Raw genomic sequence first — 72089 nt, 5'->3', positions numbered from 1 at the left:
AACTCCAGGCTGATCGCAGACGAGCGCCTGCTCCTTCCTACCAGGCCGGAGACCGTGTATGGTTGTCCACCCGCAACCTCAACCTTCGAGTGCCCACTCCCAAGCTGGCGCCTCGCTTTGTTGGTCCCTTCCGAGTGCTTCGCAGGGTAAACCCGGTAGCCTATGCCCTTGCGCTTCCTCCTGGCATGTGGATCTCCAACGTGTTTCATGTCTCCCCGTTGAAGCCACTGGTGTGTAATCGTTTCACTTCCTCGGTTCCTCGGCCTCGTCCGGTCCAAGTGGGCAATCGTGAGGAGTATGAGGTGAGCAATATCCTGGACTCACGCCTGGTCCGCGGTCGGGTGCAGTTTTTGGTTCATTGGCGTGGTTATGGTCCAGAGGAGCGTTCCTGGGTTCCCTCCGCAGATGTCCATGCTCCTGCCTTGCTCCGTGCCTTCCACGCACGCTTCCCTCAGAAACCGTTCTTTACTCCGCGGAGGAGGGGCCCTTGAGGGGGAGGTACTGTCATGGTCTTACCTTCTTGCTGTTCTCCTTCGTTTGACATGTGCTGGCGGCCATCTTGGTTTCTGGGTTTCTTGTAGCCTCCCACTCTGCGGCTCCTCCTTCCCACTGGGAGGAGCTAGATGCCTAGCTCATATATATAGGAGGTCTGTGGCTTCAGTTCCTTGCTTGGTCCTCCTGTGTTCACATGCTTCTAAGACTGCTGCTGCTTCTGGTTCCTGATCCTGGCTTCGTCTGATTACCCTTCTGGTTCCTGATCCTGGCTTCGTCTGATTACCCTGCTGGTTCCTGATCCTGGCTTCGTCTGACTACCCTGCTGGCTCCTGATCCCGGCTTCGTCTGATTACCCTCCTGGTTCCTGACCTCTGGCTTCGCAAAGACTCTGCTTCGGTTTTGCCATCCGTTTGGACTTTTGCTTTACAGCTTGATTTTCAATAAAGCCTTCTTATTTTCACTTATCTGTTGTTGTACGTCTGGTTCATGGTTCCGTGACACCAGGTTTCCTTGGCTATGTCTAAAAGTCCCCGAGGGTGTCTCCCATAAAGCAATTCAAAAGGAGAGTGGGACTGGGGTACTTCCCTGATGGCGAACATCAAGTACGGAATCAAGAAGTCCCAGTTTTTTCCATCCTTGTCCACAACTTTTTTTAACATACTCTTTAAGGTTTTATTGAAGCGTTCGACAAGGCCATCAGTTTGAGGGTGGTATACGGAGGTTCGCAACTGGGTCACCTTAAATAACTTGCACAATTCTTTAGTTATTCATGACATAAATGGGGTGCCCTGGTCCGTAAGGATCTCCTTAGGGACCCCAACGCTACTGAACACCATGAATAATTCTTTAGCAATGTTCTTAGCGGATGCAGTGCGTAAGGGAACTGCCTCGGGGTAATGGGTAGCATAATCCATTATCACAAGAATGTGCTGATGACCCCGGGCAGACTTGGGGAGTGGACCCACGAGGTCCATGGCGATCCTCTCAAAGGGCACTTCAATAATGGGTAAGGGGACTAAAGGACTGCGGAAGTGGGGTAGTGGGGCTGACATCTGACATACAGGACAAGATTGACAATAATTGTCAATATCTTTCTGTATCCCAGGCCAGTAAAACCTGCGTAACACCCTGTCAGTGGTTTTTTCAACCCCTAAATGACCACCTAGTAAGTGTCCATGAGCCAATTCCAGCACCACTCGTCTGTAAGGCTTAGGGACCACCAACTGTTCAACAATTTCATTGTTCTTTTTATCTACACGATACAATAAATCCTCATTGCTGCTGAAAAAAGGAAAACAGGGCCTGTCCCCTGGTTCGCCAGGTACATCATTAATCCTTACTACATTCTCCCAGGCCCTGGCAAGGGTAGGGTCTTTTCTCTGCTCGGTACCAAAGTTTTCCTTGTGTACATTAAGATCAGCAAACTCCAATGTACCCTCAGGGTCAGCAGAAGGTTGTCCACCTTGACTGACTGTGGGGACTTCCTCAGGCTCCTCCAGTTCTCCTGCCATAACAGAGAAAGGAAAATCCGGGGAACCTTGAGAGGGATCCCATAAACCCACATTGTCGGTGATGGCCAGGGGTTCTGGCTTCACCACTGAGTCAGTTACTGTGACCGAGTCGGGACGGTCCCACAGTTCCCAAAACTTAGGGAAGTCTCTACCAATGATGGCCTCATGCACTAAGTGGGGCACAAGTCCGACCGGATGGGTCACCGTACCTAAATCAGTTTCAAAGCGAACAGTAGCTATAGGATACTCCCGAGTATCACCATGTACACAGCCCAGACAAGGACTCCGGCTGTAGCCATTTTAGCGCCAGGTGGATTAGGTCAAACATTTGTGATCTTGGGGGCCTCTCATCTCGGAAGGACCAGCTGTTGACCCGCTGGGCTCGAACGGCCAAGTTGACACTGAGACACGCCAGGATTTCCTGCTTGACCTTTTCATACTCTCCTGCATCCATGGACTCCAAATCGTAATAGGCCTTCTGCGATTCCCCAGTAAGTAAGGGAGCGATCAATCCTGCCCACTGGGTTTTGGGCCAGCCTTCCCTCTCAGCGGTTCTCTCAAATATAACCAGAAAGGCCTCTGGGTCATCATCAGCAGTCATCTTGGACAGGAAGCGACCAACATGGATGACTGAGGAGCGGTCTCTAACTGTTTCTGATTTTACAGCAGGCTCCTGTGTAAGTGTCTGCACCACCTCAACCAGCACCTTTCTGTCTGCTTCTGCAGCACTTGTCAGTTTTTCAAACATCAACTGGGTTTGATTTTGTACAGCACCAATCTGTTGTTGCATCAAAGAGTTTGTTTGCTTCGTTTGTTCTTGTACAACCGCAATCTGTTGTTTAAACAAGGCGTTTGCTTGCTGCTGTGCAGCGTTCGCTTGCTGTTGTGCAGTGTTTGCTTGCTTCGTTTGTTCTTGTATAGCACAAATCTGTTGGTGAATCAAAGAGTTCGCTTGCTGTTGTGCAGCGTTTGATTGCTGCTGTGCAGCGTTGGAGACCAGCAACTGTTTGAGGATTTCCTCCATGTTTAGTCACTCCAGGTACTGGCCCTTTAAGTAGTAACCAGTGCCCGCAGGCCTCCACCATATGTAAGCTGGGGAACAGGTAGCGAGTGCAAAACTCCCTGAGATGAGCAGTCTTTAAGGCACAGATACCAAATTCTCTGATGTAGTGACAAACAGTGCGGTGTTTATTGGTGCTATATACAAGTTTATAAACAGGTGCTGTACAGTGCTTTAAGGAAAACAAACAGGAATACTAATAATAAACAAAATCCTAGCCGTGTCCCGGCGCTTACTACACACAATGTAGTCCCTAACTAACCCAGACTGAGCAAGCCTACAGCTTGTCAGCTTCCAAAGACAGACACAGGTAGTTTTACTGACCTTCCACTGTCATAGACAAAAACGTTGTCTGTGTTCCCAGGCTGAGAGAGCACTGCTGTTTGTCTCAGGTGAGATTAAATTGGCCTGGTGAAGAGGGCCAAGATCCAAACTGGATCATGGCTCAGAGATCCCTAAAGGTATAGGAGAGATGCCTGGGTGATGTATAAACCCCGAACAGGACTTTTCCTGGCTCTCTCTGGGACACTCTGCTACACCACCTTATTTAACAGTTTGTGCAGGCCACTTTTCCAACAATCCAGGGGGCTCCCAGAACTTCCTGAGCTCCCAAAATCCCCAGGACTCCTGGACACACCTAAAATGTATAAATTCCAATGTTTCTTGCTCTTAGGTGCTCAAACAGAATGCACCTGATAGTACAGCAGTGACTGGGCACAGAGATGACAGCAGTGACTGGGTATGGTGATGGTGGTGGTGGAGGGGGAATCTTCATTTGTTGTTCAGGGAGTTCCAGCTGCTGGATGAGAGAGGCACCAAATGTCTTTTATGAAAGAAAACTGGCTGCAGGGCTGGCCAGCAGCTCAATTGTGTACCAGGCAAGCTCTGGTCAGTGGCCCAGCCTTGTATTCAAAGGCCCAGGGCGTCTTTGTTTACGAAGGCTGTCTGTATTTGCCTTTAATCTGAGGTACTCACATATCATGTGGCTTAGATGCTGCCTGTGAATCAGCTAGAATTGCAGCAACTATAAAGCAATCAATTTTTCCACACTGACATTGAGATCCTGGGAATGGGCACAACTGAGTGACAATTGTTTTCTTACACTCCTCCAACTGCGGAAAAGCCACCTGCCTGGTCAAGGATGCTGCTAAAAAGGGAGGAGTGGGTTTAGGAGACTTATGATGAAGTTGATGCTCGACCCTAAACTGAGGGCCCTATGCTGATCCTCTTCTCCGTTTGATTTTCTGTAAGGTAAGCTTCATAAAATTTTGTCCAAATTCTATCAGCAAGGAGAAGAATGAAAAGTGCAGGCCTTTTTCTGCTGACCAGTACTATTGATGTGCTGTACCCAACGAGCATTATGGTGAGCAGTCATGTGTCTCTTCATGCCCGTGGTACCCATATAAATTATACATGTTTTATACACTGCATGCAGAGTCTGCAAACCACTATAGTGCTGCTGGAACTGCAAAAGGGTTAAAAAAGGCCCCGATTTCTGAGCTCTATGGAGCGGACCTGTGAATAGCATTGGCCTACACCTTGGGGGCCACACCATCTGGTGAAATAAGACAGTTGCTCCCTCCATTGCTCTGCAAGATGTCCCGGCCCTAGAATGACAATCTGATGTCATTCCTCTTCCTTACTGTCCTCCGCTGCACTATCTGGCTCACGGGTATGGTCTGCCACCTTGCCATCCTAACCTTCTTCTTTGTTTGAGCCAATTGGTAGAAGTCTGCTGCTGCAGGTACATCAGTGACAATTGCTTCTACCTGCCTGCTGTCTCCTTCCTCTGTGCTCCTAATGATATTTTCTTCCACATCAAATACAGTTTGGTTCAGGCAAAAGCTGCCAAAGGGGGAGTATAAGGAACAGTGGAAAAAGGGGAAGAGAGAGAGAAAAAAATCGGGGCGCTTGGGATTTTATACAATATACATTGACAAATACATTATAGGATCTTGGCATCCAGGCTCAGTTGCAGTGGTACCATGTAACCCGTAGTCTCGTTATTCAAAGTGTACTTAGGCTCTAGATCTGCAACTGGGCCATACTCTACATGTTTTGTGGCCGTAACAGCTTCCTCAGGAGTTTTATTATAAAAAGACCAAAGATCCTATGGAAACAGTCATGTTAATAAACATATATTTACAATAGTTTATTACAAAAGTACAAAATAATTTGTGCACATCTAAGATCAGGAATAAAGCTCACATTAGGTCAGAATTAGGGTTGAGCGGACACCTAGATGTCCGTGTTCGACGGGTTCGGCCGAACTTTAAAAAAAAGTCCGGGTCCGTGTCCCGGACTTTTACCGAACTTTTCCCGGACACCGAACCCCATTGAAGTCAATGGGGACCCGAACTTTAAGGCACTAAAATGGCTCTAAAACACCAAAGGAAAGGGCTAGAGTGCTGCAAATGGCAGCAAAACGTAATTAAGAGCATGGCAAGTGCTCTGCAAACAAATGTGGATAGGGAAATAACTTAAAACAACAAAAAAAAACAGAAAAATAAAACAATGTTCTTCTTCATCTCTGAAGGACGAGGCCCATATGGAGTAGGAGGGAGGTTGAGGTGGTGGTGGATGTGGCGGTGACATAGGCGTGCGCACAGGGTGTGCTGGGTGTGCCTGGGCACACCCTAATCACCTAGGGCACATAGCATTGCCAGTGAGGAGATGGGAAAGATCTCCCTGGGACCTGCTCTGCTCTATTTCTCCTTGCCTACAGGTACATGGCCCCGATACATTACTCTCCCTGCTGGCAAACACATGCATGTGTATTTCAACTTTGGGGTGCACACCTTAATGCAATAGGCTGCGCACACCTATGGGCGGTGTAGGTGGAAGCGGCGGTGGAGGAGGACCAGGGCCGGATTAACAGCATCATGGGCTTGGTGCTGAGGATTTTGAAGGGCCTTAAGGGCCGTGCCTTGCCATGCACCCAGAGGAGGAAGGGTGCAGCCATGCATGCCTAATTCAACATGGGATGCTGTCTCTGAAGCCCATAAACACATCCATGCATCGCCAACTGTCCCTCCTTGTCCGGCCTTCACGCTGTGTGGGGAGGTTCTGAGGGTGCTGCCTGGGGAAGCGAGCATAGAAGCCAGACTTCTGTGTTTACAAGTGACAGAAGAGCGGTAACAGTGAATATGGCCAACCCGGGGCCTATATAAAAGGTAGGGGCCTGGAGCTGCAGCTCCAATAGCCCCTACATTAATCTGGCCCTGAGGAGGAGGACGAGGTAGCCAACACTGCTTCTTTTCAAAAATTTTAAATGAGGGTACACCCCAAAAGAGTGAGAAAGAGCAAAAATGGAACAATGGGTGGGTAAGGTCGGTATCCATTGCTATTCTGCATAAGGTACGGAAAAGTCCCGTGGGATCCATGCCTGGTTCATTTTAATGAACGTGAGCTTGTCCACATTGTCTCTGGACAGGCGGCTGCGCTTGTCTGTTATAACGCCCCCAGCTGTGCTAAATACCCGTTCAGATAATACACTGGCTGCAGGGCACGCCAGCACCTCCAAGGCGTAAAGGGCAAGCTCAGGCCATGTGTCCAATTTGGAGACCCAGAAGTTGAAGGGGGCAGACCCGTCATTCACTACATGTAGGCGTGTGCACACATACTGCTCCACCATGTTGGTAAAATGCTGCCTCCTGCTAAGACGTTCCATCTGAGCTGCTGGTGCTGCTGTTTGTTGTGGCGTGCTGACAAAGCTTTTCCACATTTCGGCCATGCTAACCCTGCCTTCTGAGGTGCTGGCGGTGCCCTGGTTGCGTTGGCGACCTCCTCCTCCTCCTCCTCTGCCTTGTGCTTCCACTGTGGCCCCGCTGTCAGATGGGAATGCCAGCAGCATGGCGTCTACCAGCGTGCGCTTGTACTCGCGCATCTTGCGATCGCGCTCCAGTGAGTGAATTAAGGACGGTACGTTGTCCTTGTAACGGGGATCCAGCAGCGTGGCCACCCAGTAATCAGCACAAGTTAGAATGTGGGCAACTCGGCGGTCGTTGTGGAGACACTGCAGCATGTAATCGCTCATGTGTGCCAGGCTGCCCAGAGGCGACGAAAGGCTGTCCTCTGTGGGAGGTGTATCGTCCGTGTCCTCTGTATCCCCCCAGCCACGCACCAGTGATGGCCATGAGCTGGCCTGGGTGCCACCCTGCTGTGAACATGGTTCCATCTCCTCCTCCAGCTCCTCCTCCTCCTCATCCTCCTCATCCTCCAGAACTGTGCCCCTGCTGGACAATTGTGTCCCTGGCGTTTGTGTGTGCAGGAACCCACCCTCGGAGCCCCTTGCGAATGACTGCCCTGAAAGCCTTTGAAATGTTACCTCTTCATCCTCCTCCTCCTCCTCCTCATCCTGTGCCACATCCTCTTCCATCATCGCCCAAATTGTTTTTTCAAGGAGGCATAGAAGTGGGATAGTTAAGCTGAGAATGGCGTCATTGCCACTGGCCATGTTGGTGGAGTACCCAAAACAGCGCAACAAGGCACAATATATGCAAATGTCAAATATGCAAACTATGCCGCAATTTAATGTTTTTTACACCAAAAGGGTGTGTATTGAATAGCGGAATAGGATAAAAAACTGTGTATCTCACACGTACAAACACAGACTAGGCCCGATTAAATTTTTTCCTACCCTAAAGGGAGGATGAGGAAGAGGAGTATGGAACATGCAGCACCCTCAAATCTTCAGAAGTATGAGATGAACCCCAAAAACTTGGAAAGGTGGATCTCTCTCACACGTACCAACACAGACTATCCCCCAATTTAACTGATCCCCAAAGGTTTTTGATTAAATAGCGGAATAGAAAATATGATCCAAAAAAAGTGTATGTATATCACACGTACACAACCACACTAGGCCCCAATTACTATTGTTTGTACCCCTAAAAGGCTAGATGAGGAGTAGGGGGGGTATGGAACAGGCAGCACCCTCAAACCTTCAGAAGTATGAGATGAACCCCAACAACTTGGAAAGGTGGATCTCTCTCACACGTACCAACACAGACTATCCCCCAATTTAACTGATCCCCAAAGGTTTTTGATTAAATAGCGGAATAGAAAATATGATCCAAAAAAAGTGTATGTATATCACACGTACACAACCACACTAGGCCCCAATTACTATTGTTTGTACCCCTAAAAGGCTAGATGAGGAGTAGGGGGGGTATGGAACAGGCAGCACCCTCAAACCTTCAGAAGTATGAGATGAACCCCAACAACTTGGAAAGGTGGATCTCTCTCACACGTACCAACACAGACTATCCCCCAATTTAACTGATCCCCAAAGGTTTTTGATTAAATAGCGGAATAGAAAATATGATCCAAAAAAAGTGTATGTATATCACACGTACACAACCACACTGGGCCCCAATTACTATTGTTTGTACCCCTAAAAGGCTAGATGAGGAGTAGGGGGAGTATGGAACAGGCAGCACCCTCAAACCTTCAGAAGTATGAGATGAACCCCAACAACTTGGAAAGGTGGATCTCTCTCACACGTACCAACACAGACTATCCCCCAATTTAACTGATCCCCAAAGGTTTTTGATTAAATAGCGGAATAGAAAATATGATCCAAAAAAAGTGTATGTATATCACACGTACACAACCACACTAGGCCCCAATTACTATTGTTTGTACCCCTAAAAGGCTAGATGAGGAGTAGGGGGGGTATGGAACAGGCAGCACCCTCAAACCTTCAGAAGTATGAGATGAACCCCAACAACTTGGAAAGGTGGATCTCTCTCACACGTACCAACACAGACTATCCCCCAATTTAACTGATCCCCAAAGGTTTTTGATTAAATAGCGGAATAGAAAATATGATCCAAAAAAAGTGTATGTATATCACACGTACACAACCACACTAGGCCCCAATTACTATTGTTTGTACCCCTAAAAGGCTAGATGAGGAGTAGGGGGGGTATGGAACAGGCAGCACCCTCAAACCTTCAGAAGTATGAGATGAACCCCAACAACTTGGAAAGGTGGATCTCTCTCACACGTACCAACACAGACTATCCCCCAATTTAACTGATCCCCAAAGGTTTTTGATTAAATAGCGGAATAGAAAATATGATCCAAAAAAAGTGTATGTATATCACACGTACACAACCACACTGGGCCCCAATTACTATTGTTTGTACCCCTAAAAGGCTAGATGAGGAGTAGGGGGAGTATGGAACAGGCAGCACCCTCAAACCTTCAGAAGTATGAGATGAACCCCAACAACTTGGAAAGGTGGATCTCTCTCACACGTACCAACACAGACTATCCCCCAATTTAACTGATCCCCAAAGGTTTTTGATTAAATAGCGGAATAGAAAATATGATCCAAAAAAAGTGTATGTATATCACACGTACACAACCACACTAGGCCCCAATTACTATTGTTTGTACCCCTAAAAGGCTAGATGAGGAGTAGGGGGGGTATGGAACAGGCAGCACCCTCAAACCTTCAGAAGTATGAGATGAACCCCAACAACTTGGAAAGGTGGATCTCTCTCACACGTACCAACACAGACTATCCCCCAATTTAACTGATCCCCAAAGGTTTTTGATTAAATAGCGGAATAGAAAATATGATCCAAAAAAAGTGTATGTATATCACACGTACACAACCACACTGGGCCCCAATTACTATTGTTTGTACCCCTAAAAGGCTAGATGAGGAGTAGGGGGAGTATGGAACAGGCAGCACCCTCAAACCTTCAGAAGTATGAGATGAACCCCAACAACTTGGAAAGGTGGATCTCTCTCACACGTACCAACACAGACTATCCCCCAATTTAACTGATCCCCAAAGGTTTTTGATTAAATAGCGGAATAGAAAATATGATCCAAAAAAAGTGTATGTATATCACACGTACACAACCACACTGGGCCCCAATTACTATTGTTTGTACCCCTAAAAGGCTAGATGAGGAGTAGGGGGAGTATGGAACAGGCAGCACCCTCAAACCTTCAGAAGTATGAGATGAACCCCAACAACTTGGAAAGGTGGATCTCTCTCACACGTACCAACACAGACTATCCCCCAATTTAACTGATCCCCAAAGGTTTTTGATTAAATAGCGGAATAGAAAATATGATCCAAAAAAAGTGTATGTATATCACACGTACACAACCACACTAGGCCCCAATTACTATTGTTTGTACCCCTAAAAGGCTAGATGAGGAGTAGGGGGGGTATGGAACAGGCAGCACCCTCAAACCTTCAGAAGTATGAGATGAACCCCAACAACTTGGAAAGGTGGATCTCTCTCACACGTACCAACACAGACTATCCCCCAATTTAACTGATCCCCAAAGGTTTTTGATTAAATAGCGGAATAGAAAATATGATCCAAAAAAAGTGTATGTATATCACACGTACACAACCACACTAGGCCCCAATTACTATTGTTTGTACCCCTAAAAGGCTAGATGAGGAGTAGGGGGGGTATGGAACAGGCAGCACCCTCAAACCTTCAGAAGTATGAGATGAACCCCAACAACTTGGAAAGGTGGATCTCTCTCACACGTACCAACACAGACTATCCCCCAATTTAACTGATCCCCAAAGGTTTTTGATTAAATAGCGGAATAGAAAATATGATCCAAAAAAAGTGTATGTATATCACACGTACACAACCACACTGGGCCCCAATTACTATTGTTTGTACCCCTAAAAGGCTAGATGAGGAGTAGGGGGAGTATGGAACAGGCAGCACCCTCAAACCTTCAGAAGTATGAGATGAACCCCAACAACTTGGAAAGGTGGATCTCTCTCACACGTACCAACACAGACTATCCCCCAATTTAACTGATCCCCAAAGGTTTTTGATTAAATAGCGGAATAGAAAATATGATCCAAAAAAAGTGTATGTATATCACACGTACACAACCACACTAGGCCCCAATTACTATTGTTTGTACCCCTAAAAGGCTAGATGAGGAGTAGGGGGGGTATGGAACAGGCAGCACCCTCAAACCTTCAGAAGTATGAGATGAACCCCAACAACTTGGAAAGGTGGATCTCTCTCACACGTACCAACACAGACTATCCCCCAATTTAACTGATCCCCAAAGGTTTTTGATTAAATAGCGGAATAGAAAATATGATCCAAAAAAAGTGTATGTATATCACACGTACACAACCACACTGGGCCCCAATTACTATTGTTTGTACCCCTAAAAGGCTAGATGAGGAGTAGGGGGAGTATGGAACAGGCAGCACCCTCAAACCTTCAGAAGTATGAGATGAACCCCAACAACTTGGAAAGGTGGATCTCTCTCACACGTACCAACACAGACTATCCCCCAATTTAACTGATCCCCAAAGGTTTTTGATTAAATAGCGGAATAGAAAATATGATCCAAAAAAAGTGTATGTATATCACACGTACACAACCACACTGGGCCCCAATTACTATTGTTTGTACCCCTAAAAGGCTAGATGAGGAGTAGGGGGAGTATGGAACAGGCAGCACCCTCAAACCTTCAGAAGTATGAGATGAACCCCAACAACTTGGAAAGGTGGATCTCTCTCACACGTACCAACACAGACTATCCCCCAATTTAACTGATCCCCAAAGGTTTTTGATTAAATAGCGGAATAGAAAATATGATCCAAAAAAAGTGTATGTATATCACACGTACACAACCACACTAGGCCCCAATTACTATTGTTTGTACCCCTAAAAGGCTAGATGAGGAGTAGGGGGGGTATGGAACAGGCAGCACCCTCAAACCTTCAGAAGTATGAGATGAACCCCAACAACTTGGAAAGGTGGATCTCTCTCACACGTACCAACACAGACTATCCCCCAATTTAACTGATCCCCAAAGGTTTTTGATTAAATAGCGGAATAGAAAATATGATCCAAAAAAAGTGTATGTATATCACACGTACACAACCACACTAGGCCCCAATTACTATTGTTTGTACCCCTAAAAGGCTAGGAGTAGGGGGAGTATGGAACAGGCAGCACCCTCAAACCTTCAGAAGTATGAGATGAACCCCAACAACTTGGAAAGGTGGATCTCTCTCACACGTACCAACACAGACTATCCCCCAATTTAACTGATCCCCAAAGGTTTTTGATTAAATAGCGGAATAGAAAATATGATCCAAAAAAAGTGTATGTATATCACACGTACACAACCACACTAGGCCCCAATTACTATTGTTTGTACCCCTAAAAGGCTAGATGAGGAGTAGGGGGAGTATGGAACAGGCAGCACCCTCAAATCTTCAGAAGTATGAGATTGTGTTCACTGTACCCCACAAAGATTGAGTTCACTGCACCCCACAATGATTGTGTTCACTGCACCCCACAAATATTGTGTTCACTGCACCTCACAAAGATTGTGTTCACTGTACCCCCCAAAGATTGTGTTCACTGCACCCCACAAAGATTCTGTTCACTGTACCCCACAAAGATTGTGTTCACTGCACCCTAAAAGGATGTTGTTCACTGCACCCCACAAAGATTGTGTTCACTGCACCCTAAAAGGATGTTGTTCACTGCACCCCAAAAAGATTGTGTTCACTGTACCCCCCCAAAGATTGTGTTCACTGCACCCCACAAAGATTGTGTTCACTGCACCCCAAAAAGATTGTGTTCACTGTACCCCCCAAAGATTGTGTTCACTGCACCCCAAAAAGATTGTGTTCACTGTACCCCCCAAAGATTGTGTTCACTGCACCCCACAAAGATTCTGTTCACTGTACCCCACAAAGATTGTGTTCACTGCACCCCAAAAAGATTGTGTTCACTGTACCCCCCCAAAGATTGTGTTCACTGCACCCCACAAAGATTCTGTTCACTGCACCCCACAAAGGATTTTGTTCACTGCACCCCAAAAAGATTGTGTTCACTGCACCCCAAAAAGGATTTTGATCACTGCACCCCAAAAAGGATGTTGTTCACTGCACCCCAAAAATGATTTTGTTCACTCCACCCCAAAAAGATTGTGTTCACTGCACCCCACAAAGATTGTGTTCACTGCACCCCAAAAAGATTGTGTTCACTGTACCCCCCAAAGATTGTGTTCACTGCACCCCACAAAGATTCTGTTCACTGTACCCCACAAAGATTGTGTTCACTGCACCCCAAAAAGATTGTGTTCACTGCACCCCAAAAAGGATGTTGTTCACTGCACCCCAAAAAGGATGTTGTTCACTCCACCCCAAAAAGATTGTGTTCACTGCACCCCACAAAGATTGTGTTCACTGCACCCCAAAAAGATTGTGTTCACTGCACCCCAAAAATGATTTTGTTCACTGCACCCCAAAAAGGATTTTGTTCACTGCACCCCAAAAAGGATGTTGTTCACTCCACCCCAAAAAGATTGTGTTCACTGCACCCCAAAAAGATTGTGTTCACTGCACCCCACAAAGGATTTTGTTCACTGCACCCCAAAAAGATTGTGTTCACTGCACCCCAAAAAGGATGTTGTTCACTGCACCCCAAAAAGGATTTTGTTCACTGCACCCCAAAAAGATTGTGTTCACTGCACCCCACAAAGGATTTTGTTCACTGCACCCCACAAAGATTGTGTTCACTGCACACCAAAAAGGATTGTGTTCACTGCACCCCAAAAAGATTTTGTTCACTGCACCCCAAAAAGATTGTGTTCACTGCAGCCCAAAAAGATTGTGTTCACTGCAGCCCAAAAAGATTGTGTTCACTGCAGCCCAAAAAGATTGTGTTCACTGCAGCCCAAAAAGATTGTGTTCACTGCAGCTCACACACAGAAAAATGGATGTGGATCACTGACACCTGCCTATCTCCAATCCCACACCACACAGCAATATCGATTGTAGTTTGTAGAACACAGTTTCCCTAAAATTCAGCAGACTCTGTCCCTAACAGGATTGAGAAGAGATCGTAGATCAGGATTGAGTGCAGATTCACCCCACCCCCCACACAGCAATATCGATTGTAGTTTGTAGAAGACACTGACCCTATAATTCAGCAGACTCTATCCCTAAAATGCCTACAACTCGCCCTGCCTAAACACTCCGACCTGTCCCTCAATTCTATCCGGACACAAATGGTTTTTTCCTGCCTATCTTTCCCTAATCAGCAGCCAGCACATTGATGTGTGCTCTGTCCCTTAGCTAAGCAGCAGAATGACGCTGCTGCGGCGGCTGCCTCGAACTTATAAAGACTTGGTCACATGCTTCAGACGGCCAATCACAGCTACTAAGACATTTGCAGGCATGGCTGGGATGGCTTAAGGCACACCAGTTAAACGATTGTTGATTGGCTGTTGAAAGCCCGCCATGAAAAGAGCGCCAAAGCATGCAAAACCCGGAAATAAAACGACCGAACACGGATTTTTACCCGAACATACAGTAAAGTGTCCGTGTCCGTGTTCGGGTAAAAAAAATCCAATTATTCGGTACGAACACGAATAATACAGTCCGTGTTCGCTCAACACTAGTCAGAATCACACCAAGTATAACTTTCAAAGATGAATGCAAAGGTAGAATGTGCCCTGGGGGCGATTGTTGTTAATCACCCTGAATGATATACATAAAACATTACTAATTTAAAGTATAGCCATAGCGTTGAAGACTCCTTATAACCTTAAAGCATACCACCTTAGAGAAATTTTGTTGAAAGTTCTCTATTTGTAGGCATAGGGTGAGGCCATCAGTTCCATCATCTAAAGTTATCCAAGGAATTATTCCTCAAAAGAGTTAAAACCTGTGTTGATATTATTTGAGAGAATGCCCTATTTTTATTCCGTGCATATCACAAGGATACCTGTGACTATTATATAAGGTTTATTTAAAATTAGACAAGTTGTATACATAAAAGGAGTAAGATGTCCCCCATAAATTAAACTTGGCGGGAGGATCTTTCTGGTTACTGAAAGTTACTGTGGCTTTATTCAGTTCAATTATATAGAATGGCACCTTATTCTGTGGGAGCCTTCTCCAAAGGTTCGTGAATGATGGAATTATTGCTGTCTGAGTCAGATACAGCCTGCAGTATAAAGTGGATGAGGACTTAGTATCTAAGCAAATCTATAGCCCTATAGTATATCAAAATATATAGAAATTTCCTTACCTAAGATATTGCCAGTATATTAACCCTCGGTATAACACCACCATCCTTGTGCAGTCAAGCAACTAGAGCCTATAAAAGTAAATATCACTTTAAATTGCAGCGACAACTTGGTAGCTTAACCACTTAAGCCCCGGAAGATTTTACCCCCTTCCTGACCAGGGCCTATTTTGCCATTTGGCACTGCGTGACTTTAACGGACGATTGCGCGGTCGTGCGACACTGTACCTAAACGAATTTGATGTCCTTTTTTTCCCACAAACTTTCTTTTGGTGGTATTTGATCACCTGTGCGATTTTTTGATCATGCGCTATAAACAAAAAAAGAGCGTCAATTTTGCAAAAATAACAATATTTTTCACATTTTTTTATATGAAGCTCCCAAAAAAAATTTAAAAATCAAAATTTTTTAACATTTTAGGCCAATTTGTTTTATGCTACATATGTTTGGTAAAAAAAAAAAATAGCAAAAAGCGTATTTTGATTGGTTTGCGCAAAAGTTATTGCGTTTACTAACTAAGGGAGATTTTTGTCATTTTTGTTGTTGTTTTTTTTAACGAGTAATGGCGGCGATCTGCGTTTTTTTTTCCGGGACTGCGGCATTGTGACGGACAGATCGGACCCTTGACTGACATTTTTGACACTTTTGGGGTTACCAGTGACATTACTGCAGTAATCAGTGTTATACATATGCACTGTTACTGTAAAAATGACACTGGCAGTGAAGGAGTTAACTTTATTGGAGAGGGAGGGGTTAAGTGTGTTCCTAGGGGCGTGTTTCTAACTGCGATTGGCTGTGGCTACTAGTGTAAGAACAGAGATCAACGGTCCTACATAGTAGAACCGTGTGATCTCCATTCTTGTACAGGGAAGAATGACAGGCGGGTTTGTTTACATTAGCCGCCTGCCTTTCTTCCGGTTTCCCGGACGATCACGAGTGCCCGGCGGACATATGGTCCGCCGTGCACACGCGCAGGGGGGTCCATGAATGCGCGGGAGTGGGAGCGTGCCTCCCGCGGCGTGCGCTCGCTCCCTAGAGCCTCACAGGCTAGTGACATAGCCCTACGTCGCTTTGCCTGTGAGGGGTTGACCGCTCCAGTAAATAGTCGTGCGGCGGTCGGCAAGCGGTTAAAGGTGTAAGGGCTCTTTCACACGGGCGATCCGATCAGATCCGCCTGTCAGTTTTTTAGGCGGATCTGATCGTATCCCCCATGCAGCTCTCTGGGGCAGCGGATGTCAGCGGAGACACCTCCGCTGACACCCGCTGCCATCCGTATGCGATCCGGTCCGTGAAATCTGGACGGATGGTAACCCTATTTTTCCATCCTTTCAGGGATTGGATCGGATGAGAGTGGACAGGCGGTCCGCTCTCATCCGATCCCCCATAGAGAGCAGTGGGGGCTGTGACACCTCCCTCTCCGCACTGCAAGCGGAGACGGAGCTGTCATCCGCCGGCTCAGCGGGGATCGGTGGATCGATCCCTGCTGAGCAGCACGGATCCGCCTACGGAGGCGGACCGTGTGAAAGAGCCCTAAATCTGCCAAATTTGTGCTGTGCCCTTGTCCACTTCACCTCCAGAGCTACCACAGAACATCCGGTGCCTACCCACCAACTATCTGCCACATCCAGCGGCGGTGTTTTAAATATCAGCTCCAACCCGACGCGTTATGTCCGGTCATCACGATCAGAAGTAACATATGTCAGGCCCGATCCCAAATGCTATCCCAGCCGAGGCAAGCATGACCACTGCTCACAGGTGCATTAGATGAGGCAGAACAATAATAATCAAATACAGTTTATTCCTGAGTACCTCTTTCTGAAGTAAGTTACTGAAGCTGTGAAATAATTCAGCTGACTCCTACATGTCAGTGTTTTGGGCAACAGCAAGATTATCTGTAGAGGAGGAGGAAGAAGAGGATGCAATTGCAGGTGCTACTAAATATGCACAGCTCTGTCCCTGGGAGGAGGAGGATCAGGATAGCTTGGTTATCCATACCACCAGCTCCTCCACATACTTTGGCTGTATAAAATACCTATCGTAATGTGGCCCGACCATTGCTTTGTTCTGGAGATGCAAACCTGTTCAGCCCATGCTGGCTACCCATGAAGAACCTCAGTCTCTCCTTTTAGCATAGCTCCCAACTGTCCCTGATTTCAGGGGACTGTCCCTTATTTGGAGCAAAGTCCCATTGTCCCTCATTCCTCCTCATTTGTCCCTAATTTTGGCCTGATTTATATAATTGTATATAAAATGCACTATTTATCTTTCAAATAGTATTTCCCAGGGCAAAACCTTTTCACCCAATTTCTAAATCGCTGCATTTGTAAATTTCAAAAGCCAATATAAAAGAATAGTAGTGGTAAAAAAAAAAAAAAAAAAAAAAAAAACACTTGTGGGTTTAACTATTTTTTTTATAATTTATAATTCTCGTTTAAGGGGGTGTGACAGGGGGTGTGTCCTATGCCTACATACTTTTGCTAATAGATGGCAGCTTTGCCTGTTTTGGCAATACAGTACACACTATTGATCCCTGAAAATAAATTAAATATCCTAGCAAAATGATATATAAATAAAATATACCCACTTCCCCCCCCCAAAAAAAGCATATACGTAAAAACACTAATCTACAATCCTAAAACACTAAACCCCATATCAGAAACTTTAAACATATATAAAATGTTCAAGAAAAAAAGCTAAAAAAAAAACCAATAAAACACCAAAAAGTGCAAGTGAAGGCAGCAGCTAAATAGCAACAGAAGATGTTGCTGACATACACAAAAAGGGACTGTTGGGTTATTTTACTCTGAATACAAAAAGTTGTACACAATTATATGTAATCCACTACAATGCAATATACAGTAGCTCAATACAGTTCAGTAAATATAGGGGGGTACATAACATACTTGGTAGTCCACCACACTGCAATTCACTTTTATGTAGTGCAATACTTACAGCACTGTATTTAAAGCAGGCTATAGACAGTGCTAATTACTTTCCTGCAAGCCGTCCTGATGAGAGAAGATAGAGATTATTGCTAGCAGCTATAGCAGATGCTAGCGATAATCAAAAGTATAATCCTGGGCTCTGTTTTCCTCCTTGAAATATCTAGTTGTACAATTTACTTCCCCCAGCTCCAGGATTCTACATATCAACTACTCCACACTCATCGCCAGGTTCACGTCTCTATGTACAAAACTCCATATTGTACTCACTTCATGGGCAGGATGAATATAATTGGCTAAAATGTTCCTACTACCACATATCCTACATTTTTTCCGTACTCTAACTCTTCCACTCCTTCCAGTCCATCTCAAAACACTACAGAGCATTATTCAAACCTTTATCTGGAATTCCAGAAAACCTAGGATAAGAACTACCATTCTTCACCTACGTGCAAAACATGCAGGAATGGGCACACCTAACATCGCCTGGTACTATAAGGCCACAATCTTGTCTCAACTTAGAGCTTGGTGGAACCCAGAACTGCGCCTTCCTTGGACTCAAATTGAAACTGCTGCCTTAGACTCTGATCCTAAACTCCTTCTAGGTGCAGCATGACTTCAAAAAGCACCACAAAAACACTTCTTGGACACTATCACAGCTGCCTTTAAAATATTTAATCCATTATGGATATATCACATGGAGTCTCTCTTGTAACATTACAACTCTTGCTATTAAGGTCTTTGGAGCCAATCATTCACAATATTTCCTTGACAGATTGGGATCATGCTGGAATAACATCCTTGGCACATCTATACTCTGGCTCTGTTCTGCAGTTCTTTCAGGAATTATGCAACATCTATTTAATAAAGACTTCCTCATTCTACAAATACTTTCATGCCCTGCAACTTTTACTATGAATAGAAAATTCATGAACACCCCACCGCATCACCACCTGGGAATATCATCTATCTACCACCTCCTTTACCACCCTTCCTCTCTAGTCTCTGCAGAAAACTGCTCCCATGGCATCCTGGGAACTTTCCTTTCACTTCACAGCTTCTCTGTTACAATGATGCTCTGCTACTCGACTAACTCTCCAAATGCCTATCTGATTGGGAATCATCTCAAAAACTCCTCCACAAATGTTACCTAATACCAGATAGTCTAGCCACCATCTTCCCTAGCCAATCCCCTCTATGCTGGAGACTCTGTGGAGCCATAGGCTATATCTTAAATAAATTTGGTGGCATTGCTCTATTGTTACCAACTTTTGGCTTGATGTATCCTCCCTGGCCTCATCCATTACTGGAGTAATAATAAAACTGGACCCTAAACTGGCCTTACTGGGAATAGGCATGGGTTCCTGGCATCCCAAATTTCATACAATTCTCACACACCTATTTATAGCAGCCAGACTAACCCTTGCAAAACAATGGAAACAAGTCACACCCCCTGATAAGTCAAATATTACAAGAATACTAAATGAACATGCTCTCTTTGAATATATGTTTGCCAAAGACAACCTCCTATTAGATATGTTTCCTATTAATTGGTCCCACAGGATCTGACACCCTTGCTCCACGTTGCCACTTTAAATCTTACCTAACACTTTATTGATAATTATGTCTGCCATGGAATCCATTGTTCTCTCATGGGCACATCTAATATCATCTATTATCATTACCATTTCCTTTCCTTTACATTTTAGGGTATCATACCTACCTACCCCCCTTTCTATTCCAACTCTACTGTATTCAGGCAAAATAACAAGTTATATCCCTGCAGTTGAAGCTTAACCTGATTGTATTTGCTGAAATAACTCTTACCTGATACTCTTCATTGTAACACCATGTTATTTCTTTTGAAGTATACTTCACGATAAAAGAAATATTGGAAAAAAAAGTGCTTCTTGTGCTCTATATATAATTTCCAATAGCTGTGTACCACATAAAAAAAACAAAACATAAATAGTCTATTTGCAAAGTACACGGCTCAAAAAAATAAAGGAACACTTTTCATTCAGAGTATAGCATCAAGTCAGTTAAACTCCTGGGATATTTATCTAATCAGTTAGGTAGCAGAGGGGGTTGTTAATCAGCTGCTTTGGTGTTAATGAAATGAAAAACAGGTGCACTAGATGGGCAACAATAAGACAACCTCCAAAACAGGAATAGTTTTACAGGTAGAGGCCACTGGCATTTTTTTCCCTACTCATCTTTTCTGACTGTTTTTCACTAGTTTTACATTTGGCTAGGGTCAGTGTCACTATGGTAGCATAAGGTGATACCTGGACTCTATAGAGGTTGCACAGGCAGTCCAACTTCTCCAGGATGGCACATAAATACGTGCTATTGCCAGAAGGTTTGCTATGTCTCCCAGCACAGTCTCAAGAGCATGGAGGAGAGTCTAGGAGACAGGCAGTTACTCTAAAAGAGCTGGACAGGGCCGTAGAAGATCCTTAACCCATCAGCAGGACCCATATCTGCTCCTTTGTGCAAAGAGGAACAGCATGAGTACTGCCATAGCACTACATAATTACCTCCAGCAGGTCACTGGTGTGAATGTCTCTGACTAAACAATCAGAATCAGACTTCATGAGGGTGGCCTGAGGGCCCGACGTCCTCTAGTGTGCCATGTTCTCACTGCCCGCCACCATGGAGCTTGATTAGCATTTGCCATTGAACACCAGAATTGACAGGTCCGCCACTGGCGCCCTGTTATTTTCACAGATGAGAGCAGGTTCACCCTGAGCACATGTGATAGATGTGAAAGGGTCTGGAAAAGCCACAGAGAATGTTATGCTGCCTGTAACATCATTCAGCATGACTGGTTTGGTGGTGAGTCAGTGATGGTCTGGGGAGGCATATCCATGGAGGGATGCACAGACCTCTACAGGCTACACAATGGCACCCTGACTGCCATTAGGTATTGGGATGAAATCCTTGGACCCATTGTCAGACCCTATGCTGGTTCAGTGGTTCCTGAGTTCCTCTTTGTTCACAACAATGCTCGGCCTCATGTGGTTAGAGTATTCAGCCAGGTCCTGGAGGATGAAGGAAATTATACCATTGAATGATCCCCACGCTCGCCCGACCTAAATCCAATAGAACGCTCCTGGGACATTATGTTTCAATCCATCCGACGCCGTCAGGTTGCACGTCAATGTGTTCAGGAGCTCAGTGATGCCTTGGTCCAGATCTGGGAGGAAATACCCCAGGACACCATCTGTCTCATTAGGAGCATGCCCTGACGTTGGCAGGCATGCGTACAAGCACATGGGGGCCATACAAACTACTGAGTACCATTTTGGGTTGCTGCAATGAAATTTCAGCAAAATGGACCAGACTGCTGCATAATTTTTTCACTTTGATTTTTGAAGTGTCTTTGAATTTAGCTCTCTGTAGGTTAATAATTTTCATTTCAATCAAATGATGTGGCATCCTTTCATTCCTAACACATAACCCAGTCCATACCAGTATAGATATCCAGCATGATATTTTTCCCCACTGAAATCTGATGTGTTTTCAAAGTATTCCTTTATTTTTTTTATTTTTTTGAGCAGTGTTCATACAAATATCACTATCCTGTGTCCATTTTCATAAATGTGTTATACTTTGGCAGCAGAAAATAAACATAAAAGTTTTTTGTGCATGTGACACTTTTTTCTTCCACCAGTGGTTGATGTAGGTTTGCTTGTACTTGTAGTGCACTTATCCCTCCACTGTTATAATACCACTCTCATCTCACAAGATGGAGCATCTTTGACCTGATATACCGGATATTGGTTCCATCTTGTGAGGTGATTAGTAACTTGTTGCTATGGCGGCAAACTATCCCATTAGTTCGCCATTTTCCCAAACTGCAGGTGAAGAACTCATAGTCAACCCAAACTGAAGCTCATCACAATGTATGACTATAAACATATCAGGAGAGATGATGATGTACTAGCATTTCATCATTGGAAAATGATGTTTGGACTGTGGAAGATTTGCTGCCAGAAAGAGGTTATAACAAGAGTTATATTGACACTTGCTTCTTTCATACATCAATAATTGATATGTCTTGTAAAAAAAAGTAGCTAACCCCTAACCTCAATCTAAATCTAATCTTTTGCCATACCTAAATTGTAACCTTGACCCTTATCTTGATCCTAACGCTTAAACCAATACCTTGGGCCAATTTATACTAATATAACTTGAGTTCTAAAAGCATGACTTAAAACTCTTTTTCCCCACAAACCAATCTTCACATGTACAGTATCTCACAAACGTGAGAACACCCCTCACATTTTTTTAAATATTTTATTATATCTTTTCATGTGACAACACTGAAGAAATGACACTTTGCTACAATGTAAAGTAGTGGGTGTACAGTTGGATAACAGTATAAATTTGCTGTCCCCTCAAAATAACTTGACACACAGCCATTATTTTCTAAACCGCTGGCAACAAAAGTGAGTACACCCCTAAAGGAAAAGGACCAAATTGGGCCCAATTAGACATTTTACCTCAACACAATTTCTTCCATGCGACTCGTTAGTGTTACAAGGTCTAAGGTGAGAATGGCGAGCAGTTGTGTTAAATTTGGTGTTATCGCTCTCACTCCCTCATACTGGTCACTGGAAATTCAACATGGCACCTCATGGCAAAGAACTCTCTGATGGTCTGAAAAAATGAATTGTTGCTCTACATAAAGATGGCTTAGGCTATAAGAAGATAGCAAAGACACTGAAACTGAGCTGCAGCATGGTAGCCAAGACCATATAGCGATTCCACAGGGCAGGTTCCACTCAGAACAGGCCTCGTCATGTTTGACCAAAGAAGTTAAGTGCACATGCTTAGTATCATATCCAGAGGGTCTCTTTGGAAAATAGACTTATTAGTGCTGCCAGCATTTCTGCAGAGGTTGAAGGGGTGGGGGAGGTTGGCCTGTCAGTGCTCAGACCATACGCCGCACACTGAATCAAATTGGTCTGCACAGCTGTTGTCCCAGAAGGCAGCCTCTTCTAAAGATGATGCACAAGAAAGCCCACAAACAGTTTGCTGAAGACAAGCAGAATAAGGACATGGATTACTGGAACCATATCCTGTGGTCTGATGAGACCAAGATAAACTTATTTGGTTCAGATGGTGCCGAGCGTGTGTGGCGGCAACCAGGTGAGGAGTACAAAGACAAGCATGTCTTGCCTACAGTCAAGCATGGTGGTGAGAGTGTCATGGTCTGGGGCTGCATGAGTGCTTCAGGCGCTGGGGAGCTACAGTTTATTGAGGGAACCATGAATGCCCACATGTATTGTGACATACTGAAGCAGAGCATGATCCCCCCCCTTCGGAGACTGGGCTGCAGGGCAATATTCCAACACAATAACGACCCCAAACACACCTCCAAGATGACCTCTGCTTGCTATAGAAGCTGAGGGTAAAGGTGATGGACTGGCCAAGCATGTCTCCAGACCTAAACCGTATTGAACATCTGTGGGGCATCTTCAAACGGAAGGTGGAGGAGCGCAAGGTCTCTAACATCCACCAGCTCCATGATGTCATTATAGAGGAGTGGAAGAGGACTCCAGTGCCAACCTGTGAAGCACTGGTGAAATCCGTGCCCAAGAGGGTTAAGGCAGTGCTGGAAAAAAATGTTGGCCACACAAAATATTGAGACTTTGGGCCCAATTTGGACAATATTACTTAGGGATGCACTCACTTTTGTTGCAAGCAGTTTAGACATTAATGGCTGTGTGTTGAGTTTTTTTGAGGGGGCGGCAAATTTACACTGTTATACAAGCTGTACACCCACTACTTTACATTGTAGCAAAGTGTAATTTCTTCAGTGTTGTCACGTGAAAAGATATAATAAAATATTTACAAAAATGTGAGGGGTGTACTCACTTTTGTGAGATAATGTACATGGAAATTATACAAAAAAATATTACATAGCTTACTTTTGATATTAGAAACCTGAAGTTTATTATTCCTGGGGCCACCTCATTTCATCTTGTAATCCCGTTATAATCACGTTCCCTGTGCTTACTTGCCACTCCATGGGCTTAATTTACTAAAGGCAAATCCACTGTACTTCAAAGTGCACTAGGAAGTGCACTTTCTATCATCCAATCATGTACAATCAAAAATGCTGTTTTTTATTTTCCTTGCATGTCCCCCTCAGCTGTACAGCGAGTGCACTTCCAAGTGCATTTGTAGTGCACAGTGGATTTTCCTTTAGTAAATAAACCCCCATGTCTTTGCAGTTCTAATCCTTTGTAAAGTTCATGTCAAATGGTATCAGAGCTTACTTTTAGGGATGATCGAACGGTTCGGGTCAACTATCGGCTCGGCCCAAACATTGGGTGTTCGAGGTTCGGCCGAATTTAGAACTTTTTGCCCAAAAAGTTTGGAATTCGGCAACCAGAACCGACCAAAATGCAATGCTTCAGGAAATGGGCTTTAAAAGCCCGTGATTGGACCAGAACCATTAGCAAAAGCCAATTGAGGGGGCAGGAGAATGCTAGGAATGTGATTGGAGTGACTAGGGGGTCCCTAGACCAATCATTAGTGAATACGCCCCCCAGTATATAGAAAGAGAGAAGTGCTTATGCCGCTGTACAGAACACTGGTGAGACCTCACTTTGAGTATTGTGCGCAGTACTGGAGGCCATATCTCCAGAAGGATATAGATACTCTAGAGAGAGTTCAGAGAAGAGCTACTAAACTAGTACATGGATTGCAGGAAAAAACTTACCAGGAAAGGTTAAAGGACCTTAACATGTATAGTTTGGAAGAAAGAAGAGACAGAGGGGATATGATAGAAACTTTTAAATACATAAAGGGAATCAACTCGGTAAAGGAGGAGAGCATATTTAAAAGAAGAAAAACTACCACAAGAGGACACCGTTTTAAACTAGAGGGGCAAAGGTTTAAAAGTAATATGAGGAAGTATTACTTTACTGAGAGAGTAGTGGATGCATGGAATAACCTTCCTGCAGAAGTGGTAGCTGCAAATACAGTGAAGGAGTTTAAGCATGCATGGGATAGGCATAAGGCTATCCTTCATATAAGATAGGGCCAGGGACTATTCATAGGATTCAGATATATTGGGCAGACTAGATGGGCCAAATGGTTCTTATCTGCCGACACATTCTATGTTTCTATGTTTCTATAAGATCGCCCCCGCCATATTCCTAGCATTGTTATACTGGACATGGAAGAGAGTGGAAGCAGTTCTGCTAATTTTACTTTAAAAGTGTAATTTAGCTATTTATTAGTGTGAGGAAAGGGATATCTAGTGTAGTTAGAGTGCTCCTTTACACTTAAGTTAGCTTCAAAAATTTAGTTTCTGTAGGGAAAGTGTTAAGTGTAAAGGGACCGTAGTGTAGTGTAGGGTTAACTGGCAGTGACTGCTATGGCAGGGTGACAAAACCCTTCCATAGCAGGGTGACCGCTATAGAGAAATGATAATTTCTCTGAATTGCTTCGGCACAGAAATATGGCTTCTCACCAGCCAAGCATTTTTCATGCTGCAGGGGCTGCCACTGCCAGTGCTTTTTTGAGGACATGTTTGATGTCAGACATGACATCTGAACATGTGTATAGGGGGTATATATACACATATATGTCTGTATATATACCCCTAGACATATATAGGTGTGATAGTAGCAGAAATAAATGCTTGCGCTAATGAAATCATTTACAGTAATATATTTCTGCTACTATCACACCTATATATGGCTAGGTGTCTATATACATATAATTATGTGTGTATATATACCACTATACACAAGTTCAGATGTTTTGCCTGCCTCAAAAGAACCTCAAAAAATGCCAAAAAAACGCCAGCAAAAACACACCTGGGCATTTTTTTTTTGACGCTAGCGTTTTTTTGGCATTTTTGGGGTTCTTTTGAGGCAGGCAAAACATCTGAACTTGTGTATAGTGGTATATATACACACATAATTATATGTATATAGACACCTAGCCATATATAGGTGTGATAGTAGCAGAAATATATTACTGTAAATGATTTCATTAGCGCAAGCATATATGGCAACCTATATATGGCTAGGTGTCTATATAAATATATGTATGTGTGTATATACACCACTATACACAAGTTCAGATGTTTTGCCTGCCTCAAAAGAACCCCAAAAAATGCCAAAAAAAACGCTAGCGTCAAAAAAAAAAAATGCCCAGGTGTGTTTTTGCTGGCATTTTTTGGAGGCAGGCAAAACATCAGAACTTGTGCACAGTACCACTATACACAAGTTCAGATGTTTTTCCTGACTGCAAAGAACCCAAAAAAATGCCTGCTATTAAACAGGCAAGGTGTTACAGCAGCGAAGCCAACCTCCTGTGCTGAAAGTTTTCTAATACAAATGATCTTTTTTTATGGTTCTGGATATAAAAATGATGATAAAAATCAAAAAATCTCTTTTTTTTTTTTTTTTTAATTTTTTCAATAATTGGCTTTTTTATCAAAAATGACAATTTTTAAGAACTTTTTTTTGTGTGATTAATAGTTAATGGGGCATGACCCAGAACCCTAGGCACTTTTTAGGGGCATTTATTGGGTTTTAGGGCTTAAAAATGGTGTTTTTTGATTACCGAAGTTCGGGTCCCATTGATTTCAATGGGGTTCTGAAATCCGAACCGAACTTTTGGGAAATTCGGGTGTTCTGGTCGAACCGAACTTTTCAAAAGTTCGATCATCCCTACTTACTTTATTGATGATGTCACCAACCTCCCCCGCACCCTCATATAACAGTGTTTTGATCTGGTCATTGGCTGCTCAAGTCCAAGCACTGAATCATATGATGCATCTAAGCTTGAAAGTGGCAGCAATGATGCAGCAGCTCCATTGCTGGCAACCAAAATATAACTGTAATAAAAATATAGGTGGATTGTGGGGTGGATTTTAAAGAAACTTAAGCAGCCCATAGAAGTTTTGTCATTCAAACCGATCTTCTTTCCCCATCCACACATTAAATTTGGATAGAGGAATCCACCTGTTGTTCTGACAGGGAGATTTCCCTGCTGCCAACTAAAGCTTGTGGTGCTGATCAAGCGGTAAAAATTTGACAGGATGTTTGTACAATCAATCAATAGACTTTTTTGGGCCAATCCCTGGTAAATTGGTCAAACTTTGATTTATGTATGGCCAGATTTAAGCTGGTTCAGCAGGGACTGGCCGAGATTCAAACGATGTGTGGGCAGGCTGAATGTACCAGGTTCATTGACCAACTTGGGTACAACAGCCTGCCAGAATTACTTGAGATTATTGCTGGCGGCTGTTATAGCCACTACCAATAATCACTGTCTTCTCCTAGCAGGGACACCTTTCTCCGCCCAAACCCGAATCCACCCCCCTCTGTTGGGAGCAGACAATTGCTCAACAGGACTGATTCCCCTGCCAGCACTTTCTGTGTTGATGGGGAAATTGTGCAAATTTCTTTCTTGCAACCCTATGGTCTACCTTAATCATTTTGTCACAATAAGGAAAAGCAATCAAGTCTCTTTAAAGCTAGGATAATTATACTGCAGTCTGCAGATAGAATGATTAATCTGCACTAACCTTGAATAGAGATCTGTTATCCCTAAATACTGTTTACATTTTGTAATTAAAAAGTTAAGGATACAACAGTAGTCTGCAGTAAAAGTTTTGATAACAAAAGTTTGTATAAAGAATATATTTGAAAATAAGGCACCTATAGACATAAGATGACAATCAATACAATTAGTGCATGTCATGAATAACAGATACTATTCAAGGATGTATGCTATTGTTCATAACAGATCACAAAAAAGAAATGGCAAAGTTATTGAATCAGGTTACATAATAAGAGATGCAATTATCATACATCAGCTGGTATCTTAGAAAATTGTCATATTGACAATAACCGAGCATAATTTGGAATTTGACTACAAAGAGTGTGGAGATATTGACTCTATAGACTGCATATGCCTAACTGAGAACTAAGGCTAGATTTACACTGCTCCCTGTGCATTCAGTGTGCATGGTAACACACACAGGTTTGACTGGGCAGATATAGTTTCCCTTTGTTTTTCACACTAAACTGCAGCACATAGATTAAAAGCACCCACGTACGAAATAATGAGATTTCTACTTGACATGCATTTTCCTGCTGCAGTGAAACTTTCAAGTTTAAATAGGTCCTAAACATTTACCAAGGTCTGGTAGATTCATGTGTTCAAGCACATTTTCAGTCTGAACTAGTGCTGGTTGCATCCCTGCTTCTCAGTGTCTTCAACACTCACAGTTAGGGTGTAGGGATGATCGAACGGTTCGGGTCGACCATCGTTTCGACACGAACATTGACTGTTCGAAATTCAACCGAATTCCGAACTTTTTGCGGAAAAAGTTCGGAATTCGGCAACCAGAACCGACCAAAATGCAATGGAACAGGAACTGGGCTTTAAAAGCCCATGATTGGACCAGAAACATCAGTAAAAGCCAATTGAGGGGGCAGGAGGATGCTAGGAATGTGATTGGAGTGACTAGGGGGTCCAGAGGCCAATCAGTAGTAAACACGCCCCCCAGTATATAACATAGCCCCGCCAAATCTCTAACACTGTAATACAGGGGCTGTGGAAGAGAGTGGAAGCAGTTCTGTTACTCCTGCTGCAAAAGTGTCATTTAGCAATTATTAGTGTGAGGAAAGGGATATCTAGTGTAGTTAGGGAACTATATTCCACTATAGTTAGATTCAAAAATCTAGTTTCTGTAGGGAAAGTGTCTGGGTGACCGTAGTGTAGTGTAGGGTGAACTGACTCTGACTGCTATGCCAGGGTGACCAAACTCTTCCATGTCAGGGTTACTGCCATAGAAAAAAGATTGTTTGTCTTAGAATTACAGTAGAGCAGGGATGTGGCTCCGCTCCTGTCACACCTGGCCGTTTTTGTTTTAGGCGTTTATTGGGCTTTTTTGTGGATGTCTTTGGAGGCAGGCATGACATCTGAACTTCTGTGTAGGGGTATATATACACACACACATATATGTATATATACACATACACACATTTAGGTGTGAAAGTAGAGGAACCCCCTCCCTGCGCTAATGAAATTATTTGCAGGGATGGGGTTCCGCTCCTATCACACCTATATGTGTGTATGTGTATATATACATATATGTGTGTGTATATATACCCCTATACAGAAGTTCAGATGTTATGCCTGCCTCCAAAGACGCCCAAAAAATGCCCAATAAATGCCTGCAACAACACACCTGAGCGTTCTTGTTGCAGGCATTTATTGGGCATTTTTTGGGCATCTTTGGAGGCAGGCATGACATCTGAACTTCTGTGTAGGGGTATACACACACACACACACATATATATGTATATATACACATACACACATATAGGTGTGAAAGTAGTGGAACCCTGCTGGTCCAGAAGCAGAAAAAAGATAATTTTTCTTAGAATTTTTAGTAGCACAGGGATGGGGTTCCGCTCCTTTCACACCTGGGTGTTTTTGTTGCAGGCGTTTCTTGGGCATTTTTTGGGCGTCTTTGGAGGCAGGCATGACATCTGAACTTCTGTATATGGGTGTATATATATACACACACACATATATGTATATATACACATACACACATACAGGTGTGATAGGAGCGGAACCCCATCCCTGCAAATAATTTAATTAGCGCAGGGATGGGGTTCCGCTACTTTCACACCTATGTGTGTGTGTATATATATACATATATTTGTGTGTGTATATATACCCCTATACAGAAGTTCAGATGTTATGCCTGCCTCCAAAGACACCCAAAAAATGCCCAATAAACGCCTGCAACAACACACCTGAGCATTTTTGTTGCAGGCATTTATTGGGCATTTTTTGAGCGTCTTTGGAGGCAGGCATGACATCTGAACTTCTGTGTAGGGGTATATACACACACACATATATGTATATATACACATACACACATATAGGTGTGAAAGTAGTGGAACCCCATCCCTGCGCTAATGAAATTATTTGCAGGGATGGGGTTCCGCTGGTCCAGAAGCAGAAAAAAAGATAATTTTTCTTAGAATTTTTAGTAGCACAGGGATGGGGTTCCGCTCCTTTCACACCTGGGTGTTTTTCTTGCAGGCGTTTATTGGGCATTTTTTGGGCGTCTTTGGAGGCAGGCATGACATCTGAACTTCTGTATATGGGTATATATACACACACATACATATATGTATATATACACATAAACACATACAGGTGTGATAGGAGCAGAACCCCATCCCTGCAAATAATTTCATTAGCGCAGGGATGGGGTTCCGCTACTTTCACACCTATATGTGTGTATGTGTATATATACATATATGTGTGTGTATATATATATATATATATATATATATATATATATATACCCCTACACAGAAGTTCAGATGTCATGCCTGCCTCCAAAGACGTCCACAAAAATAGCCCAATAAACGCCTGAAACAAAAACGCCCAGGTGTGAAAGGAGCGGAGCCCCATCCCTGCTCTACTGCAATTCTAAGACAAACAATCTTTTTTTTCTGGTTCTGGACATGCTACAGAGCTGAAACTTAACAGGTACACTTTTTAGACCCCCCCCCCCCCCAGACACTAAATCCAAAGAAATCTCATTTTTTTTTTTTCAATAATTTTTTCAATAATTGGCTCTCTATCAAAAACGACAATTTTTAAGAACTTTTTTTTGTGTGATTAATAGTCCCTGGGGCATGACCCAGAACCCTAGGCACTTTTTAGGAGCATTTATTGGGTTATAGGGCTTCAAAATGGTGTTTTTTGATTACCAAAGTTCAGGTCCCATTGATTTCAATGGGGTTCTGGAATCTGGACCCGAACTTTCAGGAAGTTCGGGTGTTCTGGTCAAACCAAACTTTTCAAAAGTTCGATCATCCCTATTAGGGTGCTTTCAAACTGCTCTTTTGAAAAAATACCTTAAAAACACATAAACAATTTTGCCACATTTTTGACATGTTTTCTGTACTCCTGACTCCAATCATGCACCTGTGAAACTTGTACATGTGACTCAAAAACACACCACAAATGCACCTCGGGGGCATTTTTTATGCATTTTTAGTGCGTTGTCTATGGAAATTAATGGGAAATGCATTTTTGGAATGCTTTTGAAAATCGCACCAAAGATGCAGCTTGTAGGACCTTTAAAAATGCATCAAAAATGGATCCATGAGAAAGGGACCTTGCAGTTATAATCACAGCTACTTTCAGTGTAGGGTTTATCTGAATATTTTAGGCAATTTAATTCTATGTACAACTAACCAAAAATTTTGCCACATTTTCTGGTATTTAACCAGTTCCCACCTGGCCTATAGTCAAATGATTTCCAGGCAGAACATTCTTCTTTTTGGGTGGACATTATTTGGGGCAACGCTGCAGCGCAATCTGGCACTGGTGGGCACAGCTGAAGGCAGATCACTGTACTGGCCTGCTGTCTGTACCATGTTATGGCTGTGATCATATGACAATTGTAAACAAATAATGATTTTGATTCATGCCATTCATTGTAAACTATTGTGTTGCTAGGTCAAAGTGATCACATGATATAGACAGGGGCAGGCACAGCCCATTTGTATCATGTGATTAGCTGTAGCCAATCACAACAATACACTGTTAGGACCCGGACTTGAACCTGAGACCTCCATGGTGTCTGGCAATGATTCTACTCACTGAGCTACCTGGAATGCTGGACAGCTACCTTGACAAATCCTTGAATGATCCTGCTGTGAATCTTTATTGCCTTGAACCTTGAACCTTTTGCTCCTCCCATGAACTTCCTGTTATAAGCCATGTCTTTGCACTTCCTGGTCGCCAGAATATTGTGCCTTCAACAGCCGATATCTCGCTTGTCTCTCCTGCTGCCGTCCGTATCTTTGCTACCATCCGTTATCGACACTTGGCTTGTTCCTCGACTACTCTTCTGTTTGATCCCAACCTGCAACTACTGGTTACCGACCTTTGGCTACTCCTTGACTACACTTCAGCTTAATCCCTATCTGCTACTGTACTCTTACTTGCTCACCTCCTGGTGGGGCGATCTTGAGGACTGCGACCTGGTGCTAACACGCAGCAAAATCCATCCCCACCTTCAGGAGCGCTGGTGAAGATCGGTTAGTACTTAGACTCCGCACCTCAGGTGAGCCTGCGTCATCTGCCTGGGTGACCTGTCAGTGTTCCTATCCTGCTGGTTCCTGTGTGACCTGCGACTGCTATAGCTACTGGTCTTCGAGCCTGACCCCGGTTCGTGACAGAATATTCTGGCCCAAAACATGGAGGCCGCTATAGCAAGCATCGTGACTCCTCTTAGGCAACAAATCGCGGAGCTGCAAGAATTTGGTGTTACCTGCCAAGAAAAAGTTACTAAACTAGAAAATCTATTGGAAAGACAACAGGAGGAGATTCATGCTCTGCAGAGACTACTACTGGACAGAGGTGATACTAGCACACATATGCCTCAGCCTTTACCATCCAAGTTGAATGGAGACCGCCATCATTACAGAGGTTTCCTAAATCAGTGTCGTTTATATTTCCAAACACACCCTGCTGCATTTCCTTCTGAGAAGAGGAAGGTAACCTTGATTCTCGAACTTCTGACTGGAGAAGCTCTAGCTTGGGCCTCCCCATATATTGAGCAGGACAGTGCCATTTTAAATAATCTGCAGACCTTTTTGACCGCAATGGATCAGGTTTTTGATGATCCCAACCGCTGCGCTACTGCTGAAGCAAAGCTGCATAGTCTTCACAAGATTGTCTTCTAGAAAAGCACGTTGGTCGCTGTTATTTTCTAGGTTTAATTTTATTATCTCATATAGACCTGGGTCAAGAAATGGTAAGGCTGATGCCTTATCACAGATGTTGTCGGGGCCTTCCCAGGAGAACAATGCTGAATGCACAATTCTGCCTCCAAAAGAACTTCCTAGGTGTCACAAGTTCAAAGGCATTCTTGAGTCTCCTCAAAGAAGGGTATGAGAATGACTTACTCCTTAATAATCCTCCTATGGAAGTCAATCTTGAGTTCAAGAATGGCTTTTGGATTAAAACGCATCTTTATGTACCTGAGTCTGCTCGGGTTGAAGTCCTCCGGTTGAGTCATGACTCAAAACTTGCTGGACATTTTGAAGTTTATAAAACAGAGGAACTTTTATCACGTTCCTTTTGGTGGCCTGGGTACAAGAAAGATGTTAAAAGGTATGTAGCCTCGTGCCTGACCTGTGCATGCAATAAGACACCCCGAGCTTCTCCTTTGGGGTTGCTCCAACCACTCCCTATCCCATCAATTCCATGGGGGTCAATTTCTATGGACTTTGTGGTTCATCTACAGAGCGAATCTCAGGAAATCAGTTCCGACTGCGAACTGAAAGGAGGCCGGCAGGTGGTGCTGTGGAGCAGAGCAGAGCAGAGCGCGCGGGATCAGTGTCTGTGTGCGAGTGAGAGGAGCGGGGTGTGACAGACCGGGTGTGTGAGTCCCCCCCACCCCCCTCAGAGGAGCGGCGGCGTCCGGGCGAGAACCCCCCCCCCAGAAAGGAAACGGGCGGTGAGCGGAACGGTAACCCCCCCCCTTTCCATTGTTGCGGCGGCGGCGTCCGGTGCTAAGAGGCCCCCCCCCACCGAGGTAAGAGCGGGCGGCGGTAACCCCCCCCCCCCTGTAAGAGCGGGCGGCGAGCGGTGCGGTAACCCCCCCCCCCCCTGTTGAGGGCGGCGTACAGTAACTGTCCCTTGCGGCGAGCGGTGCGGGAACCCCCCCCCCCCCCTCAGAGAGGAGCAGAGGAGACTAGCTGGCCGGGAAGTGACCGAGGGAAGCGGGGTGCTGAGAGGAGACTGACCGACTGAGGGAGGAATCACAGCCAGGAACTGCTAGTGACAGGCTTAAAGGGACACACACTAGGTAAGTAAGACTGGTGACTGAGATTGAACAGTGACTGAGGGTGTAGTGTAGTACCTGAGTGTCTGGGAGTACCTGTTGCTACCTGAGTGTTCTGGGAGTGGTGCGACTGGCTGGGCTGTGCGACTGAGAGCTGTGCGTCTGACCGGGCTGTGCGACTGTTGTGCGTCTGACCGGGCTGTGCGACTGTTGTGCGTCTGACCGGGCTGTGCGACTGTTGTGCGTCTGACCGGGCTGTGCGACTGAGAGTTGTGCGTCTGACCGGGCTGTGCGACTGAGTGTTGTGCATCTGACCAGGCTGTGCGACTGAGTCTGACCGGGCTGTGCGACTCAGTGTTGTGCATCTGACCAGGCTGTGCGACTGAGTGTTGTGCGCCTGACGGGGCTGTGCGACTGAGTGTTGTGCGTCTGACCGGGCTGTGCGACTGAGTGTTGTGCGTCTGACCGGGCTGTGCGACTGAGTGTTGTGCGTCTGACCGGGCTGTGCAACTCAGTGTTGTGCGTCTGACCGGGCTGTGCGACTCAGTGTTGTGCATCTGACCGGGCTGTGCGACTGAGAGTGTTGTGCATCTGACAGGGCTGTGCGACTGAGAGTGTTGTGCGTCTGACCGGGCTGTGCGACTGAGAGTGTTGTGCGTCTGACCAGGCTGTGCGACTGAGAGTGTTGTGCGTCTGACCGGGCTGTGCGACTGAGAGTGTTGTGCGTCTTACCAGGCTGTGCGACTGAGAGTGTTGTGCGTCTGACCGGGCTGTGCGACTCAGTGTTGTGCGTCTGACCGGGCTGTGCGACTCAGTGTTGTGCGTCTGACCGGGCTGTGCGACTTAGTGTTGTGCGTCTGACCGGGCTGTGTGACTCAGTGTTGTGCGTCTGACCGGGCTGTGCGACTCAGTGTTGTGCGTCTGACCGGGCTGTGCGACTCAGTGTTGTGCGTCTGACCGGGCTGTGCGACTCAGTGTTGTGCGTCTGACCGGGCTGTGCGACTTAGTGTTGTGCGTCTGACCGTGTTGTGCGACTGACTGGGCTGTGAGATTGTGAGTGTTGTGCAACTGAGCGTCAAGTGAGTGAAGCGGAATACCACAGGGTGAGAAGGTAGCGTTAGGAAGCCAGGAAATAGCCACATAGGATAGACTTAAATCGCTGAATCCCCATTAGATTAGATTAGTAGGTACAATGCCCGGCGGGTGTGGAGATGCGACTCGGTGTACATCTTGTGATATGTATGCGTTCCTCGGACAGGTGATCGAGGGCGAATACAAATGCGCAAAATGTGAGCACGTTGCTTCCCTGGAAGCTCAGGTCCTGAATCTAGGGAAGCAGCTGGCAACACTGAGACGAATGTCCATACCGGAGGAGAGCCAGGATTGTACCAATCAGGTGCAGACAGGGGTCTGCACAGAGGTGGGCGGAGTATCGGAGGTGCAGGCATCAGAGCAGAGTAGAGGGGTGACAGTTAGGAGGGGTAGAAGGGAACAAGGCAAGGAGGCTGATCCTGGGCTGGAGCACCCCAACAGATTCGCCCCGTTGAGTGATGTTGGGGAAACCAGTCAGGGACCAGCATTGCTGGAGCAGAGTGACGCCCCTAGCTGCCAGGGGAAGAACTCCTCCAGTGAGGCCGGGAGAAAGGGAAAGGAAAGACAGGTGCTGGTGGTAGGGGACTCAATTATTAGAAGGGCAGACAGTGTAATCTGTGACATAGACCGTGTGCGCCGAACAGTCTGTTGTTTGCCGGGCGCTCGGGTTCGGCACATCGCGGATCGGGTGGACAGATTACTGGGTGGGGCTGGGGAAGACCCAGCTGTCATGGTACACGTGGGTACCAATGACATAGGCAGAGGAAGACGGAGAGTCCTAAACGATTTCAGGGACTTAGGCGCTAAGTTGAGGACTAGGACCTCCAAGGTAGTATTTTCCGAAATACTACCTGTACCTCGAGCCACACCAGAGAGGCAGCGGGAGATTAGGGAAGTTAACGAGTGGCTGAGGAGCTGGTGTAGTAAGGAGGGTTTCGGGTTCCTGGAGAACTGGGCCGAATTCTCAGTCGGTCACCGGCTCTTTGGTAGGGACGGATTGCACCTAAATGGGGTGGGTGCAGCCGTACTGGGTGCGAGGATGGCCGAAAAGTTAGAGGGGCTTTTAAACTAGGGAATGGGGGGGAGGGTACAGATGTAGAATTAGCCAGTGGAAAGCAAGATTCAGAGGGCAGAAATGGGGGCATTAGCGGTAGGGTGTTCGGAGCTCCTAAACCCAGGGTGGGTACGGGGAAAAATCAAGAGAGCAGCCTAAAAACATCAAATGAGGATAAATGTAACCGATCTAAATTACGAGGCTTGTATACCAATGCCAGAAGCCTGGCCAACAAGATGGGAGAGCTGGAGCTGCTGATGTTTGAGGAGGACTTAGATTTTGTGGGGATAACTGAGACTTGGTTCGACAGCTCTCATGATTGGATGGCGACCATTCAGGGGTATTCCCTTTATCGCAGGGATAGAGAGGGTAAAAAAGGGGGAGGGGTATGTCTGTATATTAAGAACAGTATACAGGTAAATATGAGGGATGATATTAATAATGGAGCTATGGACGAGGCAGAATCCCTATGGGTAGAGCTTCAAAGGGAAGGCACGGTGGGGAAGGTAATATTGGGCGTATGCTATAGGCCCCCCAACCAGAGTGAGGAGGGGGAGGCGGACCTCATGTTACAGATAGGATTGGCAGCAAGGATGGGAAATGTCATTATAATGGGGGACTTTAATTATCCGGATATAGACTGGGCAGAAGGAACCGCGCACTCAGCCAAGGCTAGGCAGTTCCTAAATATTTTGCAGGACAATTTCATGGGTCAGATGGTGAATGCACCGACAAGAAACAATGCGGTACTTGACCTACTGATTACCAACAATGCAGACCTGCTCACGGATATAGAAATACGGGAAAACTTAGGGAGCAGTGACCATAGGTCAATTGGTTTCAGTATTAATTACAATAATAGGAAACACAAGGGTAATATTAAGACGCTGAATTTCAAAAGAGCCAATTTCCCTAAACTGCGCTCGCTGCTAGAAAATATCAAATGGGATAGAACCCTGGGAACAAAGAACACGGAGGAAAAATGGGAGTGCTTCAAGAGCATACTTAACAAGGGGGTGGGCCAGTGCATTCCACTGGGAAATAAATTTAAAAGAACAAAACTAAACCCTGGGTGGCTAAACTCCAACATAAAAATGTATATTAGAGCTAAAGAAAAGGCCTTCAAAAAATACAAGACTGAGGGGTCAGTGGCAGCATTTAAGCATTATAAAGAGTGTAATAAGAAATGTAAAGATGAAATCAGGGCGGCTAAAATAGAACACGAGAGACATATAGCAGAGGAGAGTAAAAAGAACCCCAAGAAGTTCTTTAAGTATATAAACAGTAAGAAAGCGAGGCCAGAACACATTGGCCCCATAAAAGATGATAAAGGAAAAATGGCCACTGAGGACAGAGAAAAGGCGGAAGTGTTAAATAATTTCTTTTCTTCAGTCTTCACAAAGGAATCGGGGGTCTACACTAACCCAGCTTGTAAGGCCGAACTAAATAATACACCTCAGGAAGTGCCGCCATGGCTAACAGAAGATAGACTTAGAGCTAAACTAGAGAAGCTTAACATAAATAAATCCCCGGGACCGGATGGCTTGCACCCGAGGGTTCTTAAAGAGCTCAGCCAGGTGATTGCCAGACCATTATTCTTGATCTTTAAGGATAGTTTACAGACGGGTATGGTGCCAGCTGATTGGAAAAAAGCCAACGTGGTACCAATATTTAAAAAGGGGCCGAGATATATCCCGGGTAACTATAGGCCGATCAGCCTAACATCTGTAGTCTGCAAAATATTGGAGGGGATGTTAAGGGACCACATACAAGACTTTAGTAATGAAAATGGTATTATAAGTATTAATCAGCACGGATTCATGAAAAATCGTTCGTGCCAAACCAATCTATTAACCTTCTATGATGAAGTGAGCTGCCACCTAGATAAAGGTAAGCCTGTGGATGTGGTGTATCTGGACTTTGCAAAGGCCTTCGACACCGTTCCCCACAAACGATTACTGTACAAACTAAGGAAGATAGGTATGGACCATAAGGTGAGTACCTGGATAGAGAACTGGCTCCAGGGGAGAGTACAGAGGGTGGTGATTAATGGGGAGTACTCGGATTGGGCGGGTGTGGAAAGTGGGGTCCCCCAGGGTTCTGTCCTGGGACCAATCCTGTTTAATTTATTCATAAATGATCTAGAGGAGGGGATATCTAGTACAATCTCAGTATTTGCGGATGATACTAAATTAGGCATGCCAATATCTTCTATGCAGGATGTGGAAACCTTGCAAGCGGACCTGAACAAAATAACGGAGTGGGCAACTACATGGCAGATGAGATTTAATGTTGAAAAATGTAAAGTAATGCACTTGGGGGCCAGAAACCAGAAAGCAAGCTACTCGCTAGGGGGGGAACCTCTGGGTGAGTCTAGGATGGAAAAGGACTTAGGGGTACTGGTAGACAACAGGCTTGGCAGTGGCATGCAATGCCAGGCCGCAGCAAGCAAAGCCAACAGAATACTGGGATGTATAAAAAAGGGGATTCACTCCAGAAATAAAGAGATTATTCTCCCGCTCTACAAGACTCTGGTCCGGCCACATCTGGAGTATGCTGTCCAGTTCTGGGCACCGGTCCTCAGAAAGGATGTGCTGGAACTGGAGAAAGTCCAGAGAAGGGCAACAAAAATAATTAGGGGGATGGAGGACATCAGCTATGAGGAAAGACTACAAGCCCTGAACTTATTCTCTCTGGAGAAGAGACGATTGAGGGGGGATATGATATCAATGTACAAATACTGTACTGGCGACCCGAGCATAAGGAACAAACTATTCAGAGAAAGGAGATACAATAAGACACGTGGCCACTCACTAAAACTAGAGGAAAGGCGGTTTAACCTTAAAGTGCGTAAGGGGTTCTTCACTGTAAGAGCGGTAAGGATGTGGAATTCTCTTCCACAAGCAGTCGTATCAGCAGGGAGCATTGATAGTTTCAAAAAACTATTAGATGGACACCTTAAAGACCACAACATACAGGGGTATACAATGTACGGCTAAAAGCAAACACACACACATCATAGGTTGAACTGGATGGACTCATGTCTTTTTTCAACCTCACTAACTATGTAACTATGTAACTATTTACCCCCCTCAAAAGGAATGACCTCTATCTTGGTGGTCATTGACCGCCTCACCAAGATGGCTTACTTTATACCAGTTAAGGGGGTACCCTCTTCGGAACAAACTGCAGAGTTGATGGTTCGAGAAGTCTTCAGACTTCATGGAATTCCTGAAGACGTTGTGTCAGATCGAGGAGTACAGTTTACTTCAAAGTTTTGGAAAAGCTTTTGCTCAGCTTTAGGAGTAGCAATCAACCTGTCTTCTGCTTTTCATCCTCAGTCTAATGGTCAGACTGAGAGGACCAATCAAACTTTAGAACAGTACCTTCAATGTTTTGTTAGTTATCTTTAGGATGACTGGGTGGACTATCTTCCCACGGCAGAGTTTTCTTACAACGATTCTAGACATAGCTCAACCTCTCAAAGCCCGTTTTTCTTAAACAATGGTTATCATCCAGTTTTTATTCCTGATCTCCCTATCTCAACTCCAATTCCTGCTGTAGCCAACAGATTAACTATGTTGCAAGAGATTCAGGAGAAATTAATTGAGACTTTGAAGGAGGCTCAGGAATGTTACAAGAAGGCTGCTGATAGACATCGCCGATCACTTCCTATCTTTCAAGTGGGTGACAAGGTTTGGTTATCAACCAAAAATTTGAAGGTCCATGTTCCATCTGCAAAGTTGGGACAAAAGTTTGTGGGACCTTTCCAGATTTCTGCTCAGGTCAACCCAATCACTTTCCGTTTAGAACTTCCCGACAGTATGAGAATTCACCCGGTTTTTCACATATCACTGCTCAAGCCATTTAAGGAAAATCCCTTTCCTGGAAGAATTCTTCCGCCTCCTCCACCTGTTGAAGTACAAGGTGAAGAAGAATTTGTAGTGGAGAGAATTCTTGATTCCCGGATCTTTAGGAATAAATTACAATATCTGGTTCAATGGGAAAGATATGGACCAGAAGAAAATTCCTGGGAGCCAGAAGAATATGTTCATGCCCCTAGATTAACAAGGGAGTTTCACCAGAGGTTTCCTCTTAAACCTGGTCCTAAGACATCCAGCGGACATCCTGGGAGGAGGAGAGTACTGTCAGGACCCGGATTTGAACCTGAGACCTCCATGGTGTCTGGCAATGACTCTACTCAATGAGCTACCTGGAATGCTGGACAGCTCCCTGGACAAATCCTTGAATGATCCTGCTGTGAATCTTTATTGCCTTGAACCTTGAACCCTTTGCTCCTCCCATGAACTTCCTGTTATAAGCCATGTCTTTGCACTTCCTGGTCGCCAGAATATTGTGCCTTCAACAGCCGATATCTCGCTTGTCTCTCCTGCTGCCATCCGTATCTTTGCTACCATCCGTTATCGACACTTGGCTTGTTCCTCGACTACTCTTCTGTTTGATCCCAACCTGCAATTACTGGTTACCGACCTTTGGCTACTCCTTGACTACGCTTCAGCTTAATCCCTATCTGCTACTGGACTCTGACTTGCTCACCTCCTGGTGGGGCGATCTTGAGGACCGCGACCTGGTGCTAACATGCAGCAAAAATCCATCTCCACCTTCAGGAGCGCTGGTGAAGACCGGTTAATACTTAGACTCCGCACCTCAGGTGAGCCTGCGTCATCTGCCTGGGTGACCTGTCAGTGTTCCTATCCTGCTGGTTCCTGTGTGACCTGCGACTGCTATAGCTACTGGTCTTCGAGCCTGACCCTGGTTCGTGACATACACAATAATTGAATATATTTATTTGTTCCTCGCTGACAGCTAAATGTAAAAAAAAAGAATTGCCGCAAAAGAAAAAATAGTGAAAAAAAAACTGTGTGGGGTCCCCCTCCAGGTCCACACCAGAGTACCACACCCCTTAAGCCTGGTATGGATTTGAAGGGGACCCCCCCATGCTGAAATATGAAAAAAAATGGTGTAGAATCCCCCCCCCCCCATACAAGACCCTTATCCAAGCATGTAGCTGGGTAGGTCAGGAAAGGGACGGGACAGGCAAATGCCCACCCCATCCTGAACCATACCAGGCCACATGCTCTCAACATGGGGAGGTGCTTTGGGGCAGGGAGGCTCTGCTCGGTCTTCTCCCTCTGGTGGTTTCTTCTCCCTCTGCTGTCTTCTCCCTCAGCTGTCTTCTACCTCCCATGTTTCTTCTCCCTCTTCTATCTCCAGTGGTTTTTTCTCCCTCCATTGGTTTCTTCTGCATGCTCAGATAAGGGTCTGGTATTAATTTTAGGAGGGGACTCCACACCATTTTTTTTTAAATTTTGGTGTGTGGGGGAGTTCCCTCCAAATCCATATCAGACACGAAGGGCCTGGTATGGACTGGGGGGGGGGACTCCACGCCATTTTTTTCACAACTTTTTTTGTCGGCTTCCCGGCCCACTTCTTAGCAACTAGCTATATACGGTATCTCACAAGAGTGAGTACACCCTTCACATTTTTGTAAATATTGTATTATATCTTTTCATGTGACAACACTGAAGAAATTACAATTTGCTACAGTGTAGTGTGCATCTTGTATAACAGTGTAAATTTGCTGTCCCCTCAACATAACTCAACACACAGCCATTAATGTCTAAACCACTGACAATACTAAGTGAAAATGTCCAATTTTAGCCCAAAGTGTCAATATTTTGTGAGCCACCATTATTTTCCAGCACTGCCTTTACCCTCTTGGGCATGGCGTTCACCAGAGCTTCACAGGTTGCCATTGGAGTCCTCTTCCACTCCTCCATGATGACATCACTGAGCTGATGGATGTTAGAGACCTTGCGCTCCTCCACCTTCCATTTGAGGATGCCCCATGGATGCTCAATACGGTTTAGGTCTGGAGACATGCTTGGCCAGTCCATCACCTTTACCCTCAGCATTTTTAGCAAGGCAGCGGTCCTTTTGGAGGTATGTTTGGGGTTGTTATCATGTTGGAATACTGCCCTGCGGCCCAGTCTCTGAAGGGAGGGGATCATGCTCTGCTTCAGTATGTCACAGTACATATTGGCATTCATGGTTCCCTCAATGAACTGAAGCCCCCCAGTGTCGGCAACACTTATAAAGCCCCAGACCAAGACAATTCCACTACCATGCTTGACTGTAGGCAAGACACACTTGTCTTTGAACTCTTCACCTGGTTGCCACCACACATGCTTGACACCATCTGAACCAAATACGTTTATCTTGTTCTTATCAGACGACAGCCATACAGGCCAATTTGATGCAGTGTGCCTGTATGGTCTGAGCACTGACAGCTGATTCCCCCCCCCCCCACCCCTTAAACCTCTACAACAATGCTGGCAGCACTCATATGTCTTTTTCCCAAAGACAACCTCTGAATATGACGCTGAGCATGTGAACTCAACTTCTTTGGTCAACCATGGGGAGGCCTGTTCTGAGTGGAAGCTGTCCTGTTAAACCGCTGTATGGTCTTGGCCACCATGCTACAGCTCAGTTTCAGGGTCCTGGCAGTCTTCTTATAGTCTAGGCCATCTTTATGTAGAGCAACAATTCTTTTTTTTATATCCTCAGAGAGTTCTTTGCCATGAGGTGCCATGTTAAACTTCCAGTGACCAGTATGAGAGAGTGAGAGCAATAACACCAAATTTAGCACACCTGCTCCCCATTCACACCTGAGATCTTATAACACTAATGAGTACCATGACACTGGGGAGGGAAAATGGCTAATTGAGCCCAATTTGGACATTTTCACTTAGGGGTGTACTCACTTTTGTCGCCAGTGGTTTAGACATTATTGGCTGTGTGTTGAGTTATTTTAAGGGGACAGCAAATTTGCACTGTTATACAAGCTGTACACTCACTAACTTTACATTGTAGCAATTGTGCCATTTCTTCAGGGTTGTCGCATGAAAATATATAATAAGATATATTTAATATATAAAATAGTTACTGTATATATTTAATTGAAGTCTATTATATGCAAAACGTGGGAAAAAAGTTCCCGCCCCTTTTCAAAAATGCACTTGCTGCAAAACGCAAAGATCTGAATGTGTACCATAGGAAATCATTGACCTTAGTTTAGGCATGAAGGTAAAGACTTTTGGGATGTTTGATATCATTTGCCTTGGCATTGAAAACCAAGAAGTAACTGAAGAAATGTAAAAAGATTTTAAAACATGTAAATATGATATACTTTCCTATCTACTTTTATCAAGCACGGAATTAAAGGCTTATTATCGAGTGCCACTAAGTGTCTTTGGATTAAAAGTGGGAATGAAAATTAAAGGGACAGAGTTAGAATATATAAAGGCTATTTTGTTGTTTGTAAATAAATAAATAATATACATTTGTATGTGTCCTTTAAACAATTGTAGTGGGTGTCGTTAAGCCTGCCTGTGTCCCACACCTCCTGCTGGCTGTGCCAATACATACAGTACACAGGCAGGCTGTCAGGGAGACATACAGCCTGTCAGCAGCTGTGGGGGATTTCTCCCCCTCCCTCCCCTCACTAAACTTTCAGTATGCCTTGCACAGGCAGCCGCTTATCCTGCTCGCTCCCCTGCTTCCTCATTGGCAGAAGGAGAGGAGCCAATGCAAGGATGACAGCAGGGGCAAAGGATCTTGGAACATGTAGTTCCAGAGACCCGTTGGCCCCATTTTTATCCTACAGGGGCAAACTACACAGCCCCTCAGGCCACAAGGGTCAAGGGAAGAAAGACAGAGAGAGGCTGTCTAGGAGCTGGGAGAGACCACAAGGGGAGGGAGAAGACTGGACACTGAGGAAGGGTGCTGTGATCCTGAGTTGGTTTAACTGTTTCTGCCACAACTCCAAGGTAGGTGTCGGACATCCCACCAAAGAGAGCCTCCCCGGGGGTATCTCCAGGTGCATTACTGCAGACATCGCTGTGGCTTCCTATTGTCAGATTTCCAATCGGGCATTCCAAAACAGCCTGTCCTGGGACGCATATCCTATTGGGCCCTGATGTCACCCGACTGGTTAGTGGGCAGTAGCCCATCTTGCGCAAACTATTTTTAAGAGACACTGCATGCAAACATCTTTACCCTGTCTTCTTGTCAGAGCCTCTTGTCAGGAGACACTTTACATCAGGTGTTTCTTTTTCTTGAGTTACTTTACATAGAGATTATTCTGGGCCCTTAAAGGGGTTGTAAAGTCAGAAGGTGTTTTTTTAGCCTAATGCATTCTATGTATTAAGATAAAAAGCCTTCTGTGTGCAGCAGCCCCCTCCCAGCCCCCTAATACTTACCTGATCGAGTGCCATGGTGGTCCAGGACTCTCCCTGCTGAGACACAGCAGCGGCGCCATTGGCTCCTGCTGCTGTCAATCAAACTTAGTTAATCAACCAGGAGGGAGAGGGGGCGGGGCCGAACTGCAGCTCCTTGTCTGAATGGACACACAGAGCTGCAGTTTAGAACGGGTGCCCCCATAGCAAGCTGCTTGCTCTGGGGACACTCAACAGGAGGGGGGGGGGCAGGAGCTTTAGTGAGGGGCCCAATAAAAAGAGGATCTGGGCTGCTCTGTGCAAAACCAACTGCACAGGGTAGGTACATGTTTAAAACATGTTTGTTATTTTATTAGAAAAGGAAACTGAGACTTTACAATCACTTTAAGCTAACTGAAATCTCCACAGTGAGGATTTATCTTCTATATTCAGCCAAGGACTCAATGCAAAACATTCTTACTCGTTAAAGAGGAACTGTGACTGTTAAAGCAATATTCAGTATATACTGTTAAAAAAATGACATGGCCATAGAGATGGGTGGTTATGGGGTGGCCCTTTAAAGAGGCATAATGCAGCATGTTATTGAACTCCAACCCTAATAATAAGCCTTGAATGTAAATAAAGGTCAAATGGAAGCTTATGCGCTTTTTGGTTAACTAGGTAGTTGTACCAAACAATAAAATGAATAAAGAATAAATGTTTAATTTATAAAAAAAAAATATATATATGAAAGTGCATATCTCTTAAATCACCTGCTTTTTAATAGTTATTTTAAACAATATAAACATTTTCAGTGTTTTTTGATGGAAACATATTAAACCATTCTTTAACATTTCATTTCATAAGCTAAAAGAAGCACAGCACATAGACATAACTGCAGTTAATAATTACAGATAATTCTAAATTCACAATAATCAAAAATAGCCATTTAAAAAATACCTGATTTAATTTACACACTTGCAAAATAATATATTATTTCATGTTGTGCAACATGGCATAATGCAGAATGTTCCCTGTGGTAACCATCAAAAATGAACTGTAAATGTAATTTAATTCTACATCTGTTGTCATCTCATAAATATTCTGTCATTGGTAGTGCAACTGTGCAGGATGCATATGTGATCTGGCACCCTTTAAAATAATATTTTGTAACAAAAAATATTTAAATGCCAAACCAATTTGAATTAAAACAATTCTGCTTAATTTCGATTTATCTAATTGACAAGTACTGAGTACCACATTACAGTTATGCATCCTGTACAATACATGTGGAGCAAGATGAATTTCACAGTGGTGTGAACTAGCCATATATTTGCCATCCTGCTGTCATAGACTCTCAGATCCAGTTCTTAAATGTCTAAATATATTATTAAGTATATCATTTTTGGGTATTTTTATGAATCTTGCATGAAAGCTTTTGTATGTAGTTAGTTAACACAATGGAAAATTGTTATCAGATACTTACCGTGATTTTCCTTTTCTGGCCTATCCTCATGTCAGCACACAGTTGGTTAACTCTGGAACCCACAGGACCACCTCTTCCTAGCTAAATAAAAGACAGCACCTCCCCACACAATTGGATATAACTAGCTGAATAAATGGACGGGACAAAACACATGAATAGAAACATTGACAATAAAGGAAAAGCTACTAAAGATGAAAATAATGTATGTCTGGTTTTTAACTGTTTTTAATATACAGTATGTTTCATGAAATGGCTGTATTTAATATGGATTTATCTTATTTTAAATGTGATTATTTCTGGTTTTTGGATGGTCTTATTAATGTCATGTATTTATGGTATAATATGTATTTTCAATGTATGGCACAGGGAGAATTGCGGCTCAGGTACGCGGTCTCCGGGTCGTTTACCTTCCTATTATTTAGGAGTCAACTAGTATATACCTGATTTTTTCCATTCTAGATTTAGCCCCACTAATCATTGCCGTATAGTGACATTGTTTATCCTGTTGGGAAGGTGTGCGGTTCCGGTGTCCCACGGCTGTGTTAGTTTTGGGGGCGGGCTTGACATGCATTAGTTAATCAGGTCCGGTTCTAGAGGAGGTTTATCCTTCTTAATGCAAGGCTTGATACGCAAACTTTACCCCTACTGAAGAAGTCAAGGCTGTTGAAGCTCAGACGTCACGCGTATAGGGGGCGGAGCCTGTGTACCCGACACCGCGCTTCTTCCTGTTGATCGTTCATCTGCCATATCAGCTAGCACTGCTGAGTGCTCCCCAAATGTGAGTACAGCCACTATACGTTTAATAAGCATTATGGGAATTTACAGAGAGCACTAGATCGTCTTTTTATTTGTCCCCCTGCATATGTCCTAATTCATATCCGGAGGTGAGAAAAGACAGCACCTCCCCACACAATTGGATATAACTAGCTGAATAAGTGGGCGGGAGAAAACACATGAATAGAAACATTGACAATAAAGGAAAAGCTACAAAAGATGAAAATAATGTACTGTATGTCTGGCCCAAACTTTGCAGAACTTGCTGACCACATACCTAGCTTTGGTATGAAGGGCTAGCTGTCTGACATATATCTTCCACCGAAATCCTGGTATAACAGCTCAAAAGGCTGACAACCCTCTGGTCGAAAGAGCTTACACCTGTTTCAGAGCAGAAAGGCCTACTTCCTGCATGCCAATCTAAACTCTTGAGAACCTGATGGCAAAATGAAAAGATTGTCCACTTTCGTCACGTCTTTTGACCTTTGCATGAACACTGTTAGCAACTTGCTCATGTGTAAGGAACTGAAATCTTTTTTCTCTGTGCTCAGTGACTTTCGTGCGAATGTTCAGACTTGCAATGCCCCCAGTTTTCCTGGAAACTCGATACCAGCTTTGGAGATGGACGTAGTATCACTATTTCTGGTAAAAAGACCCAAAATGGATCTTTGCATGAAAGTACTGCAATCTCCAACATCCTTCTGTCTGAAGCAACTGCTGTCAGATGAACTTGTTTATCCACTAGGAACCGCAATGGAAATTAAGCTATTGGAGCAAAGGGTGCCAGTACCAGTGCTTTCAGAACTAATCCCAAGTGCCATGAAAGGAACAAGGATTTACTTGGTGGTCGTATATGGATTACTACCTGCATGAAACATCTGGTCAATGGCTCTTTCACCCATCTGCCGCCTGAAAAAGAGGATAAAGGCAGAGACCTGTAGTTTACCCACTTAAGTACCAAGCCTATTTCTGACACATGTTGTTTACAAGTTAAATCAGTATTTTTTGCTAGAAAATCACTTAGAACCCCCAAACATTATATATATATATTCTTTTTTGGAGAAAATAATGGTGGTCGTTGAAATATTTTTTGTCAACCCATATTTGCAACGATCTTTCAAGTGAAATTTATTTTGAAAAAAAATACACTTCACTGAATTTAAAATAACTAAACAGTAAAGTTAGCCGAATTTATTTCTATATTGTGAAAGATGATGTCATGCCGAGTAAATAGATACTTAACATGTTACGGTTTAAAATTGCACACAATTGGAATGGTAACAAACTAGCGTACTTAAAAATCTCCATAGGTGACACTTTAAAAAAATTTTAATCATTACCAGTTTACAGTTACAGAGGAGGTCTTTTGCTAGAATTTTTTCCCTTTTGCTCTGACGATTGCAACTATACCTCACACGTGTGATTTTCACACCCTGTACATTTGCGGACGTGACTTATGTATGCATTTTCTTTGGTGCACAAGCTCACGGGGACAGAGGGCGCTTTAAATTTTTTTTTTCCTATTTATTTTATTTTTTATTTTTACAATGTTCCTTAAAAAAAAAAAAAAAAAAAATCTGATCACTTTTATTGCTGTCACAAGGAATGTGAAAATCCCTTGAGAAAGTAATAGGCAGTGATAGGTACTCTTTATGGAGGGATCTGAGGTCTAAAAGACCCCAAACCCCTCCAATGCACTTCAAAGTATTCAAAGCACCGAAATTCAGTTTTTTTTTTTTTTTCAAATTGGAGCCATTAGCAGCCGAGTAAACTGGAAGTGACGTCATGATATCACTTCTGGGTTGCTTGATCGGAGACCCAATCAAAGCCGTACCCAGCTTAGTTCAGGACTCTAACCAGATGGTGGATGTGCAGGCTGGTTGCTCGGGTCTCCAGGTGGGACGGGAGATCCGGACAGAGCAGTGGAAGGCAGCAGGAGGGGGGGACGTCCCCTCCTGCTCGCTGGGATAAAGGCTGAGCCACTGCTGAGCTGCATCGGTTCTTATCACCAGAAAGCCGATTATTGGCTCTAAAAACCGGTATCGGCTTGAGGCCTGTAAAAATGTCAAGGATATTTGCTAGAGCTGGGGACACAGGAGAGAAAAATTTTGCTGAGCAAACAGAACAATCTTCCTTCACATCCTCTCATATGTAGCGTTTATGGATGATCTTGTGGCCTTCACCAAGGTCTGAACCACCTCGGATGACAATCCCTGCACCTCTAGCATGGCCGATTCAATAGCCAGGCTATTAAAAGAGTCTCACTGGATTGAGGTGCTTCCATTGACGTTGCCATTAAAGATATTGTTTGACCAGAAATGAGATTGGTGGTGCTGATGACATCTGGAGGAGCAATGAAAACCAAGGCCTCCTCTGCAGGAGGAAGGCACCTGTATGGCATAAACATGTTCTGTCCAATTTTTCAGAAGAATCTTCATAATCAACGACACTAAAGGCATACAAAGGCTAACAGAAAAACCCATGGCACTGTGACCCTATCTTCTATCACTTCACCTTTACCTTGTTGCAAATACCGGAATCTGCGTGTTCAGTAGTGTCTTTATGAGAACTACCGCTGGAATGCCCCATAGAGCCAATACTCATTGAGGTACTCATTGTTGGAAAATAATCTGCCTAACTGATCTAGTGGATCCTGCTTTCCCAGCAAGTAGACTGCTGTTAACTGCCTCTAAGTGTCTCTACGCCCTGCAAAAAGTTTCTGTTGTGAAAAGTAACAGGAAAAGACTCTTGGTGACTCATTTTGGCTTGCAATGCTAGAAAAAAACTGCCTTCAATTTAAGACAGTTAGAGCTTCTGCATTCCACCAGGCTCCAGTGGCCTTGCACCTGTCTCCTCTGACTGGAGACAGACTGGCATCCAATGTCAGAATTATTCCATCTCCGGAGTTTTGAGGCACACCCCGAAAGAGGCACACTGGTGATGTCCAGAACTCAAGTTCTTGCTAATTCCTGCAGACACAAAGGCCTTCTGATCCACAGACAGCTCATCCCATTGACTGGGGAAGGCTAATTAAAATGCTCCCATATGCCACCTGGCCCAAGGCACCACTGGAATGGTCATTGTAAAAGGTCCCAATGGGGACAATGCAATCCCATAAATGCTGTCTCCATGACTTTTCATACGCAAATTTTCATTTCGGAAATGTTGCAGTTTTGAAAAGCCACTTGACTTATTCAGGTATTAAATACTACTCCAAGATCCTTCATAGATTGAAAAGGGGTCATCTGCTTTCCCTGTTTGTTCACTTGTCAATTGAACTTAGGAAAAGGACTTCTTGGGCAATGTTGTGATGCTTTGCCTGCTCCTGGCTTACATGCGCAACAATCAAAACATTGTCCAAGAAGTAGTAGAACCTTATCCCTATATATGAATCACTGTCACCACTGCCAATAAAATGTTCGAAAAGATTCTTTGTGCTGTGCCGATTCTAAAAATGGCAAACACCAGAGCTGAAAGTGACATCCGGTCACTGCAAATCTCCGATGTCTCTGGTGTTACGCACTGATCGGTACATGGAGGTATACAGCCAGGTGGATTGACACTAACCAGTCTTCATGATGAACTATCGTTATGACTGTCTGCACAAACTCCATCTTTAACTTTTTGGTGTGTGTGTACCCATTCCATTTCTTCAAACCCAGACAGTAGGGAAATCTCCTGATGCCTTGGGTACTAGAAAGAATGGGAAGAAATCCCCAGATTCTGTTCTTCTGGGACTTGTTGTAGTATAATTCTTATACATAATCTTGCAATAATCCTTTCTTCTTGAGATCAGTGGGTCATGAATGTAAGGATTTGGTGATACAATTCTCTATTGTACTTCCACATAACTGTCTTTAATGTTTGTCCCCCAAACCCTTCAAAAGGAGGCCATCCTGGCTCCCACTGGAAGAGACTGGTTAGGCACACATTCAAAACATTTTCCACTTGTCAAATTTGCAGCCTGGCCTATAAGATTGTGCCTGAACCATTCTGAATTTCAACCTTTTTGTGCTAAAAGATGGCTGCTTCCTCTTAATAGACTGTGGCCACAGTCTGGACTTTTCTGCTGTCACTCGCTTCGTCCAGCGTTTTGCCAAACAACAACTTCCCATTATGGGGAATGTTAGAAAGGGCTTGTGTGGAAGCTTTATCCACCCTCCAGTGGCACAACCACATAGCTCTAATGGCTGTAACTGAATGTGCCAGCCCTCGTACTATGTCTATTGTAGCTTCCGCCAAAACTCAGCAGCGAGGTTCAGGTCCTCCAGAACCATGCCCACTCCTGCAGGTTCCACTTGAATTAAAGGCCATTTCTTAATGCTTTAAACAGCTCAGTTAATGCTGTTGCTGGTCAACAGGCAAAACATTTGCACAGTATAGATTTTCTACAAGTCTGAGGGCCAGTTCACCAGAGTTTGAAGTTGAAAGGTCTTTCTGTATGCACGTTTTGAAGTGTTATGGTGCTTTTTCAATGCGTTTTTCCATGTTACAGATGCGTTCCATACAAAAAAAATGCAACATGTTTTACTTTAGTTGACTGTACTGGAACGCACCGCACTGGTGTAAAGTAGGCCATTGGAATCCATGGTAAACACTGTTCATGTATTTTTGACTAAGAATATAAATGCTCCGGACTGCATCTGGTGTGAACCAGCCTTAAGCCCACTTTTCAATCCATAGATCCCTAAAGATATTGAAAGGCAAAGACACTTGTGCACAAGACGCTGGAGGGCCCCATCCACTAATGGAAGAGTGTCGCCTAAACATATATAACAAAAAACTATCAGCGCAAAACCAAATATGTGATATAACACTGAAAATAGGTAAAAACACTGTGCGTGAATAATGTACTGAAAAAGTGCTTGAATATCACTGTGCATAAAACAAATATAGCCGACAGCAAACACCAATCGTGTTCACATCCCACAATAAATCAAAATAAATACAAAAAATGTGCTGCGCCAGACGTGCACCAATAAACATAAATGATGTTAATATAATAAATATCTGAAGTCCATACAAGCTGTGATTGTGCTCAAAATCCAATAAATGTGCATTAGTGTCCAAGTGTCCAAATCAGAAATGCAATCTAGTGAAAAGTGCACACCGATCTGTGAAATCCCTCCACCTGCTAGATTGGCCTCTCACCTCCAAACAGGACCCAGACAGGCCAGCAAAAGCATGTACTGAGGATATCAGACTCCTGGAAAGACACTCCAGCCTCTCACCTCCGGAGGTCTCAAGACACAGGACATGCGATGCAAAATATAAAAGGGAAAATATAGTGCTCTCCGTTTCAACAATCAGGCTTTATTGAGGAAAATAGAAGTTTACTCACATGTACAGGGCACTTCACCGTGCCTGCTGTTATGGCAATAGTAATAGCGTGTGTTACTCAAGAGATGTTCGGCTTGGTCACGCAAGCTCTGCCCCCCTATACGCGTTACGACAAGCGTATGGCTCCAACGCCTTCCTACTGAGGACACTGGTAAGCACTCTCGTAGTTCATGTATTCTTCCTGCAGTTCAGTAACTGTCTGCTCATACGGGAGGTGCAGGGAGGTGCAGGCAGACAGTTGTACTGGCAGTCTGCAGTAGCCTGGCATTGCACCCATGATCTGCTGAACACGGGCGCAATGCTCTGAAGGCACCTCAGACCAACAAAAAATCAATGCAATCTTTTTTACCTTAAAAAAAAATGTGTTTATTATTTTTTAAAAAAAGTGAACTTGTCTTTAAGGGGGCGCAGTTGGCAGGCAGCAAAAACAAGGATCAAATTTGCATTTTTGCTGCTCCCCAATCTCATGTCTAGGGTTGAGCGGACACCTAGATGTCCGTGTTCGACGGGTTCGGCCGAACTTTAAAAAAAAGTCCGGGTCCGTGTCCCGGACTTTTACCGAACTTTTCCCGGACACCGAACCCCATTGAAGTCAATGGGGACCCGAACTTTAAGGCACTAAAATGGCTCTAAAACACCAAAGGAAAGGGCTAGAGTGCTGCAAATGGCAGCAAAACGTAATTAAGAGCATGGCAAGTGCTCTGCAAACAAATGTGGATAGGGAAATAACTTAAAACAACAAAAAAAAACAGAAAAATAAAACAATGTTCTTCTTCATCTCTGAAGGACGAGGCCCATATGGAGTAGGAGGGAGGTTGAGGTGGTGGTGGATGTGGCGGTGACATAGGCGTGCGCACAGGGTGTGCTGGGTGTGCCTGGGCACACCCTAATCACCTAGGGCACATAGCATTGCCAGTGAGGAGATGGGAAAGATCTCCCTGGGACCTGCTCTGCTCTATTTCTCCTTGCCTACAGGTACATGGCCCCGATACATTACTCTCCCTGCTGGCAAACACATGCATGTGTATTTCAACTTTGGGGTGCACACCTTAATGCAATAGGCTGCGCACACCTATGGGCGGTGTAGGTGGAAGCGGCGGTGGAGGAGGACCAGGGCCGGATTAACAGCATCATGGGCTTGGTGCTGAGGATTTTGAAGGGCCTTAAGGGCCGTGCCTTGCCATGCACCCAGAGGAGGAAGGGTGCAGCCATGCATGCCTAATTCAACATGGGATGCTGTCTCTGAAGCCCATAAACACATCCATGCATCGCCAACTGTCCCTCCTTGTCCGGCCTTCACGCTGTGTGGGGAGGTTCTGAGGGTGCTGCCTGGGGAAGCGAGCATAGAAGCCAGACTTCTGTGTTTACAAGTGACAGAAGAGCGGTAACAGTGAATATGGCCAACCCGGGGCCTATATAAAAGGTAGGGGCCTGGAGCTGCAGCTCCAATAGCCCCTACATTAATCTGGCCCTGAGGAGGAGGACGAGGTAGCCAACACTGCTTCTTTTCAAAAATTTTAAATGAGGGTACACCCCAAAAGAGAAGGAGCAAAAATGGAACAATGGGTGGGTAAGGTCGGTATCCATTGCTATTCTGCATAAGGTACGGAAAAGTCCCGTGGGATCCATGCCTGGTTCATTTTAATGAACGTGAGCTTGTCCACATTGTCTCTGGACAGGCGGCTGCGCTTGTCTGTTATAACGCCCCCAGCCGTGCTAAATACCCGTTCAGATAATACACTGGCTGCAGGGCACGCCAGCACCTCCAAGGCGTAAAGGGCAAGCTCAGGCCATGTGCCCAATTTGGAGACCCAGAAGTTGAAGGGGGCAGACCCGTCATTCACTACAAGTAGGCGTGTGCACACATACTGCTCCACCATGTTGGTAAAATGCTGCCTCCTGCTAAGACGTTCCATCTGAGCTGCTGGTGCTGCTGTTTGTTGTGGCGTGCTGACAAAGCTTTTCCACATTTCGGCCATGCTAACCCTGCCTTCTGAGGTGCTGGCGGTGCCCTGGTTGCGTTGGCGACCTCCTCCTCCTCCTCCTCTGCCTTGTGCTTCCACTGTGGCCCCGCTGTCAGATGGGAATGCCAGCAGCATGGCGTCTACCAGCGTGCGCTTGTACTCGCGCATCTTGCGATCGCGCTCCAGTGAGTGAATTAAGGACGGTACGTTGTCCTTGTAACGGGGATCCAGCAGCGTGGCCACCCAGTAATCAGCACAAGTTAGAATGTGGGCAACTCGGCGGTCGTTGTGGAGACACTGCAGCATGTAATCGCTCATGTGTGCCAGGCTGCCCAGAGGCGACGAAAGGCTGTCCTCTGTGGGAGGTGTATCGTCCGTGTCCTCTGTATCCCCCCAGCCACGCACCAGTGATGGCCATGAGCTGGCCTGGGTGCCACCCTGCTGTGAACATGGTTCCATCTCCTCCTCCAGCTCCTCCTCCTCCTCATCCTCCTCATCCTCCAGAACTGTGCCCCTGCTGGACAATTGCGTCCCTGGCGTTTGCGTGTGCAGGAACCCACCCTCGGAGCCCCTTGCGAATGACTGCCCTGAAAGCCTTGGAAATGTTACCTCTTCATCCTCCTCCTCCTCCTCATCCTGTGCCACATCCTCTTCCATCATCGCCCGAATTGTTTTTTCAAGGAGGCATAGAAGTGGGATAGTTAAGCTGAGAACGGCGTCATTGCCACTGGCCATGTTGGTGGAGTACTCAAAACAGCGCAACAAGGCACACAGGTCTCGCATGGAGGCCCAGTTATTGGTGGTGAAGTGGTGCTGTTCCGCAGAGCGACTCACGCGTGCGTGCTGCAGCTGAAACTCCACTATGGCCTGCTGCTGCTCGCACAGTCTTTCCAGCATGTGCAAGGTGGAGTTCCACCTTGTGGGCACGTCACATATGAGGCGGTGAGCGGGAAGGCCGAAGTTACGCTGCAGCGCTGCCAGGCGAGCAGCAGCAGGGTGAGAACGCCGAAAGTGCGCACAAACGGCCCGCACTTTCTGCAGCAGCTCTGACATATCGGGGTAGTTTTTAAGGAACCTCTGCACCACCAAATTCAGCACATGCGCCAGGCAAGGGATGTGCGTCAAACCGGCTAGGCCCAGAGCTGCTATGAGATTTCGCCCGTTATCGCACACCACCAGGCCGGGCTTGAGGCTCGCTGGCAGCAACCACTCATTTGTCTGCTGTTCCATGCTCCTCCACAACTCCTGCGCGGTGTGTGGTTTGTCCCCCAAACAGGCAAGTTGTAAAACTGCCTGCTGTCGTTTACCCCTGGCCGTGCTGAAGTTGGTGGTGAAGGTGTTACGCTGTCCGGATGAGGAGGCGGTAGAGGATGAGGAAGCGGAGTAGGAGGAGTTAGGAACAGGAGGCAAACTGAAGCGCCCTGCAATCCTCGGTGGTGGAAGGACATGCGCCAAATTGCTATCCGCCTCAGGCCCATCCGCCACTGCATTTACCCAGTGTGCCGTTAGGGAGATATAACGCCCCTGACCGTGCTTACTGGTCCACGTATCCGTAGTTAGGTGGACCTTGGCACAGATGGCGTTGCGCAGTGCACACCTGATATTTTCCCCCACTTGGTTGTGCAGGGAAGGGATGGCTTGCCTGGAAAAGTAGTGGCGGCTGGGCACGACGTACTGTGGGACAGCCACCGACATAAGGTTTTTAAAACTGTGCGTCTCCACCAGACGGAATGACAGCATTTCAAAGGCCAATAATTTTGAAATGCTGGCATTCAGGGCCAGGGATCGCGGGTGGGTAGGGGGGTACTTCCTCTTCCTCTCAAGTGTTTGGGAGATGGAAAGCTGAACGCTTCCACGGGACATTGTGGAGATGGTTGTTGGTGACCCAGGTGGTGGTGTTGCTGACAGATCGTCTGTTTGCGGGGTGGCAGGTGCCGGTATCACTACAGATGTGGCTGGAGCGGCCGAGACTGCAGCAGAAGAGGAAGCAGGATGAGCCAGAGACGTTTCTTGGTTTTGAAGGTGTGTACTCCACTGCAGCTCGTGCTTTGCACTTAGATGCCTGATCATGCAGGTTGTGCTCAGGTTGAGAAGGTTTATGCCTCGCTTCAAGCTCTGATTGCACAGGGTGCAAACCACTCGTGTCCTGTCATCAGCACATTTTCTAAAGAACTTCCACGCTAGAGAACTCCTTTGAGCTGACTTTGGTGCGCTCGTTCCCTTGCTGCGTTGGGCAGTAGCGGGCGTAGTGTCTAGGGCACGGCCGCTCCGCTTCTGCACCCTGCTCCCTCTTCTGCTGTGCTGGTGGCTCTGTGCGACCACCGCCTCTTCCTCCAAACTACTCAGGTCACCTGCATGACGTTCATTCCATGTGGGGTCGAGGACCTCATCGTCCTCCACATCATCTTCCACCCAGTCTTCACCCCTGCCCTCCTTGTCGGTCTCCACAATGCTGAACGCCGCAGCAGTTGGCACCTGCGTTTCGTCATCATCGGAGACGTGCTGCGATGATCCTTGCATGTACTCATCTTGAGAAATAAGTGGTTGGGCATCGCTGCACTCAATCTCTTCCACTTCTGGGGCAGGGCTAGGTGGATGGCCCTGGGAAACCCTGCTGACAGAGTCCTCAAAAAGAATAAGAGACTGCTGTATGGCTTGGGGCTCAGACTGCTGGCCTGATTTGCAAGGGGGTGAGGTGAAAGACGGTTGGACATTGGCTGCAGGTGCCAACTCTGACCTTTCTGCAGTAGACTGGGTGGGAGACAATGTGAAGGAACTGGAGGCACTGTCAGCAGCAAACCAATCTACTATCGCCTCAACTTGTTCTGGCCTCATCACTTCTAGGGGCGTTTGATGCCCTACCAAATACTGATGCAGGTTCTGTCGCCTACTCACACTTGAGGAAGGTGTTTCACTTGTGCGTGTAGCTGGCACAGATCGACCACGTCCTCTCCTTGCAACAGGAGCTCTACCAGCAGCACCACGACCCAGGCCACGGCCCTTATTTGACGGTCTCCTCATATTTCTGTAATTTAAGATCTTGCCCTAGAAAGGTTTTTATTGAATAGCGGAATAGGAAATATGATCCAAAAAAGTGTATGTATCTCGCACGTACAAAACCACACTAGGCCCCAATTACTATTGTTTCTACCCCTAAAAGGATGGATGAGGAGTAGGAGGAGTATGGAACAGACAGCACCCTCAAATCTTCAGAAGTATGAGATGAACCCCAAAAACTTGGAAAGGTGGATCTCACACGTACCGACACAGACTATCCCGCAATTCAATTGATCCTCAAAGGTTTTTATTGAATAGCGGAATAGGAAATATGATCAAAAAAAGTGTATGTATCTCGCACGTACACAACCACACTAGGCCCCAATTACTATTGTTTGTACCCCTAAAAGGATGGATGAGGAGTAGGAGGAGGAGTATGGAACAGGCAGCACCCTCAAATCTTCAGAAGTATGAGATGAACCCCAAAAACTTGGAAAGGTGGATCTCACACGTACCGACACAGACTATCCCGCAATTCAATTGATCCTCAAAGGTTTTTATTGAATAGCGGAATAGGAAATATGATCAAAAAAAGTCTATGTATCTCGCACGTACACAACCACACTAGGCCCCAATTACTATTGTTTGTACCCCTAAAAGGATGGTTGAGCAGTAGGAGCAGGAGTATGGAACAGGCAGCACCCTCAAATCTTCAGAAGTATGAGATGAACCCCAACAACTTGGAAAGGTGGATCTCACACGTACCGACACAGACTATCTCGCAATTGAATTGATCCCCAAAGGTTTTAATTGAATAGCGGAATAGAAAATATGATCAAAAAGAAAGTGTATGTATCTCGCACGTACACCACCACACTAGGCCCCAACTACTATTGTTTGTACCCCTAAAAGGATGGTTGAGCAGTAGGAGGAGGAGTATGGAACAGGCAGCACCCTCAAATCTTCAGAAGTATGAGATGAACCCCAAAAACTTGGAAAGGTGGATCTCTCTCACACGTACCAACACAGACTATCCCCCAATTTAACTGATCCCCAAAGGTTTTTGATTAAATAGCGGAATAGAAAATATGATCCAAAAAAAGTGTATGTATATCACACGTACACAACCACACTAGGCCCCAATTACTATTGTTTGTACCCCTAAAAGGCTAGATGAGGAGTAGGGGGGGTATGGAACAGGCAGCACCCTCAAATCTTCAGAAGTATGAGATGAACCCCAAAAACTTGGAAAGGTGGATCTCTCTCACACGTACCAACACAGACTATCCCCCAATTTAACTGATCCCCAAAGGTTTTTGATTAAATAGCGGAATAGAAAATATGATCCAAAAAAAGTGTATGTATATCACACGTACACAACCACACTAGGCCCCAATTACTATTGTTTGTACCCCTAAAAGGCTAGATGAGGAGTAGGGGGAGTATGGAACAGGCAGCACCTTTAAACCTTCAGAAGTATGAGATGAACCCCAACAACTTGGAAAGGTGGATCTCTCTCACACGTACCAACACAGACTATCCCCCAATTTAACTGATCCCCAAAGGTTTTTGATTAAATAGCGGAATAGAAAATATGATCCAAAAAAAGTGTATGTATATCACACGTACACAACCACACTGGGCCCCAATTACTATTGTTTGTACCCCTAAAAGGCTAGATGAGGAGTAGGGGGAGTATGGAACAGGCAGCACCCTCAAACCTTCAGAAGTATGAGATGAACCCCAACAACTTGGAAAGGTGGATCTCTCTCACACGTACCAACACAGACTATCCCCCAATTTAACTGATCCCCAAAGGTTTTTGATTAAATAGCGGAATAGAAAATATGATCCAAAAAAAGTGTATGTATATCACACGTACACAACCACACTAGGCCCCAATTACTATTGTTTGTACCCCTAAAAGGCTAGATGAGGAGTAGGGGGGGTATGGAACAGGCAGCACCCTCAAACCTTCAGAAGTATGAGATGAACCCCAACAACTTGGAAAGGTGGATCTCTCTCACACGTACCAACACAGACTATCCCCCAATTTAACTGATCCCCAAAGGTTTTTGATTAAATAGCGGAATAGAAAATATGATCCAAAAAAAGTGTATGTATATCACACGTACACAACCACACTAGGCCCCAATTACTATTGTTTGTACCCCTAAAAGGCTAGGAGTAGGGGGAGTATGGAACAGGCAGCACCCTCAAACCTTCAGAAGTATGAGATGAACCCCAACAACTTGGAAAGGTGGATCTCTCTCACACGTACCAACACAGACTATCCCCCAATTTAACTGATCCCCAAAGGTTTTTGATTAAATAGCGGAATAGAAAATATGATCCAAAAAAAGTGTATGTATATCACACGTACACAACCACACTAGGCCCCAATTACTATTGTTTGTACCCCTAAAAGGCTAGATGAGGAGTAGGGGGAGTATGGAACAGGCAGCACCCTCAAACCTTCAGAAGTATGAGATGAACCCCAACAACTTGGAAAGGTGGATCTCTCTCACACGTACCAACACAGACTATCCCCCAATTTAACTGATCCCCAAAGGTTTTTGATTAAATAGCGGAATAGAAAATATGATCCAAAAAAAGTGTATGTATATCACACGTACACAACCACACTAGGCCCCAATTACTATTGTTTGTACCCCTAAAAGGCTAGATGAGGAGTAGGGGGGGTATGGAACAGGTAGCACCCTCAAACCTTCAGAAGTATGAGATGAACCCCAACAACTTGGAAAGGTGGATCTCTCTCACACGTACCAACACAGACTATCCCCCAATTTAACTGATCCCCAAAGGTTTTTGATTAAATAGCGGAATAGAAAATATGATCCAAAAAAAGTGTATGTATATCACACGTACACAACCACACTAGGCCCCAATTACTATTGTTTGTACCCCTAAAAGGCTAGGAGTAGGGGGAGTATGGAACAGGCAGCACCCTCAAACCTTCAGAAGTATGAGATGAACCCTAACAACTTGGAAAGGTGGATCTCTCTCACACGTACCAACACAGACTATCCCCCAATTTAACTGATCCCCAAAGGTTTTTGATTAAATAGCGGAATAGAAAATATGATCCAAAAAAAGTGTATGTATATCACACGTACACAACCACACTAGGCCCCAATTACTATTGTTTGTACCCCTAAAAGGCTAGGAGTAGGGGGAGTATGGAACAGGCAGCACCCTCAAACCTTCAGAAGTATGAGATGAACCCCAACAACTTGGAAAGGTGGATCTCTCTCACACGTACCAACACAGACTATCCCCCAATTTAACTGATCCCCAAAGGTTTTTGATTAAATAGCGGAATAGAAAATATGATCCAAAAAAAGTGTATGTATATCACACGTACACAACCACACTAGGCCCCAATTACTATTGTTTGTACCCCTAAAAGGCTAGGAGTAGGGGGAGTATGGAACAGGCAGCACCCTCTAACCTTCAGAAGTATGAGATGAACCCCAACAACTTGGAAAGGTGGATCTCTCTCACACGTACCAACACAGACTATCCCCCAATTTAACTGATCCCCAAAGGTTTTTGATTAAATAGCGGAATAGAAAATATGATCCAAAAAAAGTGTATGTATATCACACGTACACAACCACACTAGGCCCCAATTACTATTGTTTGTACCCCTAAAAGGCTAGATGAGGAGTAGGGGGAGTATGGAACAGGCAGCACCCTCAAACCTTCAGAAGTATGAGATGAACCCCAACAACTTGGAAAGGTGGATCTCTCTCACACGTACCAACACAGACTATCCCCCAATTTAACTGATCCCCAAAGGTTTTTGATTAAATAGCGGAATAGAAAATATGATCCAAAAAAAGTGTATGTATATCACACGTACACAACCACACTAGGCCCCAATTACTATTGTTTGTACCCCTAAAAGGCTAGATGAGGAGTAGGGGGGGTATGGAACAGGCAGCACCCTCAAATCTTCAGAAGTATGAGATGAACCCCAAAAACTTGGAAAGGTGGATCTCTCTCACACGTACCAACACAGACTATCCCCCAATTTAACTGATCCCCAAAGGTTTTTGATTAAATAGCGGAATAGAAAATATGATCCAAAAAAAGTGTATGTATATCACACGTACACAACCACACTAGGCCCCAATTACTATTGTTTGTACCCCTAAAAGGCTAGATGAGGAGTAGGGGGAGTATGGAACAGGCAGCACCCTCAAACCTTCAGAAGTATGAGATGAACCCCAACAACTTGGAAAGGTGGATCTCTCTCACACGTACCAACACAGACTATCCCCCAATTTAACTGATCCCCAAAGGTTTTTGATTAAATAGCGGAATAGAAAATATGATCCAAAAAAAGTGTATGTATATCACACGTACACAACCACACTAGGCCCCAATTACTATTGTTTGTACCCCTAAAAGGCTAGGAGTAGGGGGAGTATGGAACAGGCAGCACCCTCAAACCTTCAGAAGTATGAGATGAACCCCAACAACTTGGAAAGGTGGATCTCTCTCACACGTACCAACACAGACTATCCCCCAATTTAACTGATCCCCAAAGGTTTTTGATTAAATAGCGGAATAGAAAATATGATCCAAAAAAAGTGTATGTATATCACACGTACACAACCACACTAGGCCCCAATTACTATTGTTTGTACCCCTAAAAGGCTAGGAGTAGGGGGAGTATGGAACAGGCAGCACCCTCAAACCTTCAGAAGTATGAGATGAACCCCAACAACTTGGAAAGGTGGATCTCTCTCACACGTACCAACACAGACTATCCCCCAATTTAACTGATCCCCAAAGGTTTTTGATTAAATAGCGGAATAGAAAATATGATCCAAAAAAAGTGTATGTATATCACACGTACACAACCACACTAGGCCCCAATTACTATTGTTTGTACCCCTAAAAGGCTAGATGAGGAGTAGGGGGAGTATGGAACAGGCAGCACCCTCAAATCTTCAGAAGTATGAGATTGTGTTCACTGTACCCCACAAAGATTGAGTTCACTGCACCCCACAAAGATTGTGTTCACTGCACCCCACAAAGATTGTGTTCACTGCACCTCACAAAGATTGTGTTCACTGTACCCCCCAAAGATTGTGTTCACTGCACCCCACAAAGATTCTGTTCACTGTACCCCACAAAGATTGTGTTCACTGCACCCTAAAAGGATGTTGTTCACTGCACCCCACAAAGATTGTGTTCACTGCACCCTAAAAGGATGTTGTTCACTGCACCCCAAAAAGATTGTGTTCACTGTACCCCCCCAAAGATTGTGTTCACTGCACCCCACAAAGATTGTGTTCACTGCACCCCAAAAAGATTGTGTTCACTGTACCCCCCAAAGATTGTGTTCACTGCACCCCAAAAAGATTGTGTTCACTGTACCCCCCAAAGATTGTGTTCACTGCACCCCACAAAGATTCTGTTCACTGTACCCCACAAAGATTGTGTTCACTGCACCCCAAAAAGATTGTGTTCACTGTACCCCCCCAAAGATTGTGTTCACTGCACCCCACAAAGATTCTGTTCACTGCACCCCACAAAGGATTTTGTTCACTGCACCCCAAAAAGATTTTGATCACTGCACCCCAAAAAGGATGTTGTTCACTGCACCCCAAAAATGATTTTGTTCACTCCACCCCAAAAAGATTGTGTTCACTGCACCCCACAAAGATTGTGTTCACTGCACCCCAAAAAGATTGTGTTCACTGTACCCCCCAAAGATTGTGTTCACTGCACCCCACAAAGATTCTGTTCACTGTACCCCACAAAGATTGTGTTCACTGCACCCCAAAAAGATTGTGTTCACTGCACCCCAAAAAGGATGTTGTTCACTGCACCCCAAAAAGGATGTTGTTCACTCCACCCCAAAAAGATTGTGTTCACTGCACCCCACAAAGATTGTGTTCACTGCACCCCAAAAAGATTGTGTTCACTGCACCCCAAAAATGATTTTGTTCACTGCACCCCAAAAAGGATGTTGTTCACTCCACCCCAAAAAGATTGTGTTCACTGCACCCCAAAAAGATTGTGTTCACTGCACCCCACAAAGGATTTTGTTCACTGCACCCCAAAAAGATTGTGTTCACTGCACCCCAAAAAGGATGTTGTTCACTGCACCCCAAAAAGGATTTTGTTCACTGCACCCCAAAAAGATTGTGTTCACTGCACCCCACAAAGGATTTTGTTCACTGCACCCCACAAAGATTGTGTTCACTGCACACCAAAAAGGATTGTGTTCACTGCACCCCAAAAAGATTTTGTTCACTGCAGCCCAAAAAGATTGTGTTCACTGCAGCCCAAAAAGATTGTGTTCACTGCAGCCCAAAAAGATTGTGTTCACTGCAGCTCACACACAGAAAAATGGATGTGGATCACTGACACCTGCCTATCTCCAATCCCACACCACACAGCAATATCGATTGTAGTTTGTAGAACACAGTTTCCCTAAAATTCAGCAGACTCTGTCCCTAACAGGATTGAGAAGAGATCGTAGATCAGGATTGAGTGCAGATTCACCCCACCCCCCACACAGCAATATCGATTGTAGTTTGTAGAAGACACTGACCCTATAATTCAGCAGACTCTATCCCTAAAATGCCTACAACTCGCCCTGCCTAAACACTCCGACCTGTCCCTCAATTCTATCCGGACACAAATGGTTTTTTCCTGCCTATCTTTCCCTAATCAGCAGCCAGCACATTGATGTGTGCTCTGTCCCTTAGCTAAGCAGCAGAATGACGCTGCTGCGGCGGCTGCCTCGAACTTATAAAGACTTGGTCACATGCTTCAGACGGCCAATCACAGCTACTAAGACATTTGCAGGCATGGCTGGGATGGCTTAAGGCACACCAGTTAAACGATTGTTGATTGGCTGTTGAAAGCCCGCCATGAAAAGAGCGCCAAAGCATGCAAAACCCGGAAATAAAACGACCGAACACGGATTTTTACCCGAACATACAGTAAAGTGTCCGTGTCCGTGTTCGGGTAAAAAAAATCCAATTATTCGGTACGAACACGAATAATACAGTCCGTGTTCGCTCAACACTACTCATGTCTAAATGAAGTCTTAGGGTCCTTTCACATGAGCATGTGGTGTTCTGATCAGCAGGGGATCCACAGATCACAGATGCCCTGCTGATCGGAGCAGGGCAAATGACAGACCCCACTCTGCTCTATGAGGGAATGGGTGTAAAAGGACTTCACCCCAATTCAGGTCCACCCAAACAGAAGAGGACATGGTCCTCCTCCATCTTTTTTAGCAGCCTGATCGGACCCGGAGTTAGGCAGGTGTAAAGTCTATTTACACCCTCTGATCCATAAGAACCATCCAATTAGATCTGCTTGTAAAACTGACAGACAGACCTGATTGGATTGCCCTTGTGAAAGGCAATAACATTGTAACTATGTAGGTGTTTTCAGTTAGCCTTTTTTTCTTCTCTGCATAATTTTATATTCCCAAAGCCATAATAATCACAAATTGGTCATGGTTTTTCTCCACTGTGGTTATACATAAATATTTAAATACAAAATAAAAATAAATAAAACAACTCTAAGATATCAGCAATATATAGATTTAAGGTAAATCTGTCCTTTCTCTTCAATGCCATATTATCTTAGCCTCCCTTATTTCAACTATTGGACTTTGTCATGCCTTTTTACCTTGTTGTGCCATTACCTGAAAGATCAGTTTGCCAACAGTCCCAGATATTATATACAGCCAAGAGTTAATAAAATATATTTCCCCATATTTCCATTTCAGGAAAATACAATTATAGGAAATTAAAATTATAGGTAATGGGCATTGTTTACACTGGTTGCATAGTGTTGGCTTGTGTCAAAAAATATGGGGTTAATTTACTAAAACTGCAAAAATCTGTGCAAAATCTGGTGCAGCTGTGCATGGTAGCCAATCAGCTTCTAACTTCAGCTTGTTTAATTAAACTTTGAAAATAAAACCTGGAAGCTTACCGCTACACCTGGCCCCTGGGCTGCCTCTCCAGCATATCCCCTGAGAATTCAAAGAACACCCATTTATAGGTACCTCACTATGCTACTTCCAGATATCGTGCAAAATATATGACCTATCTTCCTCTACAGGACCTCTCACCCCTATTCAACATAATCCTGACTTCTCACCAGTAGTGTGTCAGAAGGGAGGCTGACCTGGGCTATAGCACCGAGTGGCCCCCCAAAAAGCCCTGGGTCTCGTATTACTCAATGACAATTATTAGCCTCCCAAGGCCTGGGGTTGGCTGGGAACTTGGGGCTATTGGCCGTCTGCCCTGGGGCTGTTGTGCAGGGCTGTTCCTGGGCGGATGTATGCCAGGCTGCCTCTGAAGGCAGCCCGACATTGGTTTACACAAAGCGGGGAGCTCCCGCTTACCCGGCGTGATTGAGTGTCATACAAAGTCCCGCCTCCTGGACCAGATCCTATGATGAACGTCGCACTGGTCCAATGCCAGGATGTGTGATGTCCACCATAGGAGCCATCCAGGAGGGGGACTTAGTGTGACAATGGCCTAGCAGGGCTGGGTAAGCGGGAGATCTCCACTTTGTGTAAGCCGGCGTCTCTCCTCTCCCCATGCACTGGCAAGGCTGATGTGATGGGCACTGGCAAGGCTGTGCTGATGTGCACTGGTGAGGCTGAGCTGATGGACACAGTCTGATCAGGCTGCATTGATGGGCACAGGTAAGGCTGAGATGATGGGCACTGATGAGGCTGCATTGATGGGCACCGATGAGGCTGTATTGATGGGCACTGATGAGGCTGAATTTATGGGCACTGATGAGGCTGCATTGGTGAGGTTAAGCTGATGGGCATTGATAACGCTGCATTGATGGGCACAGGTAAGCTGTACAGATGGGCACTGATCAGGCTGCATTGATGGGCACTGGTGAGGCTGCATTGATGGGAATTAGTGAGGCTAAGCTGATGGGCACTGACAAGGCTGCATTGATGGGCACTGATGAGGCTGCATTAATGGGCACTGGTAAGGCTGCATTGATGGGCACTGATAAGGTTGAGCTGATGGGCACTGCTAAGGCTGCATTGATGGGCACTTGTGAGCCTGCATTAATGGGCACTGGTGAGGCTGCGCTTATGGGCACTAATGAGGCTGTGCTGATGGGCACTGGTGAATATAATACACTCTTCAAAAGTATGCTTTAAAATGCATGGTTTTCCCTTTTTATGAACAAGAAAATAATGATGTGAAAAAAAACAAAGGAACCGCGATCTTACATCATAAAATACATATCATATTATCATTATACATATGAATAGACAAATAAAAAAATACAACTTCATTTAAATGATAGAAAATACATAAAAATTGTGAAGTCCATATATAATCCCACACATGAATAACATCCTTAGTGAATATAGGAAAGGTTCCTTTCCACCAGAATGCAGACACACTATACACTCACCAGCCTTAATTAACCCCTAATACAGGAAGTTAAATTGCATATATGGGAAAATCCAAGATGCCATACATGAGGTCACAGGAATGAATTGAAAGCACTGCTGTCATCCATTCAATATGCAAAAGTGAATATATTGGCGCAAACAATTGGCTGTATGCAATCAACTAAAGGTGCTAAAATAGGCTGCTATACAAACTGAGTTTACCACTACAAAGCAATTCAATAATCCAAAACAACGGTGCAGCGCTATTTAATAAGTGACTGGGTACAAATAAAAAAAAAATTAAAAAAGTCAACCTTTAGCCTCATGGTGCCAGGTCCAACAGAGGAAATGCATGGAAAAGAAAAAAGGGGGTAGAGTCCACTCTGGATTATAGGCAAGTGGAGAACAAGTGGCGCGTGCCAATCACATATTTTTCTACCCAGGCTGCGTGAAGACACAAAAGCCCTCTATGGTGTCCCCAGGCCTCATGACACACTTCCTCAATTCTAACGCATCTCAATGTGTATGTAAGAGACCATGGCTTATCTGCTGTTTAAAACACATTGCACAGTCTCCTCAGAGACTCTCAAAAATTGCCAGCGCTGACTGTATTTCAAGTCATCACGGCGGGGTATTGGGAAAAGTTTTCAATTAGCAATAATCACACCTCGGGTGGACCTCATTGGCTACGATACTGCCACTGCGCAAAGCTCCATCATCAAAGAAGACAGGGATCAGCATGTATTGTATAGGACTCGCAGGTTTGCGCTCCACCTGTGTTCCAGCTGACCAGAAATTATGTATCTCAAACACCACCCAACTCAGTTTTGTCAGTCTATGTCTGACATCCTCAGGGGTATCTGGTGAGGCTGCTGTTTACTGGGTAACCCCTGAGGACTTCAGACATAGACTGACGACATGGCTTTGGGTGGTTTTGAGATATTGAGTGTACATAGAGGGATTTAAAAAATTACTACCTACACACTATACTTCACCCCCAATCGCAATACCTCCTGCATCATTCCTCACTCCCCAGATCGGTGTATCAGAAGTCATTAGCGATGCAACTCGTTAACACGGCAAAGCAATGTATCCCCACTAAGTGGGGCACTAATATGCCTCTGTCGTTCTCAGAATGGTTTGCACGCATAAGACAGATCTCAGAAATTGAAGAATTAATTCATATTGCACACGACGCTCCAACTAAATTTATGTATACTTGGGAATGCTGGTTTCAGTTTCAAGAGTCAGCTGACTACTCTCTTATCAGTCTAATTCTACTTGAAAAGTTAATTAAACCTCACTAGTGATAGGGACGGGTTGGACTTTGTGGGAGACGGAGGGGACACAATCCCAGTATATAAGCCCCTCCTATCTCTTTCCCGCCTCCTTTCCTATCCCCACAGATCTCCCCACCTTCTCTACCCCCCAGCCCCCCTCCCCTTTTCTACCCCCTCCTTTATCATACATACCAGAATGTCTATACAAGCTGAAAAATTCATTCTACACACCAAAAACATTTATAAAAGGTCAGGCACTGTAGACCTTGTTAACCACAACGTATTACAGTTACTACTCTCATGCTTAGATACTGTTTTGCTTATTCTAAACATCCATGATTTCTTTTCTTTATAAGTATACATGTTCATCTGTTCATATGGTCAAACTAAGTAGCCTGCATTGGGCTCCTTTTAGATCAACCCTTCAGGGCACCCAAGGAAACCAACCCTTTACAGTTATATTACCTTTTTGTTCCCAATTCCTTACCAGTTTGTTGCTACACATTTCCTTATGCAACCCAGTAGGAGGCCTGAACCTCCACATGTTTAATACCTTGTTACTAATGTTATGCTTCTCCCTTGTACCATCTTTCTTGTGAAAATGTAATAAAATACTTCAAAAAGAAAGAGAGAAAACCTGGAAGCTGGTTGGTTTCTTTTTTTTTCCCAAAACGATTTCTATGCAGAGCTGCACCATATTTTGCACTCTCCAGCTTTAGTAAATCAACCCTAATCTTTTTTTTTTTTACATTGTCCCTTCTATTTCTATATATGGAAGATGGCAGTGTAATTATTATAATTAAAAAAAAAACATTGAAGTACTTTTTTTCTAATTGAAAGGTATTGGTCAAATTACACAGCCTGTCTGAAGGGAAGCATAAGCAGGAGGGGCTTCTAGTCCTCTGCTTCTGGCTACATGTTCAAAATTAAAAAACAGCCTTTGGAATACAGAGTAAACAAATATCACTAAACTGTTTTAATTTGGCATATAAATATATATTTGAAATTAAATTATTATGTTGTGATAATAACATGGTGTGGGTGGATTTCTGCCAGTCACAGGCTGTATCACACCACTTCAGCCTGTGTCTTAGAATAAAAGGGAGGTGAAGCCACCATTAATCTACATGTAATATCCCGCCCCCGTTGTGTTTAGCAGTTTAGTGGGCATTGAGGAGAAGGGATGGCGTGGACGGTCATATACATCCACATGCGTGACTCTATAGTCACATGGGCTGCTCAGATGTGATAGGGAGGAAATGCTCACCATAGAAACTCACTGAAAACTAAGCATGTGCCACAGCTGCAAAATCCCTAGATGAATTTTAGACATGAACAGAATGAGTAGATAGAGAACAGCAGGATCAACAAGGTTTTTGGCAGAATACAGAAAATTAATTTCATAGTGACTGAGTAAGTATGAGCAACTGATAGTTTTTTTATAATGTGGGTTTAGTTATACTTTAAAGTGGTGGTAAAGTCATCTTGGCCTTTTTTTACCTACAGGCCAGTTTATAATAAAGCTTACCTGTAGATAAAATGAATATCTCTAAACATGCACTGTTTAGGAGATATTCCACAAAGCAGCAGCCGGTGATGTCACCGGCACATGCGCTCTGAGCATATCATACCGTTTCTTCAGGTCGGTGTCATAAACAGTTACCCCCGTGCGTATGTGCGGGAGTGCTATCATCGCGATTCGGCCAATCTGATGGCCGGAGCCTGTGAACCCGGAGGGAAGACGGGTGAAAATCATAGCCCTATCAGTGGAGGGCTTTGTTCTAAGGTAAGTATTTCATAATGTGCTAGCCTTGTCTATGTTTCAGGGGAAACTTTGTTTTTTTTTCCAGAGTTTACCAGGACTTTAAGATTCTTCAGGGTTTGTTCTTCTAGCCTAAATATTTGAGATTTTTGTTTAGTCTGTTCAACAGTCAGTAACAAAAATTAATTTCGATCTTCAGTGGGTTCTCTCTTGTTTTAATCAAACCTGCTTAACTGTTGCCTTGCTACCATGTTGAACATCATAGTTGTGTCATCAGATTTAATTCCCAAAAAATTGCATTGCAGGAGCTAGTTTAATGTGAAAGTTGCAGCTTGAGCAATATTTCAGTATGCGCACATCTGCCCGCAACCTTTACCATTTCTCACATTGCTTCTTACTCATACTCATTAGCAGTTATTTAATGCAACGTGGTGTATAAATATTTCTTGGAAACAAATTTAAAACACTCACAAAAAAAATATTTAGAAACTTAGGACGTAAAATTGCTCTGCTGTCAGATTGGACATGCAAATAAAAGTGCTTCCTGAAAAGAAGTAAGTATATATTTACCTCTCCTGCAACCTGCTTTTCCAAATGCTTCTACATTGAAAAGAAATCCCTGGCTGTGTTTTCTTCTGAAACTGACACTGAAGGGGTCTATGCATAAAAGGTTTGTTGTGCGGATGTGACAAACTAACGCATTTAAAATGTAAATTGCCATATTTTTACTAATTTGCACTGCTCAAAAAAATTAATGAAACACTTTTTATTTAGAGTATAGCATCAAGTCAATTAAACTATTAACAGGTGCACTAGATGGGCAACAACGAGACAACCTCCAAAACAGAAATGGCTTTACAGTTGGAGGCCACTGTTATTTTTTTTTTCCCTACTCATCTTTTCTGACTGTATTTTACTATTTTTACATTTGGCTAGGGTCAGTGTCACTACTGGTAGCATAAGGCGATATCTGGACCCTATAGAAGTTGCACAGTCAGTCCAACTCCTCCAGGATGGCACATCAATACCTGCCTTTGCCAGAAGGTATGCTGTGTCTCCCATCACAGTCACAGCATGGAGGAGATTCCGGTAGACAGGCAGTTACTCTAGGAGAGCTGGACAGGGCTGTAGAAGGTCCTTAACCCATCAGCAGGATCGGTATCTGCTCCTTTGTACAAGGAGGAACAGGATGAGCACCGCCAGAGCCCTACAAAATGATCTCCAGCAGGCATTTGGTGTGAATTACCTATGATAAGACACTCACTGACAGCTACACAGATGTGAAAAGATGTAGATGTAAGGCAAGATACAAAATAATAAAGAAAGTAAATAATTCTCACAAATAGCTTATTGTATTTAATAGCTTAATGAGAAAAAAAATGACCTTTCTTAGCCCATACAGTAAATAGAATAGAATAATGTTCCTTTGGATAACAGAGTTTGCAAATTGAATATATACAGTGCTTATTTGTTTAAGTGAGGCAAAATGAGAAATTGACCTATTACAGTTTTTAAAGAACTTGTTTTCTGAGTTCCTAAAGATTTCAAAACATAATGAAGCTGAGTGATTCAGTGTGCAATAAAATATATTAAATCATTTCTGGATAAAAAGAAACTGGTTATTAAACTGCTGATTAATAAGGGAGGATATTATAAGCAATATTGTTAAATGGAAATAGAAAGGTTTCTTTCTTATTGGCTACAGTAAACAGACCATACAAGTCAGTAAAAGTGAGATATATTAATACATGCATTTTTGAAAGCTAAAGGAAAATAGTTGAAATTAGCATAAATAGGGTCAATATTTCATTCATTTCATTACAGCTACATATTATCTCCCCAATTGTATTATGAAGATAACAATGGGCAAACAGGATGTAATGTGTGAGCAGTTATTTAGCTTTTCAGTAGAGCATATATATATATATATATATATATATATATATATATATATATATATATACCGTATTTTCCGGCGTATAAGACGACCCCCCTAATTTTCAAGTTAAAACAAAGGTTTTGGGCTATACTCGCCGTATAAGACTACCCCCCTTCCGAAGCAAGGCAACACCATTGAAAAACATCAGATTTCTAATAGCTCTCCAAGGTACCCCAAGTACTGTAATACATGTAATCTCTCATAATATCTCCAAGGTACCCTAAGTATAAGTATTACCAGTAGATGTAATCTCAAGACGCTGGCTGTGTGGGAATCCTGTACCGGTATACCGTTTGTACCGTAGCTTCGGCTACATACAGTATACCGTGCTGAGCCAATCACAGTGAGCGATGTATTCTATTATTGAAGGCAAAGCCTGCTCAGAATCAGAGAGGCGGGCTGATGTTACTCAATCCGAGCAGGCTTTGCATTCAATAATAGAATACATCGCTCTCCCTGATTGGCTCAGCACGGTACACTGTATGTAGCCGAAGCTACGGTATATACGGTATACCGGTACAGGATTCCCACACAGCCAGCATCTTGAGAGATTACATCTACCGGTAATACTTATACTTAGTTTACCTTGGAGATATTATACTCGGCGTATAAGGCGACCCCCCATTTTTGGGGGATTTTATGAGGTTCAAAAGTAGTCTTATACGCCAGAAAATACAGTGTATATATATATATATATATATTTTTTTTTTTTTTTTGTAGCAGAGGGACCCCATGCTACTCTGTAAAAATTGTGGTTTACGCCAGATTATTCAGGTGT

This window comes from Pelophylax lessonae (genome assembly GCF_965119305.1).
Source record: "Pelophylax lessonae genome assembly, chromosome: 5".
In the NCBI taxonomy this organism is placed as follows: Eukaryota; Metazoa; Chordata; class Amphibia; order Anura; family Ranidae; genus Pelophylax; species Pelophylax lessonae.
This window is presented reverse-complemented; position numbering follows the sequence as displayed.